Below are 71806 nucleotides of genomic sequence, written 5' to 3' on the forward strand. Positions count from 1 at the left end.
AGGGATACTATCTTGCAGACGGTATCTATCCAAAGTGGGCAACATTTGTGAAGACTATCTCAAGTGCCATCGTCCCGAAGGAGGTGGAGTTTGTCAAGCTACAAGAAGGTTGCCGAAAGGACGTTGAGTGTGCATTTGGTGTCCTCCAGCAAATCTGCAAAGATTTGCTGTAGTCCGGTTTCCGCTTTAACTTGATCCAAAAATCAGATATGTACTATAGGAGAATGCATACCACACTAGCCATCTCTTTTAAACAATTTTTCTGGGGGAGGTGTATGCGTCGATTATCAGCTTCAAGGGGAAGCCGCTGTCGGAGGAGAAGCTTTCTGATGAGCTCAAGCATCTCGTGGATGAACTGTGGGATTGGCAGGTGCGCAAACTCTCGGAGGTGGAATTCTCCGTGGTCTTCCCATCCCGTGAGACACTTAGGCTGAGCACGGGGAGCGGCAAGCTTCACCTCCCGTTGAGCAAGACGGACACAGCTATCCGTGAGGCGTTCCTGGCACCTAAACCGAGTGTGATGCTACCGTCGACGTGGGTCTGTTTGACGGGGGTACCGGAGGATCTGATGACAAAGGAGAGACTTTTAGCGGCGTTTGTGATGGTGGGAAGGCCTTTTGAGGTCGATGAGTTGTCGCTCAAGAAGAGGGACTCCGAGCCGATTCGCATGCGGTTCCACTGTCGGTTCCCGGAGAGGATCAAGGGATCGGTTCAAGTGTTTGTGAATGGGGAAGGGTTTACGGTGGGAGTTCAGGCGGAGACTCCACCGCGTGGTGGCGCTGGGGGCTCAGGGGGGCCGCCCAAGCCGCCGGCTCGCAGAGATGAGGACGAGGAGGACTCTGATGGTTTCTCCACAGATAATGAATGGAACAAGCATAGGCGCAACAAGAAAAAGGACAATGAGAAGGCGAAGGATGTGGAGACGGAGAAAGGACAATCGAAGATGGTGCCCGCATCCGGCAAGAGCCACGTTGGGCGGCGGAGGTGGGTCAGGGCTCTCAGTCCGCACCCCAACTTGGGAAAGGGGCGGTGACGGAGGGCCTATCACTGGACCAATATGGGTCAAACTTGAGGGGAGCTGCGAAGCACTTCTCCTTCCCATCCCCTCTGCCTTGTGGGCCGGAGATGCCGCAGGTGATGCTGGGGGTGGCGGAGGCGGGCCGGGTGGGCTTGGAGGGATCCTCGGTCTCCACGGTGACGGACCCCCTCTCATCCTGGTCGGTGGACAGCCCAGAACCTTTGGGCCCACCGGCTAAGGTGGCGAGGCTGGAGGTGGCTTCGGGTGACTCGGCGGAGCAGGGGGCGATGATGGGCGTGGTTATGGCGGAGGGAGGCGAAGGCGCAGGCCAGGAGGTGGTCAAGGACTTGCTGCGGGAGACGCGGGAGGCGACTCCGGTGGCGCGAGGCCCACGGTCGGTGGCGATCCCCTACGCACGGAGGACGCCGAGCAAGCCGGCCGCCACCGTGCGCAAGAGCGCAAGGCACGGGAAGGGGACGGGGGCTTCGACGATGATGGAGAAGGCGCAACAGCTTACGGCGGACAAGAACCTGGAGTCGGTCACCAACAAGGGCGTCGACAAAGGTAAAGATTTCGCTATCTTGGACCTCCTTCCCGATTCTCATCTTTCTTCCGTGGTCAAGGACAGCTGTATAGTTTTTTCGCCGACTTTGGGGAGTCCGGGGGAGGCTTTGACTGTTGTGCGTGCCAAAGAGCGCGTCCAGGCGGCACTTGCAGCCACGGCAAGTAGGCTACGGCTGGAGGCGGAGGCCCGCAAGTTGGCGGAAGCTCGCCTCGCGGCCGAGGAGCTGGAGCGGCAGGGGCCGCTCGACGGGCAGGAACCCGTCCCTGGGACAGGGTTACCTCTAGGGGAGAGAGGATCAGAGCTTGGTACATCCGAGGGAGAGGAAGATGACCGGGTGCGGGGGACGCACCCGACGGCGAGGGTGGGGCCGGGTGTGGGTGAGGTGAAGGGCTGCACCACTCAGGCCCCGAAGAGGAGGAGGAAGAAGTCCTCGCTCACGGTCAGGAAGGGCTCGAGCAAGCGCCGAGGAACTACATGAGGTTCCTAATACAGAACATCCGAGGTTGGGGGCGCCAGGGAGGCGGACCCAACTGAAGGACACTTTCAGGACGGATCAGGTTGACATTATTGGGTTACAAGAGACTATCAAACAGGACTTTTCAGCACAAGAGCTGCGCTGGCTTGAACACGGTGGCCAATTCAACTGGAATTGGGTGCCGGCTACGGGGCACTCGGGAGGGCTCCTACTTGGGTTCAGGGATGAATTCTTTGAGGTTGGGTTTTGGAGGAAGGGTTCCTTCTTTATCAGCGCTGACATCCTACAGCGGAACAACAACCTTAAGTGGCGTTTCATGCTGGTATATGGCCCGGCTGATCACTCAAGGACGTCTGAGTTTTTGGGTGAACTCGAGACGGAGGTGGCCAACTGCCTACTACCAATTGTGGTTGCAGGGGATTTCAACCTTGTTCGCAGGGCGGAGGATAAGAGCAATGGGGCGGTTAACTGGCCACGGGTGCGCCGTTTTAATGAGGTTCTGGCTCGCCTCACCCTGAGGGAAATTTGTCGGGCAGGGGCTCGCTTCACGTGGACTAACAACCAGGCTTCTCCGATTCGGTCGGTTCTGGACAGGGTGTTCGTCTCGCCTTCATGGGAGGTGCTGTTTCCCCTCGCCTCCCTTGCGGCGGTCACGAGGATTGGATCTGACCATTGCCCCCTGATACTGGACAACGGGGAGAGAGGACTGGTGCGTTCTCCACGCTTCTTCTTTCAAACGTGGTGGCTCGAATTACCAGGCTTTGGGGACCTGGTACGGGGCAAGATTGATGACGCCATCTTGGCGGCAGGGAATCAGAGGTCCAGTATTGACCTGTGGCAGCATATCGCCCGATGTCGTCGTGGTGAACAAACAGATGCCATAGGATGGCTTATCTTGGGGCCGAATGGACGCTAGATGATTCAGGGGAGGGTTTATGACTAGACGGGATGAACTTCCGGATGGTTTCCTCGAGAACTTGGCCAAGGCCAGAGGTTGAAGAAGAAAGACACAAGGAAGAACTCGCTCTAGATCACTATCTTCATTGATCTCCACAGGTTACAGGTTCGAGCTTACAAGGTTCTCTCTCTATCTTCTCTATTGCTCCGCGCGTATGAAAGATGCTGCCCCCTCTCCTTATATAGGGGAGAGGGTGGCTTACAGGACAAGAAACCCTAATGGGATCTTTGACTAGACAAACTACTTTTACAAAGATACTTTACAAAGCTACTTTAATCATAGATGACGTCGGGGTCTTCTTTAAACAAGGAGGCTGACGTCCTCCGGCTTCTTTGGCCGTCATCCTCCTCTTTGTCTTCAGGCCTTCGTTTAAAGCCACTTTGCTTAGCTCATCCTTGTCCGCTAGCTCAGGAGAGAATCTTTGACTGGTCCTGCCGACATGTTCTTTCTTCCGGTCTCCGGCATCCTTTCTATCCAGTCCCGGTATACCCCTCTTTGGGGATACCGGCTTAGCTTACTTAGCCAAACTCCTATCTTTGAGTTCCGGTATAAATATTAAACCGGTATCTTGATGGATAAGACCATCCGGTTTGGCATGCCTTTGGCATACCGGGGGTCATCCCCCCAACATTAGTCCCCGAAGCTGGTATAGTCTGGCGGATCCTATCCAACAGACCATGCCAGGTTCCCATGTTCTTGTATACCGGTTTAATTTATCCGGCGCTCTGCTTGGCTCCGGCATCTTTGCCCGGACTCACGCCCTCTTTCTTTGCAAGGCATTCTCCGGCTGCCTATCTTCCGGCATCTCGTTCACTTAATACTTCCTCGGCGAAGTCGAGAATATATCGGGTCCCGCGCCTGTCAGAGACATGCGCACTGTGACTGACGCGCCAGTGTCAGGGGTCACTTCCGTTCGGCTTCCGCGCGCGCATTAACTGCTCCACAGTGGATCCCAACTACTTCTTTTGATCCGTGTGCGCCTTCCTGTGGCTCTTCGCTATCGCGCGTGTATCGCCGCGGCACGTGGCAATACGCGGGGCGAACCGTCGCGGCCCACGGGCTGAACCGCTACGGTTCAGCGGTTCTCTAGTCCACCTCTTCTCCTTTATAAGGTCAAACCGCCCCTTCTCCTTCCTCTTCTTCGCACTTTTCCAGTTCGTCGCGCACCACCGCTCCTTGCTCGTACGCCTCCGCCAGTCCGTTCGCTTGCTTGAGTTCCGCCGCCGAGCGAACCTTCGCCAGTGCGCCGCCGGACTTCGCCGCGGGAAGAACTTCTGTGGCGCCTTTCTCTTGGTCGCGACATTGGCGCTTCTTCAAGCTTTTCTCCGCCTCACCGTCGCCGGAGCTCCTTGCCTACAGCAAGCTCGCCCAAACACCGGCGAACCTCTTCCTCTGCGACTCCGCCGCCCCAGGTTAGGCCTTATTCATGTTTACTCCTCTTTTGCTTGCAGTTCAGATCTTGAGTTTGGAAGCGTATTTATCCTTTCTTTTTCTTTGCTTTTTCTCTCTTTCGTAGATCTTCTCGCGGGGGTAGTTCTTGGGGAACTTGTTTTTCCGAGTAGATAGCGGGATTTCTCACACCCAAATGTCTTCCGAACAATACCTTTCCACCTCTTCCTCCAGTAACCCGGAAGATCGCGCCTCCGACGGGGTTAGCGCGGATCTAGCCCAGATGGAATCTGACGGCGGCCAAGAACAAGATGCCGGTAGCTCTAGCCAAGCTTCCGGCGCCGATTCTTCCGAGATCACCCGCGGAGCCTGGATGGGCTCCAGCGTTAGTAAATATGAGATTGACTGGCTATACCGGTCCCGGAGGATTCCGGAAGGAGTAACCTGCCGGCTTCCCGGCGATGAGATCGAACCGGTGCCTAACCCCGGTGAACGCGTCGTCTTCCTTGCTCATTTTGAGCGCGGCTTCGGCCTCCCTGTTTCCTCTTTTTTCCGGAGTTTCCTTGACTTCTACAAACTCCAACCTCATCACCTTCCTGGCAACGCCATTTTCTATCTCTCTTGCTATGTCACCTTCATGGAGGCTTATATCGGCATTCGTCCCACTCGCGAGACGTTTGCTCGATTCTTCGCCCTTCGGATTAATTCCGTTCAGGGCTTAGACATTCCTAAACCCAAACCCCTCGTACAATGCGGGTCTTGCATCATTGGCTCCCGTCAGGGGAGCCCCTTCTTTAAGTTTTCCGGTCTCGAGTCATGCCGGCTCTGGCAAGGGACCTTTTTCTATGTTAGGAACAACGGCGCCGCAGATCTCATTGATCTGCCTCCTTTTGATCCGGCGCCGCCCACCAAGACTAACTGGAGCTACAATCCGAAGGAGTCTCACAACGAGACGAACCGGATTATACGCTTCATGAAACAGCGGATGAAGGACACCAACCTCTGCTCTGACGACATCATCCGCACCTTCATCTCGCGCCGGGTGCTTCCTCTTAAGCGCCGCGCCCACAAGATGTGCGAGATGTATGGCCCTGGTGATCCTACCAAGATCACCGGGCTTCCTCTCAGCAAGAAGGACGTCGTCCTTAAGGCCAGGCAGATCTGCCAGACCTCCATGCCGGAAGATTGGGAATGGGGCCTCCGGCCTCTTAGCTCTACTAACCCTCCGACCCAAGAAGTAAGAAATTACACAACTCGGGTGGGTTCACCGGAAGCTTTCATTGCGATTAACCTCTTCTTTCTCTTTTGTTTCTTCAGGCCAAGGACCGTTTCCCCGGCATCGAATCCGACAAGCGAGGCCGTTGCCGGAAGCGCGGTCTCGACAAGTTTGACCCCGACCCCGTCATTTTCTGGCGTGACCTGAAGATGGGCCGGACTCCAGCCGCGCGCCTCGGCAAGACTCCGCCGGAACCTGCTGGTTCGTCTGATGAACTGACCATCCTTGAGGTAGCTCTTCTTTTATACTTCTCATATTCCTTTGCTATTGTTCTTCTGTAGATGTGCCCTCAGCCAACGTCAACCCACAGGTCCATGAGCACGTCGCGCCGCTGCAGGCCGAGGCAGGCCAAGAGTTCGTGGACAAACTCATGGCCCAGGGCCAGAAGAACAAGACCCCGTCTTCTGATGCCGGGTCAAGCCAACCTCCTCCTGCCAAGCGCTTCCGGACCGAACCCGTCGCGGGTAAGGTCGTTGCCATGAGGCGCCACAAAGGCAAACAGATGCCGACGGCTACCGGGTAAGGCTTCTCTTTTCTGCTTGTTTTGCTTCTCTTTTCGCCAAGTTCCTTTCCGGTTGCTTTTTTCCCAACTTTTTCCTTTTCTCTTTTTCAGCCCCGCGCTCAAGCTTGGCTCCAGGCCTGAGGGCTCTGCCGGTTCGGCCAGGACCTCAACTCCTCCTCCTCATTCCAGCCCGGCACCATCTGGTGCCGGCAACACCTCTGCCTCCCCTCTGGGGGGCACAACAAGTTCGGGGCGCGCGGCCCCTACACCGCCAGATCCCCGCGCGGAGGAGGACTTTGCCTCCCCTCCAGAGACCCAAGACACCGGCGCCAGCAACATGGGCGCCGGAAAAGAACCTGCCGGGCGGGCGGAACCTTCAGTTCCTCCCGTCCTTGAGAAGAAGAAAAAGAAGAAGACTTCCTCTAAGACCGCGCCGGAAACTTCCGTGCCGGCAACCTCAACACCGACGCCGCCGCCGGAAACTTCTTCTCCTGAGGCAACCGGGGCCACGCCAACGCCTCCACCATCTCAAGGACCTCCCGCGGCTGCGCCCAAACCGCCGCCCGCGAGCCTCAAGATCACCGACTATCTCAAGCCGGGGGCGTCCCGCGGAAAGGCCGCGGATGGCAGCGCCTCAAGCGGCTCGCAGCCTTTAGTGCTGCACGTCGGGCCTGCCGCTGTTGTGGTCCAGGACAAACCTTCCGGCCTCTTGGGCCGGATCGTTGAGCTGAAGCGCGGGGGCCAAGACTTGGGGCCTCTTCTCCCCTATGCCCAAAGATGGAACGATGCGGACATCTCCGCAGCTACCCGCGGCCTGGGGAAGGACCGCCTCCCAGCACCAGATCCTGCCGGCCCTCGGTCCACTGAAGAACACTTCACGCGGCTCAAGCGTGCCGTGAAGGAGTTCGACAGCGCGTGGTACGACGCCACCGCTAACGTGGTGGTAAGTTCTATCAACCCTTTTGTAAATTTTCTTGATGCCGGTTTTCTTCTTTCCGGATCTTGTCTATTCTCCCAGTCCCCGAGTTTTGGGTTTAGAGTGCAACTCTTAGCGCAAAACTTTCTTTTAAAGAATTTCCGAAACCGGCATCTTTCTCATAGCAAACCGCAAACTCCCAGTCCCCGAGTTTTAGGTTGAGAGCTTGGTCTTAGCGCAAAACTCTCTTTAAAAGACGCCGCAAACTCCCAGTCCCCGAGTTTTGGGTTGAGAGCTTGCTCTTAGCACAAAACTCTTTTTGAAAGACGCCGCAAACTCCCAGTCCCCGAGTTTTGGGTTGAGAGCTTGCTCTTAGCGCAAAACTTACTAGAAACGCGCGAAACCGGCATAACCAGTCCCCGAGTTTCGGGTTAAAATCCTTTGTTCTTTGCTAACATCATTTCCTTAAACAGAGCACGGCCGACGCCCGGAAGGCTCTCTTTGAGGAGCTTCTATGGGAGCACCGGAGCCTTGCTGAGGCGCACAGCAAGTGCCAAGGTAATCTGTTGTGCCTCCGGCATCTTTTTATCGGAAGGTTTTCTTTTCTTTGTGATTTACAAGTTTTTCTTATAACAGCTTTCCCGGAAGCCTCCCTTGAGGCCCTCAAGGTCCAGGTTGCCGCACTCCAAGGTACAACTCCTATCTTTCCGGTTAACTTGCTTCTTTGTGTTTCATTTGTCTCGTGTTTTGCTAATATCCCCTTTTCCGGCTCGTAGCTGAAAAGGAGCAGCTCATCCGGGATCACCAGAAGGCCTTGGAGGCCCAGAAGGAGATCTCCAGGGAGCTCAAGGATCAGGCTATCCAGGCCGGAGTCCGGCACGCTGAGGAGCTGAAGGCTGCTGAAGCTGCTGCGGAGGCCAGGCTGAATGAAGCGCTGGAGGATGCCGGCGACGCCAATGTGGTGTTGCAGGCCGAGCTGGAAGAGGGCGCCAAAGCGCTGAAAGCAGCCGAGGGCAAAGCCGCAAAGGCGCACAAAGCTGCCGCGGCGGAGGCCACCAAGGCCCAGAAAGCAGCCGAAGGCGAGGTCGCGCGGTTGAAGGCGAAACAGAAGAAGTACGATCTTCTGGTTACGCGGACTGACGCGCTTGCCCTTCGTACGTTTTTCTTTTCTCTTTCCCGGTTTCCGCTTATAAGCTTATTCATTCCGGTATCATATACTTAACTTTCTTTTGCTTCGTAGGGCTCTTTCCGGATTCCCAGGCTCATGCCATAAATAAGGTTGCGGAGCACCGGGCGCAGCAGGCCGGCAATAACTTAGGTGCACCTTGGGATCCCTATGATCACTTGGTTGCTCTAAATGCGCGGGTCTCGCACATGCGCTCGGTGGACCGGAACCTTTCCGATATCCCCGAGGTGGCCTCCCAGCTCTTCAAGACCCTCTGGCCCGGCGAGGTGGTGCCGGACACCTTCTCCCTCATCAGCGACCGCTTGAAGGGTGGCTGCCGGCGGATCCGGGAGTGGCAGTGCTCTGCTGCTCGTGCCGGAGCGGACTCAGCGCTTCGCGTTGCCTGCTCCTGGTATCCGGAGCTGGATCTGGACGCCCTCGTCGGCGTGCGCGAAGGTGCTCCCACTGATCTGGACCCGGTTCTTACCGCTAAGCGGCAGGACCGCGCGTACCACATCGCGGAGTACGCTGAAATGCGGACCTTCATCCCCCCTCCTGAAGATGTCAAGGATGATCTGAGCGAGGAGGAGGAAGATGTAGGCGAGGATGTGCCACCGCCAACTCCCGATGTCGGCGCTGCTCCCCCGGAAGCCCCTGCTGCCTGACTTGTGTGGTGAAGATATATTACCTGTTCCTGGTTACTTTGTAACAAAACTTGTTAAATTCTACCCCGGTATGCCGGGATTTATGATGTAAGATAAGACTTAACCTTTTGGTTTGTGGTACAACATTTTATGCCGGTAAGCTGTACCGGTAACTTATTAAGTTGTGTTTGTCTTAACATATTTGCTTGTTGAGTTGCTTTTTTCTTGTACTGCAATGATTTCGAAATTGTCTCTGCATCCAATTGATGCATACTTGGCTCTTTTGCCTTGGCTCTGCCTACCTTCTCTGGGCATTTTTGGCGTATGAGCACAAAGTTCTTTTACCAAGCAAGCATTTTCTTGAACTTAGAAATAACTCGAAACTTTTGCAAAAAACCGGTATAACCGGGGTTAATTAAATTTTTCCGGATTGTTCTTTCCTGCTCTCTCTTTCCGCAGTTCATGTGCTTATTCCTTACCGGTTTATCTTGCTTGCCATGAAGCCAAGTTATGGACAACAGCAGAGTTGAAGACTCCGGTATGGTCTAGCACACTACTAAACCGGAAAGAAAAAACATTTAATAGGCAACCGGCCAACAGAAAAAATAGACATGTTTCATGCAAATTAATAAGGGTAGTCCCCGAGAGTCATTCGAGGTTCCGACATCTTTTATTCATAGCAATTAAGGTACAAAAAGGAATTCTTACAGCACCACTTCAAGAGTAGAAAGGACGCAACAAAGCTACATTCCATGGGCGTTTGGTCTCCTCTCCTGACTTATCCGCCTTTCCTTTCTTCCATTCCTGTGCATCAATCAGGTAATAGGCATCATTATGGAGAGCCTTGCTCACAATGAAAGGTCCTTCCCATGGAGAGGAAAGCTTGTGCCGGCCTTCAGTGCGCTGCACTAGGCGTAGCACCAGGTCCCCTTCTCGGAACACTCTTGGATTAACCTTCCGGCTATGATAGCGTCTGAGGTTTTGCTGATAAATGGTTGTTCTTGCCAGAGCTAGTTCTCTTGCTTCTTCTAGCAAGTCCACATCATTTTCTCGGGCCTCCTTTACCTCTTCTTCGGTATAGAGCTGCACCCTTGGGGAATCATGGAGAATGTCGGTTGGTATGACCGCTTCTGCCCCATAAACCATGAAGAATGGCGTGTATCCGGTAGACCGGTTCGGAGTTGTTCTTAGACTCCACAACACTGATGGTAGCTCATCGATCCAACATCCCGGCGATTTTTCCATTGCATCAATGAGTCGTGGTTTGATACCGGAAAGCACTAAAGCATTCGTTCTTTCAACTTGGCCATTGCCTTGTGGGTGTGCCACTGAGCACAAATCCAACCGGATGTTCTTGTCTTCACAAAACCGCTTGAATTCTCCTTGAGCAAAGTTTGAGCCATTGTCAGTTATGATACTGTGCAGGTATCCATACCGCAGAATTACATCTTTTAGGAACTTTACCGCTGTGTGGCCATCACATTTTGCGATAGGCTTCACTTCCAGCCATTTGGTGAACTTATCCACCATTACCAAGATGTGGGTCATGTTTCCCCTTGCGGTTTTAAATGGTCCAACCATGTCCAGGCACCAAACAGCGAATGGCCAAGTTAGCGGTATGGTTTTCAAACCGGATGCTGGGGTATGGTTTTGCTTGGCGTACCTCTGGCACCCATTGCATTTTCTTACCATATCCTCCGCATTCTCCAAAGCCGTTGGCCAATAGAATACATGCCGGAACACCTTTGCCACCAGTGCCCTTGACGAGGCGTGGTGCCCGCATTCTCCTCGATGAATTTCCTCAAGCATTTCTTTTCCCTCTTCCGGCTCCACACATCTCTGGAGGACACCGGTAACACTTCTCTTGTATGCCTCACCATTGATAATAGTGTAAGCTTTGGACCTCCTCTGTATTCTTCTGGATTCATTTTCGTCAACTGGCAAGGTGCCGTTGATCAGGAATTCCTTAATAGGTTTAACCCAAGATGGCGCTTCTCTAACCACGAACACCGGCATGTCTATGTCCATGTTGTCCACGAGTGTTACTTCTGCTGACACGGGTGTCGCAGTCCCCGAGCTTACCGGTGGAGTCCCCGAGTGTGCCGGAACAGTCCCCAGGTTTCCTTCATCGATGTCCATTGGCACCACATGCGATTCCGGTATGAAAATTGACTCCGATTCCGGACTTGGTTTGATTGATGGAACTCTTAAGTGTGCCAAGGCTATTCCGGGGGGAATTTCTTGCCTGGATGAGCCCAGCTTGGACAGAGCATCCGCGGCTTCATTTTCAGCCCGTGGCACATGGTGAAACTCACAGCCTTCGAAGAAGCCGGCAATCTTTTGCACATGAAACCGGTATGAGGCCATGTTGGCATCTTTTGCATCCCAATCTCCGGAACACTGTTGCACCACCAGATCTGAATCGCCGTAGCAAATGATCCGGAGCGCTCTGATTTCTTTTGCGACCTTAAGCCCGTGTATCAGAGCTTCGTACTCAGCGACATTGTTTGATGCCCTGAAGTGCACTTGCAGAACATACCGGAGGTGATCTCCTTTAGGTGAGGTGAGTACCACACCGGCACCCAGACCCTCCTTGAGTTTGGATCCGTCAAAGTGCATCTTCCAGTATTCTATCTTGTGATCTGGCGGCTTGTATTGTATCTCCGCCCAATCGACCAAGAAATCAGCTAAAGCTTGCGATTTTATGGCATCTCTTCTTTCATACACCGGTACATATGGTGATAGCTGAATTGCCCATTTTGCAATCCGGCCACTGGCATCCTTGTTACCCATGATATCGGAGATGGGTGCCTCACTCACCACCTTCATGGGGTGTTCCTCAAAGTAATGCTTGAGTTTCGTGGCGGCCATGAACACGCCATAAGTCATCTTTTGGAAGTGTGGGTAGTTCTGCTTTGAAGAGGAAAGCACCTCGCTCAGGTAGTATACCGGCCTCTGGACGGTTTTTCCTTCCTCTTCTCTTTCTACCACAACCACAACACTAACCACCCGGTTTGTTGCCGCTATATAAAGCAACATAGGTTCTCTTTCCAAGGGTGAGGCCAAAATCGGGGCCGTTACGAGCATGTTCTTCAATTCTTTAAACGCTGCGTCTGCCTGTGTGGTCCAGACGAAAGTATCCGATTTTTTTATCAAAGCATAGAGTGGCAAGGCCTTTTCTCCTAGCCTGCTTATAAACCGGCTTAGCGATGCCAAGCTTCCGGTAAACTTTTGCACATCTTTTAGTTCTCGCGGGATAGTCATTCTTTCTATTGCCCGGATTTTTACCGGATTGACCTCAATGCCCCGGCTTGACACAAGGAAACCAAGCAGCTTGCCGGCAGGGACACCGAAGGTGCATTTTGCCGGATTGAGTTTCATTCGGAACCGTCTTAAGTTGTCAAACGTTTGCCGGATGTCATCGATTAAGGTACCTTTTACTTTAGTTTTTATCACAATATCATCCACGTAAACTTGCACATTCTTTCCGATTTGATCAAACAAGCATTTTTGCATACAGCGCTGGTACGTTGCACCAGCGTTGCGCAAACCAAAAGGCATTGTCACATAGCAATAAGCCCCGTGCGGGGTAATGAACATAGTTTTTATTTGATCTTCCTTTTTTAGAGGGATTTGGTGGAATCCGGAATACGCATCCAGGAAGGACAACAACTCACACCCAGCAGTAGAATCAATCACTTGATCGATTCGGGGCAGAGGGAAAGGATCTCTTGGGCAAGATTTGTTGAGGTTGGTGTAGTCGATGCACATGCGCCACACCTTCGGAGCTTGTGCCTCCAGGTTCTCATCTTTTTTCTTCTCGACCATCACCGGATTAGCCAGCCACTCTGTGTGCGTGACCTCCACGATGAAACCGGCAACCAACAGCTTTGTCACTTCTTCTCCAATGATTTTCCTCCTATCTTCTGCGAACCGGCGCAAGGGTTGTCTCACCGGCTTGGCATCCTTCCGGACGTTTAAAGAGTGCTCAGCCAGCTCCCTCGGAACTCCTACCAAGTCATCAGTTGACCAGGCAAAAATGTTCCGATTCTCACGGAGGAAGCTGACGAGCGCGCTTTCCTATGCTTGACTGAGGCCGGCACCGATACGAACGGTGCGCTCTGGGTAAGCCGGATCCAGCACAATGTCCTTTGTCTCGTTTGTCGGCTTGAATGCCGGTGAGGCCAGGTTTCCACTCATTGCCGCTAAGCTCAACTTTGATGACTGAGTCAGCGCAACAGCAGTTTGCATTCTTTTCCTTTCCTCCGCTATCACCAGCGATTCTGCCAGGTTTGATCCGGCGGAAGCGGTTTCCATCGAGACTTTTAATTTCCCACCACGGACAAGGGTCCACGAGGTGCCGGCATCTTCATCTTGAGGTAAGCCGTATGGGTTGAGGCCATGAAAGCTACCAATGCCGGTCTTCCCAGCAATGCATGGTAAGGGCTATCTAAGTCCACCACCTCAAACTCAATGTTTTCAACACGACAATTGTCACGTCCTCCAAACGATACATCCACCCGAACTTTTCCTATCGGGGCGCAAGACAAACCGGGAACGATCCCATGGAAAGTTGTGTGAGTTGGCTGCAGCATATTCTCCGTTATGCCCAGCGTACGCATGGTGTGCTTGTACATGATGTTTATGCTGCTGCCGTTGTCTATCAGCACCTTGCTGAATTTTACCCGAGTTTCCGGCCCCTTCATGATTGGGTCCACAACGAGAGCATATCCGCCCGGATTCGGCATGATTCTGGGGTGATCCTTGAACGACCAGGTGATTTCCTGATCTGACCATAGCATGTACTTGGGTACTGTCGGCATCACCGCGTTTACTTCCATGGAACGGCGATGCACGCTCTGCCTGTCATTTGGTTCGGTAACAAAGACAACCATGCACAAATGTGGGTCTTCATAAACATTCCGGCCCAAAGGTGCCGGTGGCGGAGGTTGATCACGATTTTCCTCCACCCGGTTAACTTGCTGGTATTGCTGCATGTTTGGCTGAGGTTGTACCGGTAGAGCATTTGCTCCAGTAAGCGGTGGTGGTGGTGGTAGTTGTTGTTGGCGCAGCATATCTTGCGGCGGCGGCAACATTGTGGCGTAGCCTTGTCCTTGCGCATCGTTCACTGCCCCTTTTTGCATTAAGTACTTAGTCCAAGAACAATCCTTCGTCAGATGATTTGACGGGTGATCCGGATTCGGCGTGTGCCACCGGCAAGGTTGGTCCATGGCGGCTTCCATGGTGTATTTCACAGGCTCTTGCCAATTCTTTTTCTGGCCCCAGGGTTTCTTCTCAACCCATTGCTTCTTAGGACCCGCCCATGGCTGCGATCCGGTTTTCTGTCTCTGACTGCCGCTGGCGTCATAATTTTCTTGCACAGCAGCAACTTGCTGTGGTGCATACCTTCGATCTGGGAAATCCTCCCTTCTTTTGTTGTTCCGGTTGTCCCGGTATTGCTCTTGTCGCTGCTGCGGCGGGTTTGACTGCTCCGGCTCAGCTTGCACTGCCGGTTGCATTGGGTCTCCCAATGCATAGCTATCTGCCACACGTATCATTTCCGCCAAGGTTGTTGGCATGCTTCTCTGCAGCTTTTGCCACAAAGGCGATCCTCTTCGGCATCCTTGACTGAACCAAGCAATGGCCTGTGCCTCAATCACTCCTTCACATGTATTTCTCATTGAGTTCCACCGGGTAAGATAATCCCGGTCTGTTTCTCCTGCACGCTGTTGGCACAGCGCGAGCTGCTGGGGCCGGTTTGGCCTCTTGTAAGTGCTGCTGAAGTTGTTCACAAAGGCTTCCTCAAAATCCAACCATCCGTTAATGCTTCATGCCGGCAAATTGTTAAGCCGAATTCTTGCAGGACCTACCAGGTAGGACGGTATGATTCTTACCGCCCAACGCCGGTTTACTCCACCACCAGCCACGTAAACAGCTGTGACATAATCCGCCAGCCAATCCTCCGGCTTGGTCGTACCATCATACGTTCTTGTGTCCCGGGGCAACTGGAAATTGCGCACCGGTGGTTCTTCTCTCATGATTCGTGGGCCTAAACACCTTGGGCCAGGAGGTCCCTCACATTCGACTATTGCGGAGAGATGTACTCTATCCAACCTGTGCCTCGCATCCCGGTCTGGCAAACATCTTTCTCCCAGGCGTTCTCCCAAAGGGTTCCGGTGGACTCTTGTTCGTTCCACCTCGGAATCTGACTCGTCATATCCTTCCGGTTCCGCGGCTCTTGCCTGTCGGTACCCTGGTGGTGGCATTTCTTCATCAACATATGCCACTCTTGCGGCTCGATAATTTTGCCCGGTTTCATATCTACCGGCATGATTGTTTCCGGCATAGCCTCCCTTGGCGTAGCCCCGATCTGCCCCTTGGCTTTTTCTACCGGCATCATGTTGCCCGGCTTTTTGCTTTCCGGCAAGAACTGGATCATACACAGTCATCTGCCGTGCATTCTTTTCTCTTTCCCTTCTTTTGTCCGGATGGGGGGACGATGCCTGCCCTTGGGACTTGCTTCCGGCATTCTTTGTTGAACGGGCGGATTTTGAGGCCACTGCCTCGTTCAGCTTAGCTAGCTGCTCAGCATTTTGCTGCTCGATAGTTTTCAGCAGCTCTTTTACACGCTCTTGCTGCTTTGCCAACTCGTCTCCGGAAAGCGACTCACATAGTTCTACTGCAGCTTTAGCGGCTTTTATAGTTTTATCCGGGCTACTGTACTTAGGCTTTTCTACGATGCTTACAGACACAGATGCACTTTTGCCGGCAAGAACTTCTTTGCGCAAATCCTGATCTAGGTTGCGAGCCTTAAGCCGGTTTTCCGGTATCCTAGCGGCATGAGCACTAACAGAAGCAAAGCCATGGGCTGCGTTATACTCACGTAGGGTCAGGTTCAGCTCGCGCTGCGCCCGGATGATGTCGGCGCCACCGGTAAGCAGGGCCTTGCGCGTGGCCTCCAGCTCCTCCTGAGCCTTTGCCGGGTCGATGTTCTGCGCAATGGGCGTGGCCAGTGTGTGCATCGCCGCTTGAAGAGGTGTTGCCGGTGGTGCTGATGATGCTCCCGCGACGCCTGCGTCACGCTCCAGCGGCGGTTTTGCTGGGCGGGTTGATGCCGCACGTTCATCTCCTTCCTCCACAGCTCCCTTGCCGGTGTTGACCGCACCAGCCATCATGACCTCCACGCTGCCGGCGGCGCGGCCAGCACACAGCCACCTTGGCGGATCCGGCGCCACCAGCACCGGCGAGAGGCGCTGGCGCACAGGAACGGTGCCGAAATAGACGCGGAGGCTGCCGAACTCGATGGTGCGGCCGTTCTGCGGGAACTTGCCGCCGTTGGCGAAGCAGCCTGCGTTGTCGTTGATGAAATCCATGTTGTAGATGCGTTGCACGAGCGCGGACACCGTGCGCTCGCCGTTGATGTCGAGGATGCCCGCCCGAATATGAACTCCAGCAAGCGCCACTTCATGCCCCACGGTGGGCGCCAACTGTCGTCGTGGTGAACAAACAGATGCCATAGGATGGCTTATCTTGGGGCCGAATGGACGCTAGAGGATTCGGGGGAGGGTTTATGACTAGACGGGATGAACTTCCGGATGGTTTCCTCGAGAACTTGGCCAAGGCCAGAGGTTGAAGAAGAAAGACACAAGGAAGAACTCGCTCTAGATCACTATCTTCATTGATCTCCACAGGTTACAGGTTCGAGCTTACAAGGTTCTCTCTCTATCTTCTCTATTGCTCCGCGCGTATGAAAGATGCTGCCCCCTCTCCTTATATAGGGGAGAGGGTGGCTTACAGGACAAGAAACCCTAATGGGATCTTTGACTAGACAAACTACTTTTACAAAGATACTTTACAAAGCTACTTTAATCATAGATGACGCCGGGGTCTTCTTTAAACAAGGAGGCTGACGTCCTCCGGCTTCTTTGGCCGTCATCCTCCTCTTTGTCTTCAGGCCTTCGTTTAAAGCCACTTTGCTTAGCTCATCCTTGTCCGCTAGCTCAGGAGAGAATCTTTGACTGGTCCTGCCGACATGTTCTTTCTTCCGGTCTCCGGCATCCTTTCTATCCGGTCCCGGTATACCCCTCTTTGGGGATACCGGCTTAGCTTACTTAGCCAAACTCCTATCTTTGAGTTCCGGTATAAATATTAAACCGGTATCTTGATGGATAAGACCATCCGGTTTGGCATGACTTTGGCATACCGGGGGTCATCCCCCCAACACCCGAGGGCTCAGGCAATTCCTCAAGGGTTGGGGGGCCAATCTAGGGAGAGAGCGTCGGGTGTTCCGCGAAAACTTGATTAAGCGGATCCAGGATTTAGACACGAAGGCGGATGCCGACGGGCTCGATGAGGAGGGATGGGCTCTCCGCTATAGCTTGGAGGATCAAGTCATTGCGTCAGACAGCCTGGAGGAGGAATATTGGAAACAAAGGAGTCGGGTGCGGTGGACGCTTCAGGGAGACGCGTGCACGGCCTACTTTCATGCATTCGCGAACGGTAGGCGCCGGAAATGCATGATACCCCGCCTTATTACGGGCGGTGGGGAAATCTCTGTGCAGCAGGACCTGGTGGACCACATTTACGGCTTTTACCAGGGGCTCATGGGGTCGGTGGGGGAAGAGAAGGTCTTCTCCTTAGGCCCAGATCTTTGGCCGGCGGAGGAGCAGGTCTCTCAAGGGGAGAATGAGGATCTGCTTCTCACTTTCACGCATGCGGGGCTGGACGAGGTGCTTGCCGAGATGAAACCAGACTCGGCACCTGGACCGGACGGGCTCCCGGTGGCGTTCTTTAAGAGGTTCTGGGAGAGCCTCAAAGGACCTATTCTTAACATCCTGAACGACTTTGCTCTAGGGAGAGTAGATATTGCTCGCCTTAACTATGGTATCATCTCGTTAATCCCAAAAGTTAGAGGGGCGGATGAGATCCGACACTACAGGCCTATTGCGCTCATTAACGTGATTTTTAAGTTCGTAGCTAAAGCATATGCGACTAGATTGACCCCGATTGCTCATAGGACGATTGACAGAAGTCAGACGGCTTTCATTAGAGGGCGATGCTTGCACGAGGGGGTGCTGGCTTTGCATGAGATTGCCCATGAGCTTCGTGTTAAAAAGCTCAAGGGACTGTTGCTTAAGCTGGACTTCGAGAAGGCTTATGACCGAGTGAACTGGGAGTTCCTCCGTGAAGTCCTCCTGAGAAAGGGCTTCTCAGCCGGGATGGTTCACAGGTTGATGCAACTGGTTTCGGGTGGGCAAACGGCGATCAACATCAATGGTGAGGTTGGACAGTATTTCCGGAATGCACGGGGGGTGCGGCAGGGGGATCCCCTATCCCCTATTCTTTTTGACTTCATGGTGGATGCTTTGGCGGCTATCCTGACCAGGGCCAAGGAGAACGGGCACATCCAGGGGGTTGTGCCACACCTGATTCCAGGGGGAATTACCCACCTCCAATATGCTGACGACACGATGATCATGATTGAGCCCTCTGACATCGGGATTGCGAACTTGAAGCTCCTCTTACTTTGCTTCGAGAACATGTCGGGTCTCAAGATCAATTTCACAAAAAGTGAAGCGATTGTCACAGGGGTTGACGGTGCGGAGAGGCGCAGAATCGCTGACTTGCTTAATTGCAACCTCGGGGACCTACCTATGTCCTACCTGGGCCTTCCGGTCTCGGACAAGGCGCTTTCGGTCACAGACTGGTACTTCCTGACGGAGAAAGTGGGTCATAGGGTAGACCCATGGCAGGGGCTTTTTCTGGCCTCGGCTGGGAGACTCGAGCTGACTAACTCCTGTCTGTCGAGCCTGCCGATGTTCGCGATGGGGATTTACCTTCTCCACGAGGCGACACATGGGGAAATGAATAAGTCCAGAGCCCGCTTCTTTTGGGAGGGAGCCGGGAACAAGAGGAAGTACCATATGGTCGACTGGGCAACGGTTTGCAAGCCCAAGGAGTTGGGAGGATTGGGAATCCTCAACACGAAACTGATGAACATCTCACTGATGTTGAAGTGGATCTGGAAGCTCTATCAGGGAGCAGACGGTCTATGGGCAGACCTGCTTCGAGCCAAGTACCTGGGGGGGAATGATATCTTCTCCCCACTTGTGCCAACAAAGGGATCCCAGTTTTGGAATGCCGTACAGAAGATCAAATGGTATTTCAAGCTGGGAGCGAGGCACAAGGTGGCGGACGGGAGACGCACGTACTTCTGGCTCGATTGGTGGACGGGGAAGGGCCCCCTGAGGTTTTTGTTTCCCCGACTCTTCCAATGCTGTGACAACCACTTTGCCACGGTTGCGGGAGTGAGGGATGCCAATGGGTGGCACATCAGGTTTCGGAGGACCTTCGGTACCGCGGAGGTGGTGGAATGGGGGAACCTATGTAGGATTTTCGACCTTCACCCCTTCTCGGCCGGGGAGGATGAGGTGTCTTGGGCACTCGAGCCGTCCGGATGCTTCTCAACCAGGTCCATCTACGGGCGCCTGTCGCAAGGGGCGGTGGTGACGCACTTTAGAGATGTCTGGAAGACGAGGGTTCCGCCTAGGATTAGAGTCTTCTTGTGGCAGCTCATCAGGAATCGCCTACCGTCGGGATTACAGGTTGCTAAGAGGAATGGCCCGACGTCGGGGGCGTGCGCCGTCTGTGGGGAAGACGAGGATTGTAACCATATCTTTTTCTCATGCCACCTTGCCAAACTGGCATGGGCGGGGGCAAGGGAGCTCCTGCAGTGTAGCTGGAACCCAACAGGGGCTGGGCAGTTCATTGCTTTAGTCCAGAGTCTGTCGGGGTCCTTACGTAGGCTAGCCTGGTTCACCTTCGCGGCCCAATGCTGGGCACTTTAGAATATTAGGAACAAACTAGCTATGGAAGGAAAGCTTATTAACAACCCCGCTGATGTTTTCTTCCACATGCACTCATATATGCAGCGCTGGAGGGTTCTGGTCAGACAGAGGGACCGTGCGACTCTGGACGTGGTGATGGAAGGGGTTAGGAGGCTCCAGACGACGACGCGAGCACGAGACGGATGAAGACAGATATTTACCCGAGCTCGGTGGTGCTGTGTGTGTGTGGGTCGCCTCTTGTATCGTCTTATGTGATGGTGTATGAACTTGAGCTGTGAGTTGTGTTGAGTCCAGGAACCTGCTTGTATGATGTTTGAACACTGTGGTTGCCGTATGGCTTTATATATATAAAGCCGGGCCTATGACCTTATGTTTAAAAAATACCACACTAGCCTACTCATAGGTCTTGACAATAACTTACGGCAGTTGTTCATTACAGAGAGAAAATCAACAATGTGCAACAGCTTTGCGCGTCAATGCATTGATGAGGAAAAAAAATGCTAGAAGAGGACAGTTTAATATACAAACAGAAGGTAAAAAATACTATTCAGTGTGGGCGAATAATTACCACTGTTTGCAAAAGGTATGTCATATTCCTCATGGCCAATTGTCACGCATGCTTGTGTTACAACCCAGCTAATGGCAGCACACCAAGCTAGTTTAGATTGATAAATTAGGTACAGTTTGGTAGGATACAATAAGAGAATCTAAGGGAGAAGTGAACGAGGAGAAGAGGAAAGTAGTCTCGGCTACAGTAAGTCATTATCGATTGTCCCTTTTCTCTCTTTACATAGGCACCTGGACTTCAACGCTAGACAGAACCAGGTCCGGCTCAGCCACATGCGCCTCAATATGCATTCTAGTCGCTGGCGTCAGAGGCCCAGTAGCAGGGGGCGTGACAGCTTGCTTCATTAACACTGATCCTGATACTTCATCTTCAGCGGTTGTTGGGCAGTAGAGTCTAACTGAACCTGTCATGTATCTTCATGAACGCAGTATAGTTCAAATGATGATGGCCATCCTAATGTAGGAAGTACAAAACCTAATGACCTTTTCATGCCCCGTTTGAATGTAAGATTTTTCTTCTGAAAAAGAACTTGTACAAGCTCTCCCATCCATTAAAAAGAAATTACAGAAAACAGAGTTCTTAAGTTTTCAATTAGGGTAGATGAGCTCAGCAACAAATAATTAATGCCCCGGCAACAAAAGGGAGCCACGATGAACTGTAGCGTAACTTGCAAACAAACGAAAACACAAACTCGCCAATATCCTACCATTGTTCCTCAGATGACCCCGGGGACTCTGTAAAAAAAAAAAAAAAAAGATGACCCCGGTGACTGCGTGTCCTAGTTTCGCCTTGGTAATCTCTTTTTTGGCCTTTTTTGGCCTTACGGCCTTTGCCTCTCGAGGCACCTTTGTACATACTTTTCCTCTCTTCTAATCGAAATAGCAGAGCACCTGCCTTTAACCCTCAAACAAACATATCCTACCATTGTTCAGACTGGATGCACAGAAGCTAGAGTCATGTTGTGCTCGACCCAACCTTCAGACATCAGATTCTGCTCCTAACTCTTGTAAAACTCATGAGAGTAGGTCTGTTTAAAGACACTTTATGTTTAGTAAATTACAGGTTGCATTCGCACCAAATATGTACAGCTTCAGTATGAATTTACACAATATTAACTGCCCAGTAAATAGTAGTAGTTTAACAGAAGTTCGAATTAAAGAATGTCACGGACACTACCCATAAGCTTTACATAGAAGTATCAAAATACATGACTATAATCTGCTAAGTACAGTTCAGTATGTCTTGAAGAAATATGATCCGTGTATGGAATTCATCCACTGGCAATCTATCATGAACTGGCCCAACAGCCTTGCCTGTCTTTCTTCACACAGCTGCTTCTGCTGCCAATGCTGGTGTCTCGTGACAGTCCCTGTCTCTGAAGCTGCTGTGCCTTGAATAAATAGGAAGATCGGCTAAAGCGCTCAAAGTGTGAAGAGATGCATCAAACAGAGGGACTGAAGCATCTGCACAGGAAGTATCAGTGAATTAGTACTTCTTTTCCGGGGAGTCTACGACTTAATTAATCACTACAGGAGAATGCATACCACACAAGCCTACTCATGGGTTTTGACAATAAGTTACGGGAGTTGTTAATAGAGAGGAAAACCAACAATGTGCAAGAGCTATACGCATCAATGCATTGATGAGAAAAAAAATGTTAGAAGAGGACAGTTTAATATACAAACAGAAGGTAAAAAATACTATTCAGTGTCGGCGAATAATTACCACCGTTTGCAAAAGGTATGTCATATTCCTCATGGCCAATTGTCACGCATGCTTGTTTCATTAACACTGATCCTGAAATTTCATCTTCAGCGGTTGTTGGGCAATGGAGTACCACTGAACCTGATATTTCATCTTCATTCACGCAGTGTTCAGATCCAGAATCAAGGAAGACATTGATGTCGAAAGGTGCATCCTGGGAGATAATGATCACATAAAAGGATCTTAGATGCCAGATATAGCTCAAATGTTGCATGATGGCGGCCATCCTAATGTAGGAAGTATGGAGCCTAATAATATTATCAGGCCCTATTTGAATGTAAGATGCTTTCTAACTTTTCTAAACTGGTACAAGCTCTTCCATCGGTTAAGAAGAAATGAGAGAAAAATAGAGTTCAGAAGTTTTCAGTTGGGATTAATGATCGGTAACAAAAAAGGCAGCAACGATGAACTGTAGCCCAACCTCCAAACAAACGTAAACACAAATCCACCAATATCCTTTAATATTGCACTGCGAGGTTTCTGTTTGTAATGCCGCCCCAATAAGGCATCAAGCTGTTGATATTGATAGATTCTTATTGTATTTTCCTTCTCCTTAGAGAAGCTCGACCACACGGAGATGATAATGTGTTGAAATTGAAGATGTTGGTTTCAAGGAAATGGGAAAAGTAAATAGGAAATCAACTACTCCCTCCGCCCCAAAATGTAAGGCGCCTAGGATTAGCTAAAAGTCAAATCTTACTAACTTCGACCAAATATTTAGGGAAAATATCTTCATCTACAATATTGAATTGGCACATTAAGAAAATATAATTTATTGTAAATCTATTGATATTTATTTAGTATTGTAATTGTTCATATTTTTGTGTATAAACTTGGTCAAATTTTAAAAACGTTGACTTTTCACTAATCCTTAGATGCCTTACATTTTGGGGCGGAAGGAGTACATAAATGCCTCAATGCTTGCTTGAAAGAAAACTTCTATCATGATTCATAACCCGGGGACAAGAGATTAACATTATGATGATATACAGAGTAATAAGATAACTAAACAATAAAAAAAAATAGTTTGGTCCCGAGTAAGATTGTTAAGATGATAAATTCCCTCTGGAGAATATAAGACTAGCTGAAGTCCATTAAGAGTCCTGTATAACAGGCATTACTTACTTCATTGTTTTGTGTCAGTCGTATGGATCCAAGCCTTTTAAATGTGCACTGCTTGGAATGGCTGCCTGAAGTACTTTGCTCCTCATGAGTTTCATGAACATTTTTCTCTGCAAAATCTAAGTTTCCATGCCAATGAAGCACATTAGTTGGTGTTACGAAATTACTAATGTTAAAAATGATGAAAGATATGTAAAATATATTACTTTGTTGATGTACTTGCATAAATTTTGGTTCCGGCATGAACGATCCTTTGGAAATACTTTGGCTGACTGATCTCGGTTTACCATTATCCATTTCGTAATCAGGTTGACGATAGGACAAAGTATCATATGCAACTTTGCTCCATTGTTCCACCTGGTCCTGCAAAGGTGAACCTCGATAATTATACATAGCCTTCAGTATGAACATGAATTTGTGGCTCCTGCCATGGTCAAAAAATAAATTGCGGCTGCTGCAAAGCAAAGCAAAACTAACAACCTTCTGAAATTTCTGCAATACTAGGTTCAGAACTTCATGTTTTTTTTTTAGATAATGGGAGAATATCCCCTGGCCTCTGAATGGTGGGATGCACACAGCCATGAACTTTATGTACCCGAATTACATTGAGGAGATAGCTGACTGGTTGAGGATTAACGATCTCCGAGTGTATCTGTTGCTTGTTGTTTTGTTAAAACCGAAAACTGATCTGAGGTCAAAAATAAAAGACTTCAAATTAATCTTAGTGTTAAAAGAAGAGATGTATGGTCCAGCAAAAGCTTATTTATTTTGAACTCAGATGTATTTCTCTTGTATGCACTGGCTGTTATGTTATTAAAGATGACTAATTCACTATGCACCACCTGCAAGACTGCATGTCAGAAAATTCTAGCAGAAGCTCACAGTCGGTATGAGAGGAACACCTGCATCGCTTTATCGAAGTCACTGAAGGGGGTGTACTGGTCACTGATTGCCGCTCCAATAATCTGATAGAAAGAGTTGAAGAACAGGACAACATTATGGCTTTCCACGACGAAAGAGTAAAGCTCCTTTCCAGGATCACACATCTTAGCATGATCAACAATGGTCCTCCATACCAGATTTGTAATTGTGAGAACCTAAATGCAGAAGGGACACAATTACTTGTTATTATACTCATAATGAAAACGAGCACAAGAGGCTAATCGTGGAATTCCTTTCTTACTTTGCGGAGAGCATGTTCATTCTTGTAATATGACCTCAAGAAGTCCTTCACATACAAGATGCTACTCTTTTTTAGTGCTTTATGGGATTTACCATCCTTTGATATTTTCTTGAGGCGCCAAACATCATCATCCAACGATGGAATGATATGCTTTTGGTATCCTTCAAGTACAAAGAAGAGATAAGAAACAGATTGATCACCAGTGTGAATATTTAAATACATCAAAATCTTAAATAAATGGATACCTTCTCCACGACGATCCTTCACAGTGAAAGGTTCAGTTATGCCTTCCTGAACCCGCTCCCCAAGCTCGTCAACAATCATTACCCCTAGCCTGAACTTGCCGCTCCTCATGAACTTGGAGTTATCAATAAAACTAGCGTCACATAGATCGGCCTGGCCATTCTTCAGGCTAAGCTCCAGCTCTCCCGTCAGCACTGCCCCAACTTTGTCCCGTGGACGAACAATATGTCTTCTGAAATCCTCTGATCTCCAGCAATCTTCATTGTCTCTGTTGAAGTCTCCATCAAGAACAACAATTTTGATCTTGGCAGATAGAAGGCGACGGGAAATGTTCCCTTGTTGGTTGTTCTCCTCCAAACATATCTTGAGAGGTTCTCCATTTGCTGCACAGATGTTTTTCTTTGTGAAAACATCCTTGCTCAAGCCATTCCTGAACATAAGCTTGTATCTTGGAGGCTGGTTCTGATCAACCCGTGTTCTGCCCAAACTGTTCAACACAGCGCATGGGAAGGTGAGTGCAACCGTGGCATAATACATGATATTCAACAACACAGCGGAATAACTAGTACTCTTTTGAAATCATTAGTAATAATTTAGGTTGAATAGAAAAATAGTACTGATACCTAGGAGCACTGCTTAAGTAGCCTGCAAGTGCTTTAGTCACCACTGCTGGTATCTGTCAATATGAAGAGGAAAACTTTGAGGGTTACGTTTACAAAAATGTATAGCCTTACAAGATCAAAGGAAATTAAAAGGAAAAAAAAGTATATTATGCAACGCAGAGACAAATAGTACCATCAGTTCAAAAACAAACAAGTAGTACAGATCCTGTCAGATTTTTTTTAAAAAAAAAAGATGAAACCAACAGTGGGAGGAACCACCGTTGTATTTGATATAGGAGGTGGTGGGTCTCAAACTCTGGCTGTTTAGTACAACTTCACATGTACTAACCAGTAAGCCTCAGAGTCTTTCTCTCATCATGTCAGATTTGGAATCACGATTTCTAAGGTCACAAAGTAGAAAGACTCTGCTAACGGTCCTGGAATTTCCGTTTGAATCTCACTCAAACTCATCAGAAATTTGATGATTTGTTTTCTACAATACCCGATATCAAGGGTTGCTGATTTTTTTACCACTGTAAAAAATAATTTCAGAGGAATCTGATATGGTTAACCCTGCTAACGGTACCTAATTTTAGTTCATACTTTTTTAGAATTTAGAAAATGGAAGCTTCACTATATGTACCTATCATCTGCACCATCTACACACATACAAATACTAGAAAGGAAAGTTGCATGTAGATTCTGACGGTAAGACGCAACAATTAGTCAATAGACATTCGAGTAGTTTGTTCATGGAGCTTGAGATGATGATTGATTACCCGGCTGATAGCGGACTCAACCACGGCCTCAACCGCTGCCTCCATCCTCTGCACGCAGCTGGTGACCAGCTCCTCCAGGTGCCTGCACCCCCTGATCTCTCTGCAGGCACGCAGATCGATCGATCAGCCCAACGCATCACCAGCCAATAAATCCCCCACCCAAATAAACCTCAATCTTTCTCCAGTTGAGAGGAAAACGGATCAAGAAACTGAACGGGTGGGAACAAAAAAAAAGGAGGAGATGAGAGACTCACAGGTCGAAGGAGCGGCACCTCTTCTTCAGCGCCGGCGAACGCGGCGGCGAAGGCGAGACCCCTCCGCCATCGCCATCGCCGCCGCCGCCCTCCAGCGGCCGCTTCAACGTCATGGACGGCCGCTAGCTAGCCGCTGCAACGCGCGCGGCAGGCAGCAGGCTACAGGTCAAGATGCTCTCGCTCGCTTGCTTGATTGCTCTACTCTAGACTCCAGACTCAAGTCAATGCGTGGGTGTGCTGAGCTAGTGCAGGAGTATGTTTGTGCGCCTATATATAGTTATATACACCTCGTTCTGTGATCAAGGGGGAAATGTGCCGCATTTTTCCTTTTCTCCTCCCGTTCCTGTTCCGAAGCAGGGCGAGAAGGTTCCGAGAGACGGGGAGAGCGATGAGCACAAGAGCAGAGTTGGGCCGTGGGGCGGCGCGGGCGTAGAAAAATGTCGTTGAACACGAGGTACATACGTACGCTCTATATTCAGGACATCAGTTTTTCTTTGTTGAAAGTGCGTAAAACTTTTTTCCCTCCTAAATGACAAAACACATAAACATGAAATTTTGCAGGTGAATAACAATGTCCAAGAAAAATCCTTATGTTTCTGTGCACCATATAAAATTTAAAGTGGGGAATAAGCTATGCCATTTTAAGTTTCTTATGGTCTACAAAAAAAATCAGAAGTTATTTAAAGATCGTAGTTACAATGTGGTGTTGATCTTCAAATGTTCCAAATTCATATATTTGTCGTTTGGAAGAATAAAATAAGTTTCTTTAAAAGTAAATCGTAGAACTGGATGCCACGACGGACAACTCTTGATAAGGGGTGTACCTACCATGAGGTTCGGAAAAACCACTCTCGAGTATCACTTCAGAAACACCACACTTTTAGAACTGATTTGAGTACATATATCAACCATTACACTTGTCTCGTTATAAAAGAGATGGTCGCTTAGAATATTTCATCTCAAGTAGACACACACACACAAAAACACCAAGAAAAAGATTAGAATTTTTTTCGATACTTAAGTTTAAGCATTACATTCGGCCTTTACATAACTGAGATGCACATAGTCATACCAAACCACAAGTCACAACCAAGAAGTCTATCCCTCGACTAAAACATAAGAGCGAACAAAATAAAGACTATGGTGAAGGAGGTCCAATCCGAAGATCACGCCGCCATCCATGTTGGGAAAAAATCTCTCGCCGTATCCTCCAACCGTGTAGACACCTCCGTAAAGAGGCCGCGATGCTCCACACGCTGTAGAGGTGACCACAAACGGAGCATAGATGCACATCAGTAGATAACCTGCATAAATGAAGCATTTTTATTGTTAAAAACCTTGTCATTTCTACATAGCCAAAGCGACCAAATAACGGCAATCGCTCCAACCCTAATAAGTAGTTTAAACCTAGGATCCACACCATTAAGCCATTTGCCGAATATATTTGCAATGCTGCGTGGTGGGTATAAGGTAGAACCAACCTGGATGGCTGATCATATAGATCTAGCAAATTTACACTGGAAGAAAAGGTATTTTATTGTCTCGTCATGATGACAAAAGACACACCTTTTGCTCCCCTTCCAATTGCGTTTTACAAGGTTAACTTTGGTGAGAATTACCCCTCGACGAAGATATCACGCAAACACCTTAGTTTTAAGTAGGATCTTCACCTTCCAAATTTTGTTAGTATTATCGACTGGAACGAGAAAGATTGGAATAGGTACAAGCACATCCTAACCATCCAACTACGTGTCGATTCTCAAACAAGAGCACATCGATTGGCTAGCCAATATTTATCTAAGGTATTGTGTGTCTATGTTTTAGCAGGAAGTTGATAAAAAAACTAGAGACACCTAAGAATAGGAAAGTTAAACAAATTAACCCATTAAAATATGTTCTTTTTTATGAACTTGGTTTACATTGTGCTGCAAACAAATAGTCATGAAATTACATTAAAGCTACAAATTGTTACTCAATTGATAAAATAGGCTAAAATTGGTTGGAAAAAGCATATCATAATAAACTACAGTGTCAAACGCAACATTAAATTCTTAGGTTGTTTAGTTGGGTTATCAACTATTCAGAGTGGACAGTCGCATTTCCAATTATGGCCGGTTTGTCAGAATTTCATCTCATTGTGGTAGTCTCATGTCTGCATGTAAAACATTCTCAAATTCAAAAATTGTAAATCTTTTTTGTCTCCTACTTTGGCATGCACTGCTGCATCAGAGCACTATGTCGATCCCGCGTCAAGCCTACACCCACCGACCCGCACTGATACTATTGTTAACCTACACCAATAAGATTATGTGTAAGTTGTAAGTGAGAACTTGTAGCGGATAGTTTAGAGGCAAAATGGTGTACATGCTTAGTCTATTCATATGTATTGTGTAGTGATTTTATGTTGTATATGTTGTACATACTGCTGAAAAAAGTTGTTTCTATCATTTTACTAACTACAAATTTATCTCGTGTTAATTCTGAAATTAATTTTGCCTCTATTTTCAAACACACTAGTCATAGCTTGGTAGGTTTGTACTAGAAGTACAATAGCCATGGCTTGGTTATTTGGCCAAACCTTCTTCCGAATAAGTATCTCAACAGACCTTTTTCGAGTCGGTCACCAGCTATGTCCTAGGGAATGGTGGGTGGGTGCACTTCTGGGATGACCGTTGGATTAACAGAGACATGGTGGCGGACATTGCGACCAACATACTAGTCATGGCTTGGTAGGTTTGCAGTAGAAACACCATAGTCATGGCTTATTTGTTTGGCCAAACCTTCTTCCGAATAAGTATCTCAACATACCTTTTTTTAGTCGGCACCAGCTAGGTTTTGGGGAATGGTGAGAGGGCGCGGTTCTAGAAGGACCGTTGGATCAACATGGAAAGGGTGGCAGACATCGTCCCCAACGTGGTAAATATGGTCTCCAAATATCGATAAAATTCCTACTCTGTGAAGGAAGGACTCTCTGGGCAATGAATGTTGGATTGTTGGCCGGATATGGGTGAGGCGGCCATACCGGAGTTTTTCTCTTTGTGGCACCGGCTAGCCAACATCCATATCGACGCTGACCGAGAGGAAGTGATGGTGTGGAGATGGACATATGATGGTTTGTACTCGTCCAAGTCAACGTACGATGGCTTCTTCGCTGGCAAAACTAGGGCTCCCTACAGGTGCAAGTTCTTTGCTTGGTTGGCCTCAAGGAACCGTTGTTGGACTGCCGACAGGTTCCAACATCGTGGGCTCGTGGCCTCCCCCACCCGGCGGCATGCCCCCTTTGTGACCAAGAGCCGGAGATTGTACAACACCTTCTGCTAGCATGTGTGGTAGCCACACCAGGTGTGGATGTGGGGACTTCAGCGATGGGGCAAGATGGATTGGTTGCCCGCTAAAGACACGGAGCTGATTGGCTGGTGGACTACACGCTCCTGCCCCGCGGTGCATCGTCGAGATATGTGGGTGGCCATCAACTTGGTCTTTTGGTGCATCTGGAGGCATCGGAATGATGTGGTCTTCAATGGCATGGCACCTTCCTAGGTGATGATCAAGGAAGAACATGAGAACAAGCGACTTGTCAAGCTCTTCCGTGGTACCACCTTTCAGCATCCCGGAGCCGATGCTCCCAATGTGGCAGGCCGGAGAGTAGGTTTAGGTCGGCGTGAGGAGTTGCCACCTCTTTTTGGCAGCAAAACAATCTTCTTGGCGCTGTATATGCCTCTTAACATCCCTTCTACATGATCGATACACCTTCAAAAGTGTATTCTCGAAACAGTACCATTATGGCAACTTGTTTGGAAATCTTGATATTCCAACATATAACAAATGGGTGTTAGTTAAGAAAAGGACTTTTATTGTATGAGCTAAATGTATGTTGGAGCTAGATGCGCCTCTGGGATGCCGTGTGATTGGAGTTTGAGATAATCGCTCGGTTGTCCATTAAATGTTAAACTAATAGTTAAATAGGTAATATTTTCTATATTAATTTTGATCCATTAGAGGTCTATCGCATATATATATTAAAACCCTACCATCCTTACAAAAATAGGTTGACGTTGTTGAAGAAATAATATTTTAACCTATTTTTCTAGTTTTTAAGTGTTAAATGTGCATGTTGAGAGAATCCGATAGGTACTATAGGCACAGATAGCTGTCTAGCAAGGGATTGTTCCATGGACATGACACACCCTTATGGTATGATACTGCTCGATCTGTGCAAAAACAAATCCATTTCCATATTCATGTCACATAAAAAGATAAAGGTAATTCCCTAGTATCTTTGTGGGAGGAAAACTGAGTTTTAGGAAGAACAATTTAGCAATGAAGAATTGGCAATGCAAATTATCTTCTTACTCACAAAGGAACCTCAACCTTTTAGATTTCTAATATTCCTTGTAATTGGTGTGTGTGTCTACAAAGTCACCTATCTGTGACATATCTAAGTAAACATTGGAGTTGTCCTTTGGCCATTTTGGCTATGTCAAAGTGTTACATGTATAAGTTAGCTGGAGTTGCGGTCAATATTTTAACCGAACCATCCATCTGACTATCGTAGTCTTGCGGGCTCTCTTCAATATAATTCTCTCACTCAACCTGCAATTGAATATGCTATCCATCAAGTATGTCTTCACATACATGATCCTCCTAGACCTCACTTTCTTGTCATCAAACTTATACTTCATTATCTCAAAGGCACTGGCGTAGCTATGAAGCATTCGGGGGGGCGCCCCCCCCCCCCCCCAACTTTTTGCCAATTACTAAAGAATTTGTTTTCCAAAAGGCGTAGGACATGAAAATTTGAGCAATCCCCCATCCCCCCCCCCTCCCCCCAAGACAATCAATTCTTGTGTTTTTCCACCCCCAGAGCTTCTTGGCAAGCTCCGCCACTACTCAAAGGAACATTTGATCATGGCCTCACACTTTAACGTTCTTCTTTATATTATCTTGTTGCCTATTCAGATGTCGATCGGTCTGCATGCCCGGATACTCGCCGCTCGACATTAGGGTTTTGTGTGTTTTTGGGTGACAATTTGATTTCCTGGTCATCTTGTTGTCATCTGACGATTTCTCACAGCAATGCAGAGGCAGAGCATCGTGCAGTTGCCACAACCGCGACACATGTTGGCTTCGTCATCTTTTGGTTGAGCTACGATGCCCACTTGACAGTGCCACTATTATATGTTGTGATAATATTTCAGCCATGTACATGTCTGCTAACCCAGTACAACATCTTCGCGCTAAACACATTGAGTTGGGCATTCATTTCGTTCGGGAGAAGGTGTCCCTTGGATCCCTACGTGTGCTACATGTTCCATCCACCTCATAGTTTGCAGATATCTTCATCAAATGACTACAGACACCATTGTTCATTGAGTTTTGATCTAGTCTTCACATTAGCGACGGCTTGTCCCCTTGTCAAGACGGCGGGGGCGTGTTAGTTGAGTAGATGACCCTATAGGATTAGATGAACCTATACTTTTTATCACTTAGGGTTTAGGAAATCGACCTAACCTTCTTGTAAAACAAGTTGTAATCCTTGTATTGATATTCATCAATGCAATCATGGAGGCGTGCAGCCAAGCAAGTTTGGCATGAGGTGCTCTCCTGGCTTAGGATGACATGTAGGGTCCCTGGCGCCGAGGACGCTTCGCTCAGCGACTGGATGGCAAAGGTCAAGCCTGCGCTCCCAAAGCCGCTCCGGAAAGGGTTCGCATCAGCTTCCTTGCTCATTCCATGGATGCTATGGAAGCATAGGAACGGCTGCGTGTTTGACAGGGCTCAACCATCGACGCAAACGCTGCTCGCCAACATCAAGGAAGAAGCTTGTCTCTGGGCAAGGGCAGGAGCTCTAGGACTGAGGGCCGTCCTTCCAACCAGTTGGGATGTGCACTAGGCAAACCATACTCTACCCTGTTTCACCGTCTCCTAGGAGACTTGTAATTACAACTCTTTCTTTTCAATGAAATGAAGCGCAAAGGTCCTTTGCGTTTTCTCGAAAAAAATCATGGAGGCGTGCACAATTTGTAGCCCGGCATGCCTCTTTTACAGTGATAAGTCAAATGTCGTTTTTAGGTGATTTATGTTCCAACATAGTGACGGTCATGTAATAAGATATGTAATCTTTTATTTATTTTTATGTATTTTGTGGACCAGTGCTTTAAATTTGTAATGCTTTACTATTAACTCTGACATAAAACATGGCCGATACTTGTAAGACTTGAACTAGGTCACGGAGTTGTAGGTTGGGTTCGGGTTTATAGAACATGTACTCAAACTAGTAGTAGCTTGCAAGATCATGAGATCCTCCTCTAGCAAAATATTTTCAAAAATATTTTAGCTATCTTTACATTACTTCTTGGCCTTTTGTTCACTCTTGTCTTGCAAGACATTATCCCGAACATGAGACTTTGTGTTCATGGGTGTAACCGCACAACGACACAAGCAGTATGGACCATCGACATAGTTTCATCTTTATTTGAGAGTTGGTGGTCTGATGGTACATGCACACATCCCACGTCCATGTTTCACTCAAAACAAAATGTAATATATTAACTAACTCAACAAGAAAATATATGAATGAATCACTAAGAAAAATTAACAGGATATGTACAGTTATTGAGATTTGACCCGATGGTGATGACCGAAGATGATTGATCATAAGCTATGTATCTGTAGCAAAGCTCGGGTATCTTGATAGTTTGCTTTCGTATTCATGTGCCGAGATTCGAGAGACTTATTTCGCATAATATAAATTGACATGGACATGTTCGCCCATTAAAGGTAGTGCTTACAGTACCGATAAAAAATAGTAGTACACGCTTCATTCCAACATGTACATCTACTGATTTTTGTTTGTTCTTTTTTGGTGTTTCCTTCTTACCAAATTTAGTGGCGGATTGAGAAGTAAAAATAATTCCAGCAGTGAAGCGGACACAAAGAATGGAGAATGTGACGTGCCCTGATCGTGACTTTGCTCGCCATTTGCGCGTAAGTAAATTATAAAATATAACTCTTACGCGTTTGAAACTTGGAGAGAGAGCATGACTGGTTAGGTGGTAGACTACAAGACTAGAGCCACAAGTCTCCTGTATTCGTCGGCTAGCTTTATTCTGGATTCGAGGATCTTACGACCTAATTTATTTGATTAATGGATCAACAACCAAACCACCCATTTTATGAAAAAGAAGGAGCGTGGTTTTTCTTATTCAAATTCAAAGCGCTTCGTAATCTTCAACTAGTTCTGTGCTTCAATATAATTTCCCGGACAGTGGCTTAAAAAAATTTGTACGTTTCCTGCTCGCTTTTAGTAATGTTGCGTTGCTTTTTGTAAGAAGAATAAAGATCGATAGCTAATTTATAGGGTCAAATTGCCCTGAGAACTTAAAAAATAAATTACCACAACATCATCATTTTTAACACCGTTTAAAACTGTACGGTGGGCTCATTTTCTAGACAATTCCTAGTACAAGATCACTTCCAATGACAACACTTCTCCCGTGCAATAAATATACTTTCCATGGAAACTCATCGTTTTGAAATATGCATATGACTTGCTTGAAGTTAATGGCTTGGAATTTCATCAGTTTACCGACACATTAATCATTACATTTTTCATTCAAAAATTGATTTCCTATGGAAAGCAGCCTGACTAATGAATTAGCAATTTGCTCTACATATAATTGCAGCAAATAAACTTCATGAATACTGAGGGCAGAACACGTACTTATGATCAAACTAGAATAAGTGAAGATGCTAAAATATGGAATGAGGTCTGCAAATAAAGAGGACCAGTTCATTTCGGCAGTCGTTGAGCCTCCCAATTATACATACAACCAGGGCCACAGGAGCCCCCTGACAACATCTCTGGCAGTCATAAAATTACCACTAAGCTATACATATTATCTTATTATTCATGCGACACCCAGCGCACATACTAAGGACCATCCATATTCACAACAGTCATCCTTCTCATAACCCCACAACAATGTTGCCATCTGTTTTTAATGGCAGCAAAAGGCAGCTACTTGCGCTAGTTATTGTTCGGTGAAGCAAGAAGCTGCCTTCTCAATCAATTCTAACAAGACAGTCTTCACAAGATGTCATCAAACATCAGGGACAGCACCAGCCCCTGCACAAATTGGCTCCTCCTGGTTCTCTCCTCCTTCACCTCAGGGAGCAAAGGCTCCTCAACACTGTCCAAGAAAACACCATAATCAGCAGGGCATCATACAGAACATACAATCAATGACTATTACTAATTACTAATAACAAAAAACACATCCATACACATCACATATATATCCATAGAGACGGGTAAAAATAGCATACTAAAAGTTAATGGATTCATGAATCATCCTCAATGACATGTTCAGGAAATTGCATATCGAAATGACACCAAACTTTGGTCTAGAGGCATGTAAGTGAATGAAGTATGTCCGGGCTATGAACAATTCAATACCTTTCTGGTGCTTTCTGCTCCAAGGACTCACTTTTCTCAATAACTTGATCCAAGAACTCCTCTTGTGCATCTTTTGGCACATCTTCATCAATGAAGCCACCGACGAAGGAGGAGAGTAGAGGATCAGGCACTGTATTGAACGAGGCGGCACGAGAGGATCCACCATAACGGTATTGTATGTACGCTGCATCCTTTTTCAATGCAGAATATGTTGAAGAATGTGACCCAGATGAAACTCGGCGGCTTCTCCACCTAGGCTGCATGCCATGTGCACGGGGGGCATAGGATTAGCTAATATCCAAATAGATATGTACACTATTAAAATAGGCAGGAATTATTTAAATAGAAAAGAGGCAGATCATCCTTTAATTTATCACCCCCCCCCCCCCCCCTCCCCACTCGTATGGGGGTAGTTACCAAGTTTCTTCAATGCATGTGGATTTTGTTCAAGGGAGTCAAAAACTATATACTTAATGATCTGGCTTCCATAATTATAAATCATGATTGATCAGTAAAAGCAATATATTACAAAAAGTTTCAGATATATATAATTGGCAATAACTGACTGTGAATGAATACGACTTTGGAAAGAACTGATACCTTGAAGAAAGTGGGATGCTGCAAGGTCATGTGCCCAATCAAGTCCATCCCCACACTATCTGTGCATACAGGGCAAACCTGAAAGTGGAAAGTACAATCAGTAAGCGCAAAAACTGTTGATGACTGATATAGTCGTGGGTGAATATAGCAGATCGTTCCATAAAATATGAATCACATACAAACAAGTGACCAAAGATATTTGAAACAAGAAGGATGTAAAACTCAACCTAGGTGGTACAACCCCAACTCAGAGAACAGTAAGCTTATATGACCTAAGAGAAGATATGAATGAGATTCAGTTACACATTTCCAAAAATTTCTTAACTCACAACTTGTAAGCAAAGTGACGAAAACATAAATCATCTGCATGCTATCAAGAATCAATTACATGTGAAACACAAATGGAATTAGCAATCATTAAATCAGCATATTCCATGAAGGAACAAAACTAATAAAGTGATACTTAACTGCATTTTCATTGCCGAAACATCAATTTACAAGGCAAACTACAGTGGTGCCAGTGGAAAATAACATGCAGAAAATTCACAGCTGCTGCATGTTACACTAGATAACTGGTTGTACAAACCATAATTGGGCTTCTACCCCAACACGAGTTAACCCAAAAATTTAAGAACCGATACAACATACTCAATCCAAAAGTATAAATTATTGTTTTCTCAACCCTCGAACTCCTCTTATTGACCACTACACCACTTTTCCTGATTTGGGAACAGACTGTGATCTTTGGTTTCATTGTCCAGTATTACGTGGACCAAACTATCTTGCACTCCACTTACATAGAAAATCCAACATCATTTGAAACTAGATAGATTGTGAGTGAGCAACTTCAGTTGAGGGGTGTCCAGCATTTTGCGCAGTTGTCTTTTGAGTTGACATACGATGATGATGTAATATCGTAAAACTATGATTTTGAGTACATCATGGCTCTGTTGCTTCTGGGTTCGAATCAGCCTCCTTGCATAATAAAAAGCAAAGGAAAGGCTGCCTAGAAATACCCTTCCCCAGACCGCACAATGTGTGGGAGCTTTCAGCACTGGCTCTGTTGTTTCATTTACTTATATTGTCATTACATCGATTATATTTCAAAAAATAAAATCATAATTTCCAATTAAGAAAACTACAGCAGCTACCACAATAACTTCATCGAGGGCTGTCATTACATCAATGGCATCCAAAAAATAGAATCATAATTTCCAATAAATAAAACTATGGCAGCTACCACGATAACTCTATTAAGGGCCTCGCAACGGACATACCACACTGGCAGGACCTGAAAAACACTACTTCCTCACATACCTATGGAAATTTAAAGGCGTTCACGAACATACTTGGCAGTATTTAGCAAAGGCAGCTCACTCAAACAACGAGCAGCTTGAACATCTATTCCAGATTTTTAACAAATAACATCATATAATTCGTTTCACCAACTGAAAGTGTCATACTACATGTTTAATAGTATATCATATGATTGTATCAAGTCAGCCGCATAAACTTCTCGTCGTAAAACCAATTTCAAACATCTAGTTGAAAAACTAAAACAAATTTCATAGGTGAATGAACCTAAACATTAATTAGATGACTGAACAAAAGGTAAGCAAGGAAAATTCTAATATTTACAAATAAGAACATCTCAATAGTACTGCCATTATGGCAGTTGCAGATCATTACTCTGAAAACTCCCACATGATTGGATCTTTTAATCAATATCTTATGCTCGACGTAAACAAGGAAAGGCTAATACAGTAGTGTCTTTTAATGAACTCTTATCGAGTAAGAATGATACGACGGTGTCACTAATGAACCAATGGAGATATCACATCAAAGCACCCAAAAGGCACCACCTCCACGCAAAGGAAGGGAAATGGAGTCCGAAAAAAGAAACACGACCATCCAACAAGTTGTAACGTAATGCGCAAGAAATTTACACACCACATAAATACTATATTTGCAAGTGAACCTTAGATTGATAATTTAAAACCAAATGAACAAGCATGGTATTCGAGCAAAAGAACTTTAAATTCTTAGCTCAGATATCTAAAGAAGACGGATCAAAAATGCTTTCTGTGCTATATTTGCAAGTGAACCTTAGATTGATAATTCAAAACCAATCAAACAAGCATGGTATTCAAGCAAAAGAACTAGAAATTCTTAGCTCAAGCACCTAAAGACAGCTCAAAAAATGCTTTTTGCGCTAGCAGAGGCCATTATGAGCAGAAGAACCTTATGCACCCAGAAAAATACCAACCATCTTCATCCTTCTCGACGATGATCTTAGATGAACAACTAAGAACATGGATACTACTACACGAGCATGAGCAAATCATCCGCCACAGAAAAAAAAAGATCCTAGCTTTGCTACTAAGATATCGAATTGGCAACTAAAATTACCACTCCACAAGATATACAGGAATAATAATGATAATACCAACATCATGATATACAGGAAAATAACCCTAATAAACCCTAATTTTTTTAGCTAGAGGCGCCTAAGAACCTCAAGTACTACTACTGGCACATGTTTCCACGAAGGGTAGAAGCTGTAACGTAATGCGCAAGAAATTTACACACCACAGAAATGCTATATTTGCAAGTGAACCTTAGATTGATAATTTAAAACCAATTAAACAAGCATGGTATTCGAGCTAAAAAAGAGCTTGAAATTCTTAGCTCAAACACCTATAGACGGCTCAAAAAAATACTTTTTGCGCTAGCAGAGGCAATTTTGAGCAGAAGAACCTTATGCACCCGCAGAAGTACCAACCATCTCCATCCTTCTCGGCGATGATCTATTGATCTTAGATGAATAACTAAGGACATGGATACTACTACGCGGGCATGAGCAAATCATCCGCCCGCCAAAATAAAAAGATCCTAGCTTTGCTACTAAGATATCTAATTGGCAACTAAAATCACCACTCCACAAGATATACAGGAATAATAATAATAATACCAACAGCGTGATATACAGGACAATAACCCTAATAAACCCTAAATTTTTTAGCTAGAGGCATCTAAGAACCTCATGTATTAGCACAATCGTTCCATGAAGGGTTGAGATGAGATTACCCCGGCCTTGGTCTCGACTTGGTGCTCGTCGTCGATGTGCAAGCAGAGGCCGACGCCGTCGAACTCGTCGCCGCAGAAGGGGCAGGCGAGCTCGTCGGTCTCCTCCTCCGCGCCCCTCTCCTCGTCGTCGTCGTCGGTCTCCTCCGCATCCTCGAGCCGCATGAGCGCATCTGCCACGCACACACAGAGAGAAAAACCCCGTCAAAACCTCCCCAGAACCGCACGATTCCGGGCCAAGATCCGATCTTTGGAGCGGCCGAGCACGCACCGTGGAGCTTGCTCTCGGCCCGGAGGCGCTCCAAGGCGGCCATGTCCATGGCGGCGGCGGCGGCGCCGGAGGGGGAGGGTTCCCTTGCTTTCTTGGCCGGGCCTGAAGCGCGGCCGCCGGAGGGAGGCGGACGGCGGCACGGCGTCGGTGGGCTCAGGTCTAGGGTTTTGGGGACAGAGGGAGAGAGACACCGAGGGGAGAGAGTGTGGGTGGCTAGCTATTGGGTGAACAGAAGAGAAGAGGGGCACAAGCTTTTGCTTAGGGAGGAAGGAGCCTCCTGTGCTTGCACAAACCACCCTTGAGAAGGAGTCGGTGGTGATGGGCTGGAGGCCTCAAGCCAACCGTCTCGTGTAGCCCGGCTGGAAATGAACGAGGGCTGAGTCATTAGATGGCATAGAGCTGGAAAATTTGTGTCATTTTGCTTCTGATGAGACGAACTGAGTATGTCGTCGTATTGAGTACGCCGTACACGTGACTTCTTCTCTGGTTCCGGGGAGGTGTGGTGAAATTCATGCGTTCCTTGTGTGTATACTTTAGGGTTTTCTTTTCGTGTCACATAGGTCTAGGATCAATCTATATATGTACACCACAAAAAAGAATAAGTTAGAGAGAGTTCTGAAATCATATAATATCCGGTACTGTTGTGTAACATGAGTTTCTGGACAAAATACAACCAGGCGTAGTCAGCAACTTGCTATGAAGTATGGTTCATATAGGTTGTTTGTAATTTTATACCAAAAGCTCTCGTAGCTCAGTTGGTTAGAGCACCCGTTTAGTAAGCGGGAGGTCTTGAGTTCAACTCTCAACGAGAGCAATTTATACTTTTTTGTTTTGAGTCTCCACTGATTCTTGTCTTATTTTTTCTGTTCTCATGATGTGTGTGCACTTGTGCTTCAAAAGAGTAATATTTCTTGTCTTATTTTTTCTGTTCTCATGATGTGTGTGCACTTGTGCTTCAAAAGAGTAATATTTTCATAATCTAGTGCACTCATAACCCCTCTTCTAACCAACATATTGACCGTTTAGCAGCAGCAACATAGTTTTTGTTAGCATGAATAACATACAGAGTATAAAATTAGTTGATTATGAGAACCTATATAATGGTTTTTCTTTCTATTTGGCCATTACGAATTGTAGAGACTCACCACAATCATAAATTCTTTAAGACTAGCCATAAGAGCCCCATCCGAGCTGCCGCTTTAGCATGCACTTTAATTGTCAAAGCATTTGTGGTGCAGTTGTGCTCCTCCATATCATCCTTCCGACGGGTAGAGGAGACAGAAGGTATTTTCCCTTCTTTGCTTAAAGTTGCGATGTATATGAGTACAGGCTCGTGTCATTTCGCTCTTTCAACATACGCTTAAGACTTGCAGAGATGAAAATAAATTTGACATGCTATAGGAGGACAAAATTGATAAGCTAAAAGCAGGCGCTCCCCATTTAGGATGTGAAAGGAGTTTGTCTTGGCAAAGATGCTAACCAGGTTAACCTCTGTCTACCAAAATACCTTGATGCAGCCATGGTAGTTAGCTAGTTGCGTTGTGTCAACGGAAAGAGTCAACATTGTTGTTGTTTTGTGTCAGCTACAACTAAGTAACAAGGATACACCGAAGTAATGAATCCTGGAAACTTTTTTTTTTTTGGAGGAATTATCTTGGAAATTTGTTACTCCCTTGATCCATAATAATTTTCGGGGCTTCATAATAATTGTCGGGGCTTCAAAAACCACGACAATTATTATGGATCGGAGGGAGCAGTTACAATCCACGTTGCAGCGGACAAGTGTCCGATGGCCATGCCAACCGTGAGGCATCGTTACATCACAAGATACAAAAAAAAACAGAACATACTATTTTTTCATCTTGATAGTCAGGGAGCTACTCTTGAAACATATGCATTAAATAATGGAAATTATGATGAGTTGAGAGGTGTTCATGTAAGAAATATGCCCTAGAGGCAATCATGGAGATGATTATATTTTTTTTGTATCCATGAGTTATTGTAATCATCCTTGAATATCCATATAAGGCAACTTGTATTGATTGACAATTACGTAAATTGTTTATGAAACTATTTCAGTGTATCGTTTTCTAAAGTTATTCCTCGTCGGAGTTCATGTGAGGACACATGAGAATATTAGACTAGCACATTGATTGGTTGATGACTATCGTTTCGCATGTAATAGACATGGAGATGTCAAACTAACAATGTGGACACATGGTATGAACATAGGGTTGGACTGACCTAACCTGAGATAAGACAATTATACTTGCAATTCTCTCTCGACGCATTATGTACGCTTTGTCCTTAGACCAGATGTTGTCGCATGTACTTGAGATGTGAATTGACCTACTTAGGGGCTATCAAATGCTACACCGTGACATGGTAGTTATAAAGGTAGCTTTCGGGTTTGTCCTGAAGCATGTTGTGAGGCATGGTCAATCAAGATTGGATTTGCCCCTCTCTTCATGAGAGAGATATCTTTGGGAGCCTCGAGTGATCGGATCCATAAATGCATGGTTGTGCTACATAAGGTTAAGAGTTAACCAGTTGTAAGGGATTCCGAATCACATGATCGAAAAAGATGTAGGATAACGTAGCATAGAAAACAAAAATTTTCCTACGGCGAACACGCAATCCAAGCCAAGATGCAATCTAGAAGACGGTAGCAACGAGGGGATTATCGAGACTCACCCTTGAAGAGATTCCAAAGCCTACAAGATGAGGCTCTTGTTGCTGCGGTAGACGTTCACTTGCCGCTTGCAAAAGCGCGTAGAAGATCTTGATCATGATCGCTTCCGGCGCCACGAACGGGCAGCACCTCCGTACTCGGTCACACGTTCGGTTGTTGATGAAGACGACGTCCACCTCCCCGTTCCAGCGGGCAGCGGAAGTAGTAGCTCCTCTTGAATCCGACAGCACGACGGCGTGGTGTCGGTGGTGGTGGAGAAATCCGGCGGAGCTTCGCTTAAGCGTGCGGGATGTGGTGGAGGAGAGAGACCGCTAGGGTTTGGGGAGAGAGGGGGGTTGGGCGCCGGCCCTCTAAGGGGTGCGGCCAAGGCTGAGGCTTGAAGTGGTCAGCCCCCTCTCTATGCCCCTCATTATATAGGTGGAAGCCCCAAGAGTTCTAGTCCAAGTCTTCGAGTAAGACCCCAACACTAAAACCTCCCATATGTGGGAAACCTACTCAAGGAGGGAGTCCTACCCAAGGTGGGACTCCCACCTTTCCTTGAGGTGGGTTGGCCGGCCACCCTAGAGGAGTCCACCTTGGACTCCTCCCCTTTAGGGTTGGCTGGTCATGCAAGTGGAGTCTCTTCGGGACTCCACTTTCCAAAGTGTCATTCTTCCGGACTTTTCTAGAACCTTCTAGAACCTGCCATAAATGCACCGGATCATTTCCAAACTTGGAATATGACTTCCTATATATGAATCTTATTCTCCGGACCATTCCGGAACTCCTCGTGATGTCCGAGATCTCATCCGGGACTCCGAACAAATATTCGAACTCCATTCCATATTCAAGTTCTACCATTTCAACATCCAACTTTAAGTGTGTCACCATACGGTTCGCGAACTATGCGGACATGGTTGAGTACTTACTCCGACCAATAACCAATAGCGGGATCTGGAGATCCATAATGGCTCCCACACATTCAACGATGACTTTAGTGATCGAATGAACCATTCACATACGATACCAATTCCCCTTGTCACGCGATATTTTACTTGTCCGAGGTTTGATCTTCGGTATCACTCTATACCTTGTTCAACCTCGTCTCCTGACAAGTACTCTTTACTCGTACCGTGGTATGTGGTCTCTTATGAACTTATTCATATGCTTGCAAGACATTAGACGACATCCCACCGAGAGGGCCCAGAGTATATCTATCCGTCATCGGGATGGACAAATCCCACTGTTGATCCATATGCCTCAACTCATACTTTCCGGATACTTAATCCCACCTTTATAACCACCCATTTACGCAGTGGCATTTGATGTAATCAAAGTACCTTTCCGGTATAAGTGATTTACATGATCTCATGGTCATAAGGACTAGGTAACTATGTATCGAAAGCTTATAGCAAATAACTTAATGACGAGATCTTATGCTACGCTTAATTGGGTGTGTCCATTACATCATTCATATAATGATATAACCTTGTTATTAATAACATCCAATGTTCATGATTATGAAACTAATCATCCATTAATCAACAAGCTAGTTTAAGAGGCATACTAGGGACTTCTTGTTGTCTACATATCACACATGTACTAATGTTTCGGTTAATACAATTATAGCATGATATATAAATATTTATCATAAACATAAAGATATAAATAATAACCACTTTATTATTGCCTCTAGGGCATATCTCCTTCAAAAGAATGGTAAGGTTGGAGCTAACCGAATATTGTGAGGCAAAGGGAAAGGCATGTACAAAACACTGTGATGATTCATTCGATAATCTTTACATGCATTTATGAGTTGACACATCTTGCTAGAGGCCACTACCAACTATTTTTCAAGTAGAAGTACCCGTGCCATGTCTATTCGCATGTGAACCCATAGGATCACACACTTTTTTCGATAAAGGGAATATATTAATATCAAAAGATACCAATTACACCCAACCTCTGCAACATGATCACACACTTAAGGGGCTGAAGCCTAATTCAGATTGGGTCTGCATTAGACTAGTCTTAGGGTACTAATGGGCCTCAAGTGTTGAAGCTCAACGGGGATGCCTATATAAGACAGGGTTGGACGAGATGATTAGGGTTGAACCAGTCCATCCAGCCGCCACTCCTCTCATGCCTTAGTTGCACGTGCGGACCTAGCAGTTTGGTGTGCGACGCTTCCACTCCGTGCATGTGGATACCTTGAAGGTGTTGCATCTATAGCACTTGAATGAGCCGCACAAGAGGGAGTTGTTCGTGGGACGAGGAGGAGGGGGACGTAGTACGACTATACTGCCCTTACGTGGTTCATCGAGTTCCACAATTGCGTGTCTAGTGGTAATCACGTGATCTAAGACTACATCAATCCTGGTTTACATGGTAGAAAATTTTATTTTGCGCTATTATAGCCTACACATATCCTTACATATCACTACTCACATGTGTGTACACAATTGTACTGAAAAGTGTATCCTAGCATATTTATTATTACTGATAAGCATTATATATTATATGTGTTGGTCTCGGTGTAATAAGGAAACATAGAGGATATGTGATAACAACTTGTAGAAATCACCTTGCCAAGCTTAATCACTTTCTAGATTCGATAATTTCTAGATCTTTAGGTTGTTGCTATATATATCTGAAACCGGATCAAAGATAATCAATCATTTTCCGGGTACCGTAAACACTTTGTAGCCCTAGTAAGGTTATTAGAGTTCTTGTTATTTACTTTTTTATTTAATTGCATTTCATTTTTAATTAATATTTTGCAGCTAGAGAAAAAACCCAAAATAGTAGTCTGCCAAACAAAAAAAACTCACAGCACCCCCCCCCCCCCCCAATAATGACAATTTGTGTACTCAACCTGATGTTGCATCGTAAGAACTACGAAATTAAGCTTAACCTCTTTAAATTGGTTCAATAAAACCAATTTAAATAGCGCATTATAGTACAACTGTTGGGGATCTAGTATAGCATATTTTGGTAAGTAACGAGTGTTGAACATATAAGAAGTTGAAGGTTCTACACAATTGACGAATAAATAATTATGAGTGTTGCAAAGATTTATGAAATTGTGATTTCTTTTGCGCTTCCATGTAAAAATATGAGCAAACAAGCGAGGCCAAGGTCCCCGGGTAGGCCCATGTAGCATAAAGTTGGACCAGTCGGTCAGGGTGGGGTGCCTCATCCTAGCGACTATGGTGCTCGACAAAGGCTCATATCACGATATTATCTTAGAGGGCAAGCCACACAAAGATCTCCAAGCGGATTCTACAGAATATACTTTGTAACCAACTCAACTTGAATCTAGATTATCTTGTTGGGTTTTTTCATCTATATATAAGCCAACTCGACACATGTAACCCTAGACCCACCACGTGTATAAGGGAGTCTAGCAGCATGCCGAGCAGGAAATTCTCATTCATCCCACACGCCTCTCATATGGGCGAGCTATCCACCACTATATATAGACGACCTTGAGATCTCCTGGAGTTTGTCCTGATTACACCAAAAATAGCACACTCCTCCTCAAATAAGAAGTTTGGTCGTTGCCAGAGGTGTTTCCTAGGCCCGAACATATCTAAATTAGGCACCGTGTGTTTCCACCTGAGTCTGCGCACGTGTACCCGTTGAACACAAGTACCGGGAAACTACCACGACAGTTGGTGCGCCATGTGTGCGTAGCCTGTTCGGATCGATCTACCTCGACAAGTTCCGATGGACAAACGCATCATCAACATCAGTGGTACTACCGCTGCCTCCGGTTAAGCATTCAGCTAATGGGTGGCCCATGTACTCCTCTTTGTTGGGTAATGGTTAACCCATATACCCGTCATTGCAAGATTTTTCTACTATTCTAATGTATACCTGTATTCTGCAAGAAGTGGCATTATTTTGTTGTTTTCTGAGAGACTAACGCTTAAAACCTTTAACTAAATGTGATTCCCATAATTAATGACTCCAAAATATAATGGAAAGGAATCTCATCTGCATGGATTACATTATTGTGTCACTTAGTGACATAGGCACCCCAAATGGGCCTGCCATAGATGGTACCCGGGATTTACTGAAGGCCCACTATCCGAAGAATAAGAAGATTCGGGAGCCCAAGATGTATTAAGGAAAGCTAGAGTTGTAATAGGAAGTATTATTTGTAATCTGGCGGGACGAGTTAGAAACCGTCCCGAACTCTGTAACTTGTACGATACGAAACCCTCGGCTCCACCTCCTATATAAGGGGGAGTCGAGGGACAAAGAAAGGATCGAATCTACTGTCAACATAACCCTAGTTTTCATAATCGCCGAGTACTTTTCGCCTAAACCTTCGAGATCTACTTGCCCTCTACTTCTAGCAAAACCCTAGTCTACAATCTGTAGGCATTGACAAGTTAATCCTTTGTCAATTGGCGCCGTCTGTGGGAATTAGAGGCTGCAAGGATCTGATCTCGATGGCACGTTCAAGATCTTCGACTTCATCAACAGCAAGCAACGCGATGGATCGAGGTAACAAGGGAAAAACTGATCTATTCAATTTTATTCCTCACCCGCCCTCCCGTATGGATGCATGTGCCTATCTGGAGGAGCCCATCGTCATGACGTTCGGAGAATTCCAATTTGGCGTCAACAAGGAAGGATCCTACCGTCTCGAAGTTCCGATCTCGTCGGAATTTTCAGCGGTCGACTCCAACTTTTCGTCGACTGACGAGGAGTTTTCGTCGACATACTTCGTCGACAACAAGGCAAGCGGAAAGCTCGCCAAGATCTCCAGCAACACATCCTTCGAGTCATCTGCGGACTCATTTATAAGCAGCGACTCCGACAAATCGGCAGCTTCAACTTCATCGACAAGTCTGCTGCCATCGGAAAGGTCTTCACCACTCTATATGATGGTGTCACCAGTCCCGACAAAAACCAATGCACAAAATACCATCAGATCTATGTGGTAGAAGGGGCAGGCACATCAGACCCGCCAACATCAGAGGCTTTCGACGAATTGGGAAATCCATACGTCGATCCCGCTGATCTCAGACATGGTCTAGGCACCAAATATCCTGGATCCACAACTCGCGCAAGAGTACAGCTCCCGCAAAGTGCGTGGGATAGGGCTGCGAAAGCCATGGATGGTTCAGAACCCATGACCAACACCGCTCTTTGCACAAGAACTTCAAGCATATCAATATAGACTTGCTCGTGTAAGCAGAGAGTTGGAAAAACAGACAGCATCCTTGAATAGGAGAAAAGAAGCGACTTAGCATCAAGCGGACGCCGGGCAGATTTAAGTCGCCTTTCAGAAATACGGAGATAGTCACGAGAAGCTCGGAGGAGAGCAATGTCTCGATCGCAAAACATACTGAAGCAGAAAGAGGAAACATAATCCAAAATCTCGACATGTCCTTTATGTCGATCGACGAAAGAGGAAATATCATCCCGAAAACGCCAGAGGCAGGTTACATGGCAACACAAGCATACATCTTGGCGTCCAGACCACCTCCTGGGGACTCGAGAGAACCATTGTTCAATATGGCAATGGCCGGAGTAGGGGTTATGGGGACAGCGTTTGCAACAACGCCTCCCGAAGAAAATCCCAGACAAAATAGTCCACGACCCGCTGCAGCAGTTCAAGACCCACCAAGAGCAAGTGGAGCAAGAGACACAGCAGTCCAAGTAAGGGTGGACAGAGCGCGACAAGAAAGGAGGGACCGTCAGTACTCGCCAGAGCTTGCCGACGAAGATATGTGTGGGCTCCCATGCTTTACGAGAAGAGTGCGAAAAACTCGAGTCCCAAAAGGGTTCAAGTTACCCGAGAATTTCAAGAAGTTCGACGGCCTGCAAGATCCCGAGGATTGGCTCGTGGATTATCTCGAGATGGTGAAACTGGTAGGAGGAACCAGAGCAACAGCTATGCAAAGTATCCAAGTTCACCTGAGTGGTGCCGCAAGATCTTGGATAAAGAAACTCCCCTTGAACTCCATCGACAGCTGGGAAACCTTTGAGGACATCTTCGTGAAGAACTTCCGATCCACACGCAAAAACCCGCGTCGTTGGAAGAATTACGAGCGTGTCGACAAAAACATGACGAGTCGATGAGAAAATATATACAGCGGTGGAACATTATCAAAAACTCGGCGAAGACATATCGACGAGAGGGCAATAGATGCGTTCGTGGCGGGAATCCGGCGGCGGACTTCGTCGAGGACTTGGGGAGAACTAATCCCAAGACAATCTCAGCGTTGATGGAAATCGCTAACAAGTGGGCAGATGGAGAAGACGCAATATACAACAAACGACACAGGTCGCCAGAAGAGGATCGTAGTCGAAACTATCAAAATAGAAGGCGATTTTCTCGCCAGTTCTACAACAACGATGCTCCCGGCCACATATCAGCTGGTTTTCGAGGAAACCCTGGTGGAAAGCTTGATCGAGATGATTATCAAAGGAGCAATGAGCAACAAGGCGACAATAGAGGTGATTTTCGCGGCAACGAGACAAAATAGTGGACCAAGAATTCAGAGACCTTACGTGTCTCCCGAAGAGATGATGAATGGTCCGTGTCAAATGCACTTTTACCTCGACAACAATGGAAAGAGACAGTCAGGACATCTCCAGAAAGACTGCCGCAATTTTCAGGCAATGTTGCGAGCCGCAGGAATCGCAAATGCCCAAGCAAATAACAAATCCTCGGGAGCCAAGGAGCGAGATTCACCTTCCACCTCCTCCCGCAATAACCGAAGAAAATCGACACCAGCTCGTAATAGCGGCAGCACCACAACCACCCCCATATGTCGATCCCAATTCCAATGGCGCAGTTTTGATGATTCGAAAGCTAGGCCGTCCAACGGGCGCGAAGGTCATATCTCGACAAGTGTTTATGGCGTAGAAGATGCCTCCACCAACGATCGAGTATCTAAATTGGTCGGGGGCAAGACATAGGCTTCACAATCGCGGATCACCCGCAGCAAGTTCCTCGACCGGGACAATCAGCACTTATTCTACCCGCAGAATTGCTGGGTTCGACGTGTCGCGAGTTTTCATAGATGGCGGCAGCATCTAAACCTCATGTATGCGAGACACATTGAGGAAGATGAACATATCCCTGGCAAACTTGAAACCAAGCGACACACGCTTTCACGGGATCACACCGTAGAAGCCAAGTTACCCATTGGGCAAGATCAACCTCGACGTTCAATTTGGAACCCGAGAAAACTAGATGAATAGAGAACACGGAGTTCGAAGTTGTGGATTTCCCGTCGCAATATCACGCTTTGTTGGGACGACCAGCGTACGCCGGGTTCATGGCGATTGCCGCATTATACATATCTGTTGTGGAGGTTGCCTGGGCCTAAGGGACCTATCACAATCAAAGGAAGCTTTGCACTATCCGATAAATGCGACAAGGATTTTCATCGACTGTCAGAAACTTTCGGGATGCAAGCAGAATATGCGGCACCTAGGTTCACTGATTATGATGTGCTGCCTGAGGTAGGAAGACCTTCTAAGGAGCCAACTTTCAATATAAATAAAGATTCAAAAGAGGTACAGATCCACCCGACAGATCCAAAGAAAACGACGTCCATTGCTGCAAACATGGATGTCGCATAGGAAAGCGCGCTCGTCGAGTTCCTCCGTGAGCACTGGAAAATCTTCGCATGGTGTCCAGCCGACATGCCAGGAGTACCCAGGGAACTTGCCGAGCACCACCTCAATTTGGATCCTCTTGCACGACCAGTAAAGCAACCTTTACGGCGTTTTTCAGAGCCTAGCCGCAAAGCTATGTTATCAGAAATAGATCGACTCAAAGATGCCGGGTTCATCAGAGAAATATCTACAGAAGCCACATGGGTAGCTAACCCAGTGATGGTGCCGAAGAAACACACAATAGTCCTTCGCATGTGCGTCGACTTTACGTGTCTCAATAAACATTGTCCCAAGGATCACTTTCCCCTCCCAAGGATCGATCAAATCATCGACTCCACGGCAGGATGTGAACGTCTTTCCTTCCTGGACGCATATTCTGGTTATAACCAGATCAGATTGAAAGAAGAAGATGAAGCCAAGACAGCGTTTATCACACCTTATGGCGTGTTTTGCTACAAAACAATGCCCTTTGGTCTGAAAAACGCGGGAGCAACATATCAGCGGATGATGCAGAAGTGCCTAGCAACACAGATCGGGAAAAATGTACAAGTCTACATCGACGATGTCGTAATAACATCAAAGAAAGGGTCAACGTTGATTGAAGATTTGAAGGAAACTTTCGACAACCTCGACAAGTTCTGCCTCAAGCTAAACCCGACAAAGTGCTCTTTTGGAGTACCCGCAGGAGAACTTCTCGGGTTCTTAGTATCAGCAAGGGGGATTGAAGCTAATCCCGAAAAAATACAGGCCATCGTCACTATGAGAAAGCCAACAAAGTTGAAGGAAATACAACAGTTAACGGGGCGAGTCGCAGCTTTAAGCGTATTCGTCGCCGAGCTAGGAGAAAAGGCGCTGCCGTTTTATGCGTTGATCAAGCAAGGAGAAAAATTTCAATGGAACGAGGAAGCAGACAGAGCTTTCGAGAATCTCAAGCGAGCAATTTCGACACCGCCGATATTGGTGGCGCCAAAAGAGAAAGAACCTCTCCTCTTGTACATTGCAGCTACACCTCAGGTGGTCAGCACGGCCTTAGTGGTCGAAAGAGAAGAAGAAGGCAAGCTTCATGGAGTTCAAAGGCCAGTATATTTCATCAGCGAAGTACTGTCGCCGTCAAAACAGCGGTACCCGCAATATCAAAAGCTAGCATATGGAGTATTCACGACAGCAAGAAAACTGCGGCATTATTTTTCGGCTCACCCGATAATAGTGGTCAATGAAGCTCCCTTATCAAATATACTGAACAATCCAGAAGCTACGGGTCGTGTCTCCCTTTGGGGAATAGAACTTTCCCCTCGGGACATCACGTATGAAAAAAGAAAAGCAATAAAGTCACAGGTCTTACCAGATTTCATTGCAGAGTGGATGGAGCTACAAAACACGGGACCCCCAGATTTATCGAGGACTTGGACCATGAACTTCGACGGGTCCAAGAGATTGGAAGGTGCTAGAGCAGGCGTGATATTAGTTTCACCTGAAGGCGACAAGTTGAAGTATGTTCTGCGGATGACGTTCCCAAACGCATCTAACAATGAAGCAGAATATGAAGCTCTCATACACGGGATGAAGATGGCGAAAGCTTGCGGTGCAACCCGACTGAAAATTTTCGGCGACTCACAGTTGGTAGCTCAGCAAGTAATGAACCAATGCGACGCAGTCAACGAAAGTATGATAGCATACAAGGAGGTGTACAATGAGCTGGAGAAGCTATTCGATGGTTGTGAAGTAAACCACATCAGCAGGATGAGCAACGATGAAGCCGACGTTCTCGCAAACATCGGGTCACAATGCCTCGCAATCCCTCCAGGTGTGTTCTGGGAAGAGATTAGCGAGAGATCAACAAAACCAGCAAAAATAAAGGAGAAAAAAGAGAAACCTTCGAGTATCACCAAAAACATAGCAGAAGAAGAAGAAGAGCAAGAGCTAGTCATGATGGTGCAAGTCCCTTGGATGCAGGCTTACATATCCTATATCCTAAGGAAAACGTTACCCGATAATCCAGTTGAAGCAAGGCGAATAATTAGGCGATCAAAAGCTTTTACTGTGGTAAAAGGAGAGCTGTACAAACGCAGTATCTCGGGTGTGCTACAACGGTGTGTTACACCCGAAGAAGGAAGGATCATCCTAAAGGACGTGCATGAAGGAATATGTGGGCACCACGCGAGTAGCAGAGCTATCGCGGCTAAGGTTTTCAGAGCAGGATTTTATTGGCTAACAGCAATCGAGGATGCGAAGGAAATAGTGCGAACTTGCGATGCGTGCCAAAGATTTGCGGCAAGACCTCACTCTCCTGCCGCAGAACTTATGCCAATCCCATTGTCTTGGCCCTTTGCTCAATGGGGTCTCGACATGGTAGGTAAATTACACAAAGCTTCGCCAGGAGGTTATGAGTATATGCTTGTTGCTGTCGACAAGTTTACAAAATGGATCGAAGCAAAGCCGATAAATTCACCGGACGGCGCGTCAGCGATTAAGTTCGTGAAAAGCATCGTCTTCAGATTTGGAGTTCCTCACAGTATTGTGACAGACAACGGCAGCAATTTCACGTCTAAGGAGTTCAAAGCATACTGCGCAGAAGTGGGCATCAAATTGAGTTTTGCGTCTGTCGCGCATCCTCAGACCAATGGACAAGTCGAGAAGGCCAATGGCATCATCTGCAATGGCATCAAGAAACGCCTGCTAGGCCCATTGGAAAAAGCTAGGCATACTTGGCCGGAGGAGTTACAAAGTGTGTTGTGGAGTATCCGAACAACACCAAATACGGCGACACAGGAAACACCGTTCTTTCTGGTTCATGGAGCTGAAGCAGTCTTGCCGATAGAAATAGAGTACGATTCTCCAAGAGTCACAGAATATGACGAAGAAACATCGAGAAAAGCTTTGGAGGATGATGTCGATGCACTCGATGAAGCTCGAGACGAAGTCCTGTCAAGAGTCGCCAAATATCGGCGGGACTGAAAAACTATCACGATCGACGATTGCGGCCAAGGTCTTTTCAAGTTGGTGACTTAGTTCTGCGGCTCAACCAGAAAAGTCACGAAAAACTCGAATCACCATGGCTTGGACCCTACATCGTCACAGAAGTAATCGAAGGAGGAGCATACAGAATCAAAGACAAGAAGACAGGGATTGACGAGCCAAATCCCTGGAATGTGGCTCAGCTCAGGCGTTTCTACGCCTAGGTGTCGAAAATATAGTCCTCCTTTGTAAATCTTCAATGTACTGAAACGCCCACGAGTTTTCAGACGCACTCTTTTCCTTTTTCGGGGCACCGAGTGGGGCCGGGAAAGGTTTTTAATGAGGCGGGCTCGTGGTGCTGCAATATAATAAAGATAGTGGAATTATATATCTTCTTCTCGACAAGATCAGAGGTTTTTTTTCCCCTACATGATACAATATATATATAAACACAGTGTCGACAAACGCAAAAGAAGCATATTGCCTTGGTAAACATACCTCGCCAAAATAAAAAGAGATACAGACAAAATAGTGATCAACAAAAGACTCGGGGGCTTACACCCACAAAAATAGTATACAGTGTATATTATCTTGCCTTGGGACAACCTCGCATGATATTAAACAAAAGACACTGCAATCAAAACGCCCGGGGGCTTGGCGATAAAAATAAAATACAATGACTTTACAATATAGCTCGTCTATACAGGATACAAAGTTCGGAATAAATGTCAAGGATTTCCCAATATATTATCTATGGTTAAGCGCTCGTTATTTACAGTAGCGAGTACTATGCTCAAGATAGCTACCCTTCACGAAGAATTCGGAATCCATCCGAAGAAGTTCATCCATCATATCTTCAGCAACAGGAGTAACTATGTCATCATATTTGCCGAAGTTCCTCTTCCTCTTCGACATCTTCTCCAGGCACTTTGGGACAATTTGCCCTACATCTAACTTCGGGTAGCAAATCTTTATCATGATCATCGCAAACCTTGCACCAGCAGCTAGTTGGGCTCGTACAAAGCCGTGGATGCGAGGAGCATCTCGAAACTTGTCCATCAATGCAGGAAGGGTTTCTGGCATCTTATTGCGAGGAAACATGGTACCATACACCAGAGACAAAGTTCTTGTACAGAAGTCAAGATATTCGCGAACCTGAAGTGCACGATCTTGAAATCTCACGATTTGGCGGGTCCGCTCAGGTGTACCCCAAAAAGTCGATCCGTGCTCATGTGCAAGCCGAAGGAGAACATTGGAACGAGCCTCGACACGTTCATCTTCAGTTATAGGATCCAAAAAAGCACCTATGGTTTCATAAAACAATTCAGTGGGCAATGAGGAGGCAAGCAGCAAAGGAAAACGAAGAAGCGAGATAAAGACAATGAAACTTACCCGCCATATCCAAACTAGCATCTGTTAGCAGCTGCAGCATAGAATTCTCTCGAGATGCAGCCGCGTTGAAACCCGAATGACAGCAGAGTCCTTTTCAGCAATGGCAGTTTGTGCCTGTTGGAGTGCAATTTCTTCGGCTTCAGATGACTTACGAGCTTTCTCCATCAGCACAAGTGATTGCTTCTTCACGAACTGCAGTTGGTGTCGAAGTTCGTCTAACTCTTGCGGCAAGGAATCCTCGGCAGACGAAGCATCAGCAGGAGTTCTCCTTGGGGGAGAAGGCAAAATATTGGAAGAACCAGGAGCTGGCGTATAATTGTCAAAAATTAACTGGAAAAAGAAATATTTCGACATCAATCACTGAGCAAAGATAGATTTTCATTCATCTCCATAATATATACATGTCTATTACAAAAGAAGGACCTTCTAGAGGGATACTGAAATAGTTCTCGCCAATAACACTACGGCGACAAAGCCAAAAGAAAGAGGAATGCTAAAAAAGAAAAAGCAGAGGCATTCAACTAGACCTCCGGCTTTGATGAGCTAGGAGTCGAAGATGGCTTGATCCCGATATAAGCCAGGATTTTCCTCGTGTTGGGCTTAGCTGCCTTGATCAAAGACCTCCACCTTGACTGTTCTATCTGATCAGTGTCGCCAACTTTCGACCAGTCGATAGATTGTTGGCTATCAGCAACCAAGGCGACAGTATTTTCCACGGCAATCTTCATATTCTCATGGCGCACCCTTAACCCAAGATCTTCAGACGGATTGAAACACTTGGCGAGGTCAAGGAAAGTTGCGGGTTCCTCTTTCTTTGGGAAGAAATAAGGAAAAAGTGAAAGTGCATGGAGCCCCCATGTGTGGTTTTGGTAATTAATGACAATCCCTATGGACTAATGTTTGCATTGAGTTATATTTGTAGGAGTTGTCCATAGGCAATTCTTGAACCATATGTTGGCTTCAAGGTTGCAATAAGAAGAAATTGATGAAGGATATCGAGTGTCAAGTATGTCTTGAAGATGAAGATGAAGTGAGCCCTCAAGTTACTTCAAGACATCAACATGATGAAGAATGAAGAAATGATGTGCAAGTTCAAGATGAGCCATCTCGAAGAGATCCTTTGCTTGAGCCTTACCATCCATATGGTGATCATGGATATGTGAAGATGCGCCGAAGAAGAAGCTCTCCCATGGTGGATTATGGGGGAGCAATCCACATGGTGGTCATGGTTATGTGAAGATGCGCCGAAGAAGAAGCTCTCCCATGGTTGATTATGGGGGAGCAATCCTCAAGACTTCGTCAAGCAAACACAAGCAAGAAAGGCGTTCCATCTTGTTGAGGTCAAGATCGTCGTCATCAAGCTCAAGTGGAATGCGCAAGTATAAGGTTTGTTCTTGATAGGGTTTCTTTCTCACCGGTCTCATAGTGTAGTTGGAGACCGGTTTATAGTTTAGTTGCCGTACTATCAAGAGGGCTCTCGAGTGAGTAACTCGATCGTATCGTTCGGAGAGAGCTCAAACCTTTGCATCCTTGCATCATCTTTCTTGGTTGTTATTTGGACCTTATCCATGTGATGTTTTAGAGCTTGTGCTTATTCTCATGACAAGCTCTAGTTCATCGAGAACGGATTTCGCATAGATCACCTGTTGTGTTTTCGAGTTTGGTTCATCATCTTTATTGGCGTTATTTGGACCTTATCCATGTGATGTTTTAGAGCTTGTGCTTATTCTCATGACAAGCTCTAGTTCATTGAGAATGGTTTTTGCATAGACAACTTGTTGCATTTTCAAGATTGAAGGTTTTACCGGTATGTCTCTTTGAGATAGGTCAAACCTTTCATCATTTGTTTCTATCCTCCTTTGCTGGACTATGATGTTTCTATGCATATTGTTGTAGAGCTCGTTGTTGTGATTTCAACGAGCCCAAGATCATCGAAATCGGAGTCCGGATGCAAAAGTTATGCCCGTCTGAGTTTTGGTGTTTCTGCAGTTTGCTTTGGCCGGATTTTTTGGAAATATCCGGGCCGGATTATCCGGGCCGGATTATCCGGGCCGGATTATCCGGGCCGGATATTTCGGAAATATCCGGCCCCCCCGAAATTGGCTAAGGACCAGACGAAAAGCAGCTCTGGATAGGGGGCGGATATTTGGCCGGATTTTGACCTGGTTTTGTCCCTGAGGCCGGATTATCCGGGGGGGGCGGATTATCCGGCCCTCACTTAGGCCGGAATATCCGGCCCTGGTTCTGCCCAACGGCTCGATTCTCTTGGGGGGTATAAATACCCCCCTTCTTCCTCCTTGGGCTGGAGCTTCTCCTACTCTCTCTCTCCTCCATTGTTGTTCTTGAGAAGCTTGCACTCTCTCTCTATCCCTCCATGATTCTTGCCCCCATTTGAGGGAAAAGAGAGAGGAGATCTAGATCTACACTTCTACCAATCAAATCCATCTCTTTGTGAGTGGAACTCTCTAGATCTTGATCTTGGTGTTCTTTGTGAATTCCTTTGTTCTTCCTCTCTTATTCCCCCAATAGCTTTTGTAGCTTTGTTGGAATTTGAGAGAGAAGGACTTGAGCATCTTTGTGGTGTTCTTGCCATTGCATTTGGTGCATCGGTTTGAGTTCTCCACGGTGATTCGTGGAGGTGAAAGCAAGAAAGTTGTTACTCTTGGGTTCTTGGAACCCTAGACGGATTCTAGGCCTTTGTGGCGATTTGTTGGGAGCCTCCGATTAAGTTGTGGATGTGTGCCCCAATCTTTGTGTAAGGCCCGGTTTCCGCCTCGAAGGAAATCCCTTAGTGGAACCGTGACCTAGGCCTTTGTGGCGAGGGTCACCGGAGATTTAGGTGAGGCGCCTTCGTGGCGTTCGGTTTGTGGTGTTAGTACCGCATCTTGGGGTGAGGCCTTTGTGGCGTTGGTGTGCATCGAGCAACCACACCTCAAGGTTCGGGAGCACTAAGCAACCGCACCTCTCCACCGGAGATTAGCACTCGCAAGAGTGTGAACTCCGGGATAAATCATCGTCTCCCGCGTGCCTCGGTTATCTCTATACCCGAGCTCTTTACTTATGCACTTTACCTTGTGATAGCCATCGTGCTTGAAGTTATATATCTTGCTATCACATAGTTGCTTGTATTGCTTAGCATAAGTTTGTATATCTTGCTATCACATAGTTGCTTGTATTGCTTAGAATAAGTTGTTGGTGCACATAGGTGAACAATAGTATATAGGCTTTGGGCTTGACAAAGTAAACGCTAGTTTTATTCCGCATTTGTTAAGCCCATCTCGTAAAAGTTTTAAATCGCCTATTCACCCCCCCCCCCTCTAGGCGACATCCGTGTCCTTTCAATTGGTATCAGAGCAAGGTCTCTCATTCTTAGGCTTCACCGCCTTGAGAGTAAAGATGTCGGTTAGGGGATTAGCGCACAATAACTTGGTTATATTTGATGGCACAAATTATGATCTATGGAAAATTTATGTGCTTAATATTTTGCGGCGTATGTCTCCAGACATGGAGCGATTTCTTGACATGGGTTTTTCTTCTCCTAAGGATCCTCAAAATTTATCTCTTGAGGAGGAGAAAAACTCTTGTCTCGATGCTCTTGCTTCTCATGTGTTTTCCATTGTTGTGAGCAATGTAGTTACTTCTTCAATCATGCCTTTTGGGAGCGCTCATGAATTATGGACAAAGCTTCAAGATAAATATGATGTGTCCAATATTATTGAGGATGATTGTATTGCTTCCACTTCCGGTCGTGATGAGTTCTCATCTTCATCCACTTCACCGAAGTGTGGTAAGACACAAGGTAATGATATGGTGAGTGGTGATGAAAATTGCAATGTTGATATTGAGCTTACTATTGATGATTCTTCATCTCTATCTCATTGCAATGCTTCATCTTTGGACTTAAACACATCTAGCACTAGAAATGATTTACATGCTTGTGTTGATAGTCCTTGCATATCATGTGTAAGTTGCTTGAATAAATCTAATGATGATATGCTTGCATTGTCTTGTGGCCATGATAAAAATGCTTCTATTTCCTCTAGTTGTTGTGTGTCTAACAATGTAGAGGAAACCAAAGATTCTATTGGTCAAGACAAGATCTTGAAAGGAGCCTCAAGTAACTCCTCATCTTTATCTCACGGTCCTCATATATGCCTTATGGCCAAGGGTTCCACGGTACCTCCTACCATGGAACCTAATATGTCTCGTGGTGATAAGGATGAGGATGAATATGAAGAAGAGGATTGGGTTGTCTCTCTACGCGATAAGGGTAAGAGCGTATTCAAGGTTATTTGCAAAGATAAAATTGCTAGCACTCACTTCTTTGAAATCTTGACTACCGCTATTGAGAGCCAAAAACTTATTTGGATGCATGAGAACACCATTGATAAAAAGGGTGCTCTTGAACGAGAGTATGCCGATGATGTAGCATCATTAAAGAATGAACTTGAAGAAGAACAAACCATCAAGGAAGCTCTTGAGGAGACCTTTGCTCTAGAATTGTCTAGAGAAAAGGAAAACCATGATAGAGCTCTTGAGATGGCAAATGAACTAAAGCTAAAAAATGATAAGCTTGTGTTTGTTAATGCTAAACTCCTTGAGGATTTTGAGCAACTCAAAAAGGGCTCAAGGGTCATTGAGAGTGCGCTCACCAAACTCACCGAGTCGCATGAGCAACTTAAAGCTTCTTATCTAAAAGAGCATGCCAACTTGCCTTCTCCTATTGCTATTGATAATGATGCTTGTGCTACTAACTCTACTTCTTGTGAAGCATCTATCTTGAAGGAGAATGTTGAGCTAAGGGCTCAACTTGAATTGCTAACTTACAATTATGGGAAATTGGAAGAAAATCATGGAAAGCTTTCTCGCTCCCATGAGGATCTTCTAGCCTCTCATGATAGGCTAAAGTTAGCTCATGAGGCTATCATATCTAAGGCAACACCTTGTGAGCCTCATGTGGATACTAGCACTACTACTCAAAATGCTATATTGTCATGTGCTAGTACTAGTAATTCATCCACTCATAATATTGCTAAATCTTGTGATGAATTATCTTCCTTGCCTTGTTGCTCTAACAATGAAGATTCTACTTCCTCTAGTACTTGTGTTGTTACTAACCATGTAGAGGAAATCAAAGAGCTCAAGGCCCAAGTCACTTCTTTGAAGAATGACTTGGTAAAGGGTCATGAAGGGAAATGCAAACTTGACACGATGTTGAGTATGCAACAATCCCCCAATGACAAGAGTGGACTTGGATTCAAATCCAACAACAAGAACAAGTCCAAGAACAACAACAACAAGAAGGGCCAAGTACAAGTAAAAGACCCGGCCAAGATTGTTTGCTTCAAGTGCAATATTGAAGGGCACCATGTTAGATCTTGCCCTTTGAAGAAGAAGCAAAAAGGGAAGCGGCCTCAAGCTCAAACTCATATTCAACCTCAAGTTGAAGAAATACCACTTCCCAAGAAGAAACAAGCCAATGCTCCCATTGTGGAGAAACCTAGTGAGAAGAAGGAGAAGAAAAGAACTTGCTACATATGCCGTGAGAAGGGCCACATCTCCTCCTTGTGCACTATTGGTACCTCATCCAACTCTATCACCATTGATGATGTTTATTCTCTTCGTAAGGATGAGGGTGGCAATGTGTTTGCCAAATATGTTGGTGCTCAAAGTGGTGTCAAGAAAAGAACCATTTGGGTTGCCAAGCCTATTGTGACTAACCTCTTAGGACCCAACTTAGTTGGGGACCAACATTCCAAAATTTGATCAATAGGTGCTTGTTGGAGGGCATTGGAGACTTGGCTACATCATGAAGAATTAAGGGATCTTCATCATTTATATTATCTCAAGCCAAGTCTTTTGGTTATCTTACTTCTATCATATACCCAATGTTCCTCCTTGCGGTAACATGTGCTCAACTCATTTATATTGAAAGTTACTCGCCCCTTTGCATGTGTTAGTTTTGTTCCTAACATGTGTTTGTATATGTTGTGCATCCTACTTGTTTTTCTTGAGAAATCAAGTCTATGTATGTTAGGTTGCACACCATGTATTTGTGCTTGTGTTGGAGCCTCTTTGCATCTTGTTGTATCTTATATGGCTCTTATGAGAGATTAATGGACTATAACATTTTGGGGGAGTGATATGCCTTTAGGAATTTCACAATCCTAACAATGTGTGTACATGAGGAATATCACTTAGAATTGATATTGCAAGATTATCTAGTCTCTATGTGGTATGTCATCTTCATGAGAAATTCAAATTCTAATGTCCATTAATATCTCTAGTTGGATCTTATTTGCCTCTTGTGAAAATAAATTCCTTATCACATTATGGGGGAGTAATAAGCTTTGTGCATATTACAAGCCTAGGAAATGCGAACATTTGAGGTTGTGTCACATAGAATTGATATTGTAAATTGTCTCTCATATGTGACATGTTTTCTCAAACAAGTTCCAATTTGCTTAAATGGCTTCATTGCTAATATCTTTGTGGATCTTATTTGTGAAAGTTTTTCTTGGCATGGTTTTTCACAATGTGTCCCTCAATACATTTTTGTAAAACCATGTGCTTCAAGTCATACTATTAATTGCTTTGCATGTTGGTATGAATGCTATTAATTGCTTTGCATGTTGGTATGAATACTATTAATTGCTTTGCATGTTGGTATGACTAATTGAAGCTATCAAGAAACTCTCTTTGCATGTTGGTTAACTCTTATCTTTTACCATATGCTTTATTTGGTGTAAAAATGATCTTACATATACTTACAAAATACCACCGGAAAATATTTCCTAATACCTCTTGTCCTAGGACAATTGGCAATCTATTATTGGGTAGAAATTTATTGATCATATTTACATTGGGTCTTGTGTTTAAATTGTCTTATTTATTGCCATGAATGTGTTGTGCTTTGACTCCCATGTGTCTTCCTTGCATCTTATGGATCTAATTTGTCTATTCAAACTTTCTTAGCATTTTAATAGATTTAGGTAGCGTGATGATCCTAGTTTTGTGCATTTAGTATTCATATGCAAAATCCTAGATAATGCACTAATCTTGGGGGAGCTCTCCTATATTTGTTAGAATGCTTAACATCTCTCGATCTTTATCAAAAATTTGGTTTTGGGAGTCATAAATTTTCTTTTTGGTACTTTGTGCCATCATAAAAAGTGTCGAGGGTTTGGTTTATTTGTTGGAACCTTGCTCTCTTGGGAGTTGGTTATCTCATTCCTTTGTGCTTAGGTTTAATTAGCTTCTTATAATGAGATAAGTCTTTGGAGTCAATCTTGTGTTGATTTGATTCTTTGATATAATTTGGACAACCATTGTCTCTTGGTTTATTTGGTGTTTTGTCCAAATTGTATCTTCCTTTGGTTCTTGAAAGTATTGTGCATGCATATTTAATATATGTATATCTTATGGCATGTGTCACTTTCTTTGATCCAATATATAGGGTAAACTCCATCAAATCCTAATTTGACTAAGATGTGCATGAAATTCAATTCCATATCTATATGCACATAGAATTGTGGAGTTTGTCCTATATGTTGTAGTGTGTCTAACTACTTCGGACCCAATTAGTTTGGGGACCATTTTGTACTTACCTTTGTGTTAGGTACAATGGATATGCATTGAATGCTTGTCTCACTCTTGGAAAGAAGTGGTGACTCAATGGTAACGTGAGGCAAGATAGGATGATCAACGAACATATATCTACTACATACACACCAATGCTATCTTGGTAACAAGTATCTTCTCATGCATACTTTTGTTGTATCCAACCTTATGGTTGCATCTTGGCATGAATCTCTTGATTTGCAAATATTGTGCTTCTTGCAAAAGTCTTAACGAAACCTCTTTATTGCAAATGTGAGTAATTTGAGATGAGTACATATGTTGGGAAGTATATAAAATCATGCTTATGATTCACCCATCCCATCTATGCCTATCTAGCAATTTTATTGCATATCAATTCCTCAAGCCTCTCACATGTGCAATATCGATTAAAGTGCAAATTGAGTTATTTCTTTTAGTATCCTCGTTTGTGATACTTGTTGCCTTTCTCAAATGCATCCCAACTATCTTCTATCCCTTGTTGATATTTGTGATGTATTTTAGTTGTTTGTGGTTGAAGTTCATGAATGTACAATAAGATAAAATTGAGCCTTTTGCCATGCTATTAAGCAAAAATTCTTATTGGTATATTGCATGACTTCATTTTGGGATATCATACTATATTTCTTGAGTATCCATTTTGTGTGTGCATGTTTCTTTGTGGATAAATATCTTTGTGGTATTGCTCACTTAGAGAAACTTATACACATAAGAGATGATGCATCTCCATTTGATATCTTATTTCTTTATTGCATGTTAATTGGTCATGCTAAGCAATATAATTCATTGAAGACTATGATGATGCTTTTTGCTCATCCTTGTAATAGTCTCATAATATGCTTTATCATGCCTTTCACATATCCTCTTGGTTGAGCCTTTTATTATGGTGCCTCCTACTTGTTGCTCAACCATTTGTTTGTTGCAAGTGTTAAGCTTAATTTTCTAACTATGATCTATTGCAAATGTTTGTGTTTTAAATGGTAATGAGGGAGTGAGGATTCCATGTTATGCATATTGTATTCAAATACAACATTTTAATTTATGCATGTACCTTGGGGAGCTTCCTCATTTAATTTAGAGCACTATCTTTTGGTGATCATTAGAGTTTGATTCACTTGGTATATTTTGTTTTTGAATGATATTATGGGAGTAATAATTCCATGTTTGTGCACTTTATACTCCAATGCAAATTGTCTTGTTTTGTGCACAAACCTTGGGGAGCTTCCTCATATTATTTAGAGCAATCTTCTTGATCTTATCATAATATCTTTCTTTTTGTATCTTCTTTGTGGTTCATTTGGTTGCTTGCTTCATTTGTTGAAGCTTCTTGACTTTGTTATCTTTTTGCAATCTTTGATCCTATCTATGGTGTGACTCCTTCCGAATATTCGTAATTGGATATGTGCATTTGATTCCACTCAAATTATGAGAAATACACACGCTATGGAGGATCTCTCACTATATTGGCCTTCTAAATTTTTCACCCATTTCGGCAATTGGTGCCAATGGGGGAGAAGTTTGGAGGGTTTAAGGGAATTTGGTTATGTCTTTGCTTTGTGCTTAAGCATGTGCCTTTATTGCATTGCATCTTGTTGCTTTGCATAGTTGAATATTTAGAGGAAACTCCACTAGGCTTTTAATGCCAATATATGCAATGAAAGTCAAGATCATTCACACATGCATATATTATGGGGGAGTTTGCTCTATAGATTCAACTTATTTGTTACTTAAATTCCTTATATAAACCCTCCAAAGAGATTGTCATCAATTACCAAAATGGGGGAGATTGAAAGTGCATGGAGCCCCCATGTGTGGTTTTGGTAATTAATGACAATCCCTATGGACTAATGTTTGCATTGAGTTATATTTGTAGGAGTTGTCCATAGGCAATTCTTGAACCATATGTTGGCTTCAAGGTTGCAATAAGAAGAAATTGATGAAGGATATCGAGTGTCAAGTATGTCTTGAAGATGAAGATGAAGTGAGCCCTCAAGTTACTTCAAGACATCAACATGATGAAGAATGAAGAAATGATGTGCAAGTTCAAGATGAGCCATCTCGAAGAGATCCTTTGCTTGAGCCTTACCATCCATATGGTGATCATGGATATGTGAAGATGCGCCGAAGAAGAAGCTCTCCCATGGTGGATTATGGGGGAGCAATCCACATGGTGGTCATGGTTATGTGAAGATGCGCCGAAGAAGAAGCTCTCCCATGGTTGATTATGGGGGAGCAATCCTCAAGACTTCGTCAAGCAAACACAAGCAAGAAAGGCGTTCCATCTTGTTGAGGTCAAGATCGTCGTCATCAAGCTCAAGTGGAATGCGCAAGTATAAGGTTTGTTCTTGATAGGGTTTCTTTCTCACCGGTCTCATAGTGTAGTTGGAGACCGGTTTATAGTTTAGTTGCCGTACTATCAAGAGGGCTCTCGAGTGAGTAACTCGATCGTATCGTTCGGAGAGAGCTCAAACCTTTGCATCCTTGCATCATCTTTCTTGGTTGTTATTTGGACCTTATCCATGTGATGTTTTAGAGCTTGTGCTTATTCTCATGACAAGCTCTAGTTCATCGAGAACGGATTTCGCATAGATCACCTGTTGTGTTTTCGAGTTTGGTTCATCATCTTTATTGGCGTTATTTGGACCTTATCCATGTGATGTTTTAGAGCTTGTGCTTATTCTCATGACAAGCTCTAGTTCATTGAGAATGGTTTTTGCATAGACAACTTGTTGCATTTTCAAGATTGAAGGTTTTACCGGTATGTCTCTTTGAGATAGGTCAAACCTTTCATCATTTGTTTCTATCCTCCTTTGCTGGACTATGATGTTTCTATGCATATTGTTGTAGAGCTCGTTGTTGTGATTTCAACGAGCCCAAGATCATCGAAATCGGAGTCCGGATGCAAAAGTTATGCCCGTCTGAGTTTTGGTGTTTCTGCAGTTTGCTTTGGCCGGATTTTTTGGAAATATCCGGGCCGGATTATCCGGGCCGGATTATCCGGGCCGGATTATCCGGGCCGGATATTTCGGAAATATCCGGCCCCCCCGAAATTGGCTAAGGACCAGACGAAAAGCAGCTCTGGATAGGGGGCGGATATTTGGCCGGATTTTGACCTGGTTTTGTCCCTGAGGCCGGATTATCCGGGGGGGGCGGATTATCCGGCCCTCACTTAGGCCGGAATATCCGGCCCTGGTTCTGCCCAACGGCTCGATTCTCTTGGGGGGTATAAATACCCCCCTTCTTCCTCCTTGGGCTGGAGCTTCTCCTACTCTCTCTCTCCTCCATTGTTGTTCTTGAGAAGCTTGCACTCTCTCTCTATCCCTCCATGATTCTTGCCCCCATTTGAGGGAAAAGAGAGAGGAGATCTAGATCTACACTTCTACCAATCAAATCCATCTCTTTGTGAGTGGAACTCTCTAGATCTTGATCTTGGTGTTCTTTGTGAATTCCTTTGTTCTTCCTCTCTTATTCCCCCAATAGCTTTTGTAGCTTTGTTGGAATTTGAGAGAGAAGGACTTGAGCATCTTTGTGGTGTTCTTGCCATTGCATTTGGTGCATCGGTTTGAGTTCTCCACGGTGATTCGTGGAGGTGAAAGCAAGAAAGTTGTTACTCTTGGGTTCTTGGAACCCTAGACGGATTCTAGGCCTTTGTGGCGATTTGTTGGGAGCCTCCGATTAAGTTGTGGATGTGTGCCCCAATCTTTGTGTAAGGCCCGGTTTCCGCCTCGAAGGAAATCCCTTAGTGGAACCGTGACCTAGGCCTTTGTGGCGAGGGTCACCGGAGATTTAGGTGAGGCGCCTTCGTGGCGTTCGGTTTGTGGTGTTAGTACCGCATCTTGGGGTGAGGCCTTTGTGGCGTTGGTGTGCATCGAGCAACCACACCTCAAGGTTCGGGAGCACTAAGCAACCGCACCTCTCCACCGGAGATTAGCACTCGCAAGAGTGTGAACTCCGGGATAAATCATCGTCTCCCGCGTGCCTCGGTTATCTCTATACCCGAGCTCTTTACTTATGCACTTTACCTTGTGATAGCCATCGTGCTTGAAGTTATATATCTTGCTATCACATAGTTGCTTGTATTGCTTAGCATAAGTTTGTATATCTTGCTATCACATAGTTGCTTGTATTGCTTAGAATAAGTTGTTGGTGCACATAGGTGAACAATAGTATATAGGCTTTGGGCTTGACAAAGTAAACGCTAGTTTTATTCCGCATTTGTTAAGCCCATCTCGTAAAAGTTTTAAATCGCCTATTCACCCCCCCCCCTCTAGGCGACATCCGTGTCCTTTCAAAAAGCCGCGACAACCCCGCTTTAGCCTGATCAATGCCTCCGCGTGCCTCTGATCCATGAACTTCAAGGAGTGAAAGGGCGTCAAGAAGAGAATCATTGGCGGGTTCATCAAGTTGAAATTCTTGAGCTGTTCTAGCTGTCAAGAAAGAAAAATTTGAGCAACAAACGAGTGCAGAGAAGAAAATACAAAAGAATAAATAAGTGGTACTTACCTACGAAGCGGCGACTCTGCGTCGTTAAACGCTTACGGATCGCCTCCTCGCGAGCAGACTGGGCGGCTATGTGATCGCTCAGGGAAGTTTCAGCGGTGTGAAGCCTCTTTCTAAGGTCTTCGACACCAGCAGCGTCAGCCTTGGCTTTATCAGCCTCTGCTCGCGCATCAATAGCATCTGACTCAGCCTTTTTGCGAGCCTTTTCACTTTGCTCTAATTGCTGAGCAAGTGTATTGGCACGATCATTGGCTTCCGCCAGTTTTTCTACAATGGAAGATAAATATAGTTACAAATCTCGACAACAAAGAAGGAACAAAAGAACAAAGGCAAAAAGGAGCAGAGCATTACCTTCAGCTTTATTCGCATATTCACGGTACCCAACAAATTGGGCACCGATGCGAAGAAGATCCTTGATTACAGGCTGTTAACCAAAAAGAGAAAACAAAGAGAAAATGGGGGTATGAGAAAAATATGGTGATGCACAGAAGCAAACAGAGAAAACATAGACACTGACAAAAAAGTAAAGGACTTACATCTTCCATGAGAAGGTTCGAAGAGCTACTCAATTGGAGAGTAGGCTCCGAGACAATCTCCGTCCTTGCCCTTTTCGGTGAAGGGGCTCGGGGGCTCGAAGGAGGAGTAGAAGCGCCGATGTTTTGTTGAGGAGGCGAGGATTCCTCTCCTTCAACTCGTGGCTCTGAAATAACTAGGGTATGTGACATACTCGTTCGAGCAGCCACATCCAAAGCTGGCGTTTCCTCGTCATCATCACTATTGCAAAAGGGTGGCAGTGTAAAAAGCAAGGCAAGCAAAAATTCTTCGAATAGAAAAATAAAAGAGGGAACTTACGAACTGATGATACTCGCAAGATATGGGTCATAAGCTGCCTTTTGCGGTAAAGGAGCAGCTTCTTCGGGTTTAGAAGTCCCGGAATCTTCGACATCACCCCTCTTCCTTTTGTTCTTTGGAGAATCAGCAGGAGGAGGAGATTGGGCCGATGTAGTGTCTTCAGAAGCACCATCTTTTTCAGCAGATCCCGCAGATTTACGAGAATCTGCGGGTTCATTCACAAAAGAGGAGGCCTCTTGGTTATCATTAGAGATAACGGTCCTTTCTTCGACTTCCCCACCTTCAGGAAGAGGAGGAAGTGAAACAAGATTTGGATGATTCTGTCCAAAAAGAGGGAAGGATATCAGAACGAAGCAAACAATGCAAAAAAGCAAGGCAGTAAAAATTGCGCGACAATGTTTACCTTAGGAAGCGCATGGGTGGCGCTGTATGGTTTTACGCGACAAGAAGAAGGGATGGCATCTTTTTTGCTGAGGGAGGTGATTTTTCGGACAAGCCTCTCCAGGTCCTTGACTTCCAAATCCACCGACAGCCGATCCACGTCTTCATTGCCAGTATATTTCCAGAGAGGGAATTTGCGAGCTTGAAGAGGCTGAACTCTACTCTTAAGGAAATACACTATAATCTGGATACCTGACAATTCTTTGCCGCGAGTATTTTGCAACTCATGGATGCGAGCCATCAGGGATTCAGTCGAAGTTCTTTCTTCCTCGGTAGCCTCTGCATCCGAGGAACGGCGACGAAGAATTTTCTCGGCACCGTCAAAAGGAGGAATATTATCCTCGAGGCAGCCATCGTTTTCTTCGCGAATGTATAGCCACCTCTTGCGCCAACCTTGAACGGAGTCAGGGAGCTTGACGTCGAAGTAATCAGCAGTGGAGCGAATAGAAATAACAACGCCGCCTATATTATAGGCGACATTGGGAGAGCCATTGCGGCGACAGAAGAAAATGCGCTTCCAAAGCGCCCAATTGGGTGAGACGCCAAGGAAGGCTTCACAAAGCGTGATGAAAATAGAAATGTGGAGGATTGAGTTTGGCGTGAGGTGGTGAAGCTGGAGACCGTAGACATAGAGTAATCCACGAAGGAAAGGATGGATGGGGGTGGATAAACCACGGATGAGATGGTCGACAAAACTTACCCGGTACCCCATTGGAGGGGCTGGGTAGCTCTCTTCGCTGGGGAAGCAAACCGCTTTGGGTTTCGTGGTGATTCCCAGTTTCTTCAGGAGGTTCAGGTCTTGGTTTGTGATCTTGGACCTCTCCCACTCCGCAGTTCCTAGATCCGCGGCGGCCATGGAAGAATCAGGAGTGCTGTGCCTGGTTAAGCGACGCGGTGGCATCAACAATGGCAATGGCGAGCAGCTGCGAAGAGAAGAGCTTTGGCAGCAGTAGAGCGCAAGGGGAGATTTTGCAGAGGAAAGCAGAGAACGGCGCGAGCGGAAGTGCTCGAGGAAGAAGAAGGAGATCTTATATAGAGGTGCGGTGAAGCGATGGAACCGTTGGATGAAGAAAGAATGCAGGAGATGATTACCACGTGGCAACGAGGGCAAAATAGTATTTCAACATTGACGAGGTTACAGAACGTGCGCCAGGAAAAGCGGAGGACGTGTGTCCCCCACTTGCACGACGTGTCAACGTGGTGGGAACAGTGGACCCACAAGGCAGAAACAAAATCCCAATTATTGACAGAGATGAAGAGAATTTGACAAGGGAAAATATGTCGACAAGAAAAATAAAAAGAGAATGGCGACAGGGTTAAATATTCGAATACTCTTGGAGCCTTTGATCAAATACAAGTTTTTGCTCAAATGCTCGGGGGCTACTTTGGAAAAATAGAAAATTTCGAGTATGACAATATAGAAATGGCGAGAGCCTATGACCAAATCCAAGAATTTGTTCATAGCCTCGGGGGCTACTCCCATCGGGAGCGCTGGTCGCGCACCCGATAAATATGAAAATATCAAGAAGGATCATAAAAATAGCGGCAAAGGATGTTAATCTGTGGAGCCTACATCCAAGCACAAGTTCTTGGCTGTAGCCTCGGGGGCTACTCCCATCGGGAACGCTGTTCGCGTGCCCGATGAATTTGATCAGAAATAGAGAAAAAGAAGTGAGTATATTTCGAGTTACGCAAATAACTCTACATATACTCCCATCGGGAAGACAAAATAAAGTCATCAAATATGACTCAATAAAATGTGCTATTCCAAAGGCGAAAAGCACTCGACAATATATTCTCAGAACGCCAAAGTTGCGATCAATTTCTGAATGCCGCAAATTTGCGAAGGTAAGACCCCAGATCCGTTCTGCTGGGCGTGGCATCGCCAAAGACTGCGCTCTGCTACTTTTATCCGTATCAACAGATACGAAGAAAAATCCTAACGGACGCGTTAGGTACCCGATAAATTTGACTGGGACTTGACAGAATGGTAAGACCTTAAGCGGCACCTGTCGAAGTTTACACCAGTATCCCGAGATCATGTCCGGGGACGTGATCTTGAAGTAGGTTTTTGCGGATTGCCACTAGAGCAGTTAACTAGTACCTGATCCGTCAGATGAACTAGCCCCAACTACCATTATCCCTGTACAACATAGAATTTTATGTGGAGTATAAATAACAGCTCTCGAACAAAAATAAACGGGAGAGATTTTCCCTGACTCTGCGATTCAAGCAAAATCTCGGGGGCTACTGACATAGGCACCCCAAATGGGCCTGCCATAGATGGTACCCGGGATTTACTGAAGGCCCACTATCCGAAGAATAAGAAAATTCGGGAGCCCAAGATGTATTAAGGAAAGCTAGAGTTATAATAGGAAGTATTATTTGTAATCTGGCGGGACGAGTTAGAAACCGTCCCGAACTCTGTAACTTGTACGATACGAAACCCTCGGCTCCACCTCCTATATAAGGGGGAGTCGAGGGACAAAGAAAGGATCGAATCTACTGTCAACATAACCCTAGTTTTCATAATCGCCGAGTACTTTTCGCCTAAACCTTCGAGATCTACTTGCCCTCTACTTCTAGCAAAACCCTAGTCTACAATCTGTAGGCATTGACAAGTTAATCCTTTGTCACTTAGATCAAGTGTAGGTATATGTAAATCTGTAATTTTACTTTGGGATAACTAAATATATGACAAGGGAGCTCTATAGTGTAACAAATATCATGACAAAGGTTTCCAGAGTGCATTTGGCTATCTTATGTACAAGAAAATAGAAATTCATATGCTACATAAGATGTTTATGAGTGATTTGTGTGCTTCTAATTTAATGGTTCTTGCATACTATGATATGTTTTCATGTTCATGGCTTGAAAATCATGTCCGCACATGCATATTTTGTACTCTGCATTGATTTACCATTCGATGGCTAAAATGACATCATGCTGCTTTGCTCTTAGTGTAGGATCATGTGCACAACTGAATCAAAAAATAGAAGTTACTTGCATCCCCCACACCCAAACTTCTTAAAACCAAATCAAATCACTAAGATTTATGCATCCTTTTATACGGAAAACCGCAAGTTCATAACCTTTCTATATTTATTTGCTCATTGTGTCACGCAATTGTGGAATCACTAATTATTACCAGTTATATATGTGCACGCGTAAATAAAATTCGTGTAAAAGAAATGGATTCATTATCAGGTAACTGAAAGTACGATTCACCCTACTGTCTTCACTCTTCAAAAGAAATACTATAGAAGCACCAGAATAACAAAGGATAGTTTGTTTTGTACACGTAAAAGTGAGTGCTTGAATTTAGCATTTATCTATTTTGTGCATTTGTGGAAAAAATCAAAACACTAAGTACATGTGCATCATGCTTAATATGATTGCCTACAAAATATCATGCAAACGATTTTGATCAAGAATACCACACAAGACGATGTGCGCAGCTTCTTTGTTTTTTTTAACAGCAACACTTGTTTCTTTTGTTAGAGACAAATTTGATCATAGGACGAGATGCTCTATTGCAGGTATAAAGGTTTAGGAGAATACACATCCATGGATATTTCGAGGATGTCTCAAAATTCTAAGCACCTACACTCCAAGCTTATTCGTCGAGCTTTACGTCCATGTTTTCCATCAAGGTATAACCATTAGAAAGGGTTCAGAAGTGGAATCTCATGGCATGTTCTATTTGAAACCAAAACAAATGAATTTGTGAAAGTTCGTTTTTCAATTCATCACTAAATCCCTGGTAGGCAATTCTATTTTATACTGTCCACGAAATCTAACTTCATACCAGATTTTTTGTGAATCAAGTCATTGAAAGGATTGATTCGCGGGATTCTAGAATTTTGAAAATAGAATAAGTCTTGTGCTAAGCGTCCACCGGTAGATATGAATGGAAAATGAACCACATGAAGACGTCTGATCTCACTTAAGCGTGAAATCTGGACCATCTGATCAATGGAACACCAAACTTCTTGTTGCAACATTTTTTATGCATGTATGCAACATTGCTTGTACATTTTTCTATGGTCTACAAAAGTCATGATACAATGCTGCAATATTTCATATACATTCACGTAAAAAATCCCTATTTGGCTGAAACAAGAAATTTAAAAAAGTGTGTCATCATTTTCAATAAGAAAATGCAAGACATCCAAACATACATGGCCGGCGCACACAACATCACATAAACATACAGACACAACATTCTGAACACATACATGGGCTCGACAGGGCCATCCTTAGCCCACTCCTAACCTTCCAGATGTCTATCGGGACACCTGGGAAGGAGCACCACGAGAAGGGAGGTCATCTCAGGGGAGAGGAGGACGGCGTTCGGTGTAGCGGCCTGCGAAAGAGGAGAAATATACGAGGGAAGAGAAATTCTGCGCGGGGATGTCGATATGTTTCATCCGTCTGCTGCATGGGTGATTTGAAGTGTTTCCATAGAAAAAACATGAAAATGCAATGCCATGTCGACTTTATCATGCATTAAAGTTCGTTGATTTCATATAAAAACAAAAAATTACTACATCCCTTCCGAAATATAAGCTTTTTATGTAGAAAGCTAGTGGCTTACATTTTAGAATGGCTTACATTTTAGAATGGAGGTACTAGTATTTCTAAGATATTTGGGGTGGATGGAAAATATTCTATCGAAAGATCCCTATCATACTCAACCGAGGTAGGAAAATTTGTAAGGATTCTTCTTTTTTATGGTTGATTCTATTCCTTCTGAGGTCATGATCATGAAAATCATTTGGCTAAAAAAGGCCCAAATGATTTCCACACAAAAATCTGCAAATTTGTTTCTTACCGAACTTGGGTGAAATAGTCTCCTCGAGTTCGGAGGAGGAAGAGATAAGCCACCAGGGCGACGTCCGGCGAGGGTTTAAGCTCTTCTTGCCGGGATTTCCATTCCATTTCTCTTCTACTGGCTCCGCCTCCGCCATGGCCATGGCCACCGCCACCACCGCACTCCTCTCTTCCCCACTCCTCAAATCCCCAGCCCCTCCACTCCGAACGCAGCC

General features: G+C 45.5%; 3 protein-coding genes and 1 non-coding gene across 4 annotated transcripts in view; 2 read left to right on the forward strand and 2 right to left on the reverse strand.

The window, feature by feature from the left end:
- Nucleotides 1-21379: 21379 nt before the first annotated feature.
- On the reverse strand, nucleotides 21380-26401 carry LOC127299288 (calmodulin-binding protein 60 B). The gene is made up of 10 exons (XM_051329235.2): nucleotides 26271-26401; nucleotides 26017-26116; nucleotides 25259-25311; nucleotides 24638-25122; nucleotides 24393-24553; nucleotides 24112-24306; nucleotides 23416-23572; nucleotides 23213-23328; nucleotides 22049-22241; nucleotides 21380-21786 (listed from the first exon to the last, which is right to left on the reverse strand). Exons 1-10 carry the CDS (start codon nucleotides 26381-26383, stop codon nucleotides 21647-21649), a joined length of 1713 nt encoding a protein of 570 aa, XP_051185195.1. The 5' UTR covers nucleotides 26384-26401; the 3' UTR covers nucleotides 21380-21646.
- A 7634-nt stretch (nucleotides 26402-34035) lies between these two features.
- On the reverse strand, nucleotides 34036-38859 carry LOC127299289 (protein DEHYDRATION-INDUCED 19 homolog 4). Its single transcript, XM_051329236.2, has 5 exons — nucleotides 38684-38859; nucleotides 38416-38585; nucleotides 35329-35406; nucleotides 34729-34985; nucleotides 34036-34462 (listed from the first exon to the last, which is right to left on the reverse strand). The coding sequence occupies exons 1-5, from the start codon at nucleotides 38730-38732 to the stop codon at nucleotides 34360-34362; spliced, it is 657 nt and encodes a 218-aa protein (XP_051185196.1). The 5' UTR covers nucleotides 38733-38859; the 3' UTR covers nucleotides 34036-34359.
- A 564-nt stretch (nucleotides 38860-39423) lies between these two features.
- Nucleotides 39424-39497, forward strand: TRNAT-AGU (transfer RNA threonine (anticodon AGU)). Its single transcript has one exon. It is a non-coding gene; the product is annotated as a tRNA-Thr (tRNA).
- Nucleotides 39498-71726: 32229 nt separating this feature from the next.
- Nucleotides 71727-71806, forward strand: part of LOC127299291 (uncharacterized) — a 4238-nt gene continuing 4158 nt past the window's right edge. The window contains exon 1 of the mRNA XM_051329237.2: nucleotides 71727-71806. This exon is cut by the window's right edge and continues 418 nt beyond it. Within this exon, the coding sequence (XP_051185197.1) occupies nucleotides 71727-71806 (80 nt within the window).

This window comes from Lolium perenne, chromosome 5, assembly GCF_019359855.2.
Source record: "Lolium perenne isolate Kyuss_39 chromosome 5, Kyuss_2.0, whole genome shotgun sequence".
Classification (NCBI taxonomy): domain Eukaryota; kingdom Viridiplantae; phylum Streptophyta; class Magnoliopsida; order Poales; family Poaceae; genus Lolium; species Lolium perenne.

What these genes read in the sequence shown, in the direction of transcription:
- LOC127299289 (XM_051329236.2), bottom strand. Translation starts at nt 38,732, where the DNA reads ATGGACATGGCCGCCTTGGAGCGCCTCCGGGCCGAGAGCAAGCTCCAC. An exon ending in AGCATCCCACTTTCTTCAAG is followed by an intron (nt 34,986 to 35,328) that starts GTATCAGTTCTT and finishes CATGGCATGCAG; the next exon opens with CCTAGGTGGAGAAGCCGCCG. An exon ending in GAGCAGAAAGCACCAGAAAG is followed by an intron (nt 34,463 to 34,728) that starts GTATTGAATTGT and finishes TTTCTTGGACAG; the next exon opens with TGTTGAGGAGCCTTTGCTCC.
- LOC127299288 (XM_051329235.2), bottom strand. Translation starts at nt 26,383, where the DNA reads ATGACGTTGAAGCGGCCGCTGGAGGGCGGCGGCGGCGATGGCGATGGC. An exon ending in GAAGGATCGTCGTGGAGAAG is followed by an intron (nt 24,554 to 24,637) that starts GTATCCATTTAT and finishes TTGTACTTGAAG; the next exon opens with GATACCAAAAGCATATCATT. An exon ending in GACTGACACAAAACAATGAA is followed by an intron (nt 22,242 to 23,212) that starts GTAAGTAATGCC and finishes ATTATCTCCCAG; the next exon opens with GATGCACCTTTCGACATCAA.